This window comes from Indicator indicator, unplaced genomic scaffold (genome assembly GCF_027791375.1).
Source record: "Indicator indicator isolate 239-I01 unplaced genomic scaffold, UM_Iind_1.1 iindUn_scaffold_61, whole genome shotgun sequence".
Lineage (NCBI taxonomy): Eukaryota > Metazoa > Chordata > Aves > Piciformes > Indicatoridae > Indicator > Indicator indicator.
This window is the reverse complement of record NW_026539192.1, coordinates 132,556-191,334: the sequence shown is the minus strand read 5'-3', so window position 1 is coordinate 191,334 and position 58,779 is coordinate 132,556. Positions and strand designations below refer to the sequence as shown.

The following is a 58,779-nucleotide window of genomic DNA, read 5'->3' as shown; positions in this document are numbered from 1 at the left end:
CCCGGTAGCCCCTGAACCCCAGTCCAGGTTAGACCCACCCAGAGGTAACGGCACACTTTTCAGGTCAGGCCACAAAACCCGCCAGAGTTTTGCACGCCACACGGGTCGTCTCTAATAGACTCGCCTTCCCGTCACACTGGAACAAGGGGTGAAGTTAATACCCAAAAAGCAGCGAGGGCTCCTAGATCCAAAATCCCGTAGGGATCAAAAAGCATTACAACCTTCCGCCAACAGACCACCCCGCACCTGCCCTGGCTTTCATCTCAAGTTTTGCGTAAGGTCCCTTTCGACCCCATCATCGTCGTTCTCGGCAACTACCTGCCCGGCTCGCGCAACCCCCGGGACTTGGGATCTCCCACCATTTTACCTGCGATCATCTTCGGAAACCAAGCCACTCAACATCCGCGTGCCATGGTCCCCTGGCGTCTCTCACCCCCTGAAATCTGCCCAAACCAGACAACTCGCCCGCACCTCACCGGTGAGGAAGAACCCTTCCACCCACCACCCTGCCCCCTCCCACCCCCCCCCGCTCCAAGCACATGGATTACCAAACACCGCCAGGCTAGCCCCCTGACGCCCTCATTTCAGAAGAAGAAAAAAGGTGGGAGGACTCCGGCCTACTCCACCCCCTCGAGCATCCGGCTCATCTCCCTAGTCTCCCCGGCAGCTTTAACTCAGCTAAAAATTTCCCCCCCCCCCCACCCCCCCCCCACCCCCCCCACCCCCCCCCCCCCACCCCCCCCCCCCCCCCCCCCCCCCCCCCCCCCCCCCCCCCCCCCCCCCCCCCCCCCCCCCCCCCCCCCCCCCCACCCCCCCCCCCCCCCCCCCCCCCCCCCCCCCCACCCCCCCCCCCCCCCCCCCCCCCCCCCCCCCCCCCCCCCCCCCCCCCCCCCCCCCCCCCCCACCCCCCCCCCCCCACCACCCCCCCCCCCCCCCCACCCACCCCCCCCCCCCCCCCCCCCACCCCCCCCCACCCCCCCCCCCCCCCCCCCCCCCCCCCCCCCCCCCCCCCCCCCACCCCCCCCCCCCCCCACCCACCCCCCCCCCCACCCCCCCCCCCCCCCCCCCCCCCCCCCCCCCCCCCCCCCCCCCCCCCCCCCCCCCCCCCCGCACCCCACCCCCCCCCCCCCCCCCCCCCCCCCCCCCCCCCCCCCCCCCCCCCCCCCCCCCCCCCCCCCCCCCCCCCCCACCCCCCCCCCCCTCCCCCCATCCCCCCCCCCCCCCCCCCCCCACCCCCCCCCCCCCCCCCCCCCCCCCCCCCCCCCCACCCACCCCCCCCCCCCCCCCCCACCCCCCCCCCCCCCCCCCCCCACCCCTCCCCCCCCCCCCACCCCCCCCCCCCCCCCCCCCCCCCCCCCCCCCCCCCCCCCCCCCCCCCACCCCCCACCACCACCCCCCCCCCCCCCCCCCCCCCACACCCCCCCACCAAACCCCCCCACCCCTCCACTACCCGCCGCCCCCACCTGCCCCGCCTCCACCCCCGGAGATCTAATAGCACAGATTGAATTGAGAATGGATTAAAGGGGGGGAAGGAGAGAGGGAGTTCTGCACCTCCTCCCCGCCCTGGCCACTGCCCCACCCCCCCCAGAGGGCACGGAATGGCCCTCCTGCCCAGGCTCCACAACCCCGCTCCCCTGGAGTTGCTTTGCTGGATTCGCTTGGTTTTTTTGACTTTAATGATGTTTATTTTTTTTCCATTATTTTCCAGGCCCTGCAGGCGAGGCTCTTCCCGTGTCCCACGCTGTATGCCTGTGGTGGGAAACGGCCCCACCAGCATTGCCACCATCCCTCCGCGCTCGGAATGCAAATAGTAAGCAAGATGGAGACACCAATCCTCACCCTACTTCCATTGTAACCTTCAGCCCTCCAGAAGATGAGGTCCCACACACATCTAGTTAGGCCAGATCTAGAGGGTATTAAAGATATAGAGCGTGTCTGCAAGGCACATGGGCATCACCCATGCCCATCCTAGCCAAACTACTGTACCTTCACAACAGCTAAGACAAAAATGACATAAGTCAACAGCAGCTATGAGGAAGCCCTGAGCTCCCCCATACAACCCTTGCTGATGCTCTGAACAATAAGTTGAGACATGTAAAAGCTGATGAACATCTCAACACAAGGCCATTTTCCAGAATTCACACACACACATCTTCCAAACCAAAACTGACAAATAAATTATTAAATATATATAAAAAACTCTTAATCTAAGTGACTGAATCCTTAGCTGCCTTTCAACATCTTCCAAGCACTCATCCCGCCAGGATGGAAAAGGTGATACTCCAGCACGCTGCCTTGTGACCTGACCTCAAGAAAATCCCGTTCCCCAACCCAACACGGGCAGCCTTCCTGCCCATTTCCCATCATGGAGCAAGAGGCCGGCACGAACCAACTGTGACATGATCGAATATATATTGGGGGGCGGGGGTTGTATAATGAGGGCATGCAAGAAGAACAATTCAAACCCCACCTTTAGAGAGACCTTCCCAAGCGAGCGGATAGCATCCCGCGGAAAGCAGATCCACTAGATGCAAGTGAGATCATCATCAAAACCTCTCCCACCTCTGCCACTTAACCAAGAAGATTTTTTGTTTGTTGCAAGCGTGTTTTTCCCCAGTCTTCTATGATGATCGCTGTGCAAAGGAGGGCAGATCTTTCCGCGTTACCTTTTCTCTGGGCCTAAATAGAGTGAGGGAGAGAGAATGGGATAAATCACAGTTATGCAGAATAACCCCCCACCCCCAAAACCCCCTGCCTGCACCAAAGTGCTTGGAGGACACCTGAAGTGAACCATCAATCCTGAAATGATCTTCTCAGAGGCAAATAGCAAAGTGAATGTAAAATAAGACTATCTTGTAACCTGATTCCAGTTGTTATGCAACCTAACCTCATTGTATGCGGGAAAGGGCTCCACCCCACCTGCTCCAAACCGGAGACTAACTGCAGGCATGTTCCTCCGTTTCCCCATCAGGAGGCACCATGACTGTGGATGCAAGATGTCCACACTTCCACCACCTAGATCCCACTAGACATGTCTGCCCTCCATGCAGGAAGCTCCCGTTCACTACTGCCGTGGCCCTGACCTGCTTTGTCTGTCCTTCGCATCCATGTCAAAGATCGCGGGTATTCGAATGTTGGCTAAGCAGATTTTCCAAAGTTCTGGTATCCGGCTTGCAATGGACATGTTTCTAATGGCACCCAAAGGGGTTGGAGAGAGTTGATGAGTGTCTCTTTAAAAGGAATGGTGATGAAGCCCTGATTGGGCAGTCCCAAATGCTGCAAAGTCACGCAAACCCTGGCATAATCCATAGCTGTATACCCTCTGGTATTCTCTCTGCTCCCAGTCATCGATCCATCTGATCCCAACTATGATGAGTGTGAATATTTGCACCATTGGAGTGGCTCCAAGGCCTGCAGTGCCCCACGTGTACTGCATGTCCCCGAGGGAAGACGTGCAAGTAAGATATTGAATAAAAAATCTGCCTTCTCTTAGCAGGAAAAAAACGTCCCCCAACCCCAATAAAAGAAACTTTGGATGCGGTAGAAGGAGGTTAGAGGACACAGATGGTTCGCAGCACTATAATGGAGGCAAGGCAGATCATGGGAGCAGGACTGACGTGAGTGGGTGGGCTGCGGCCACTGTAGCACAGTGACAGAACTCACAGAATGTAAGGGTTGAAGGGACCTCTGAGATCACCTAGTGCAACGCCCCTGTCACTGCAGGTTCACCTAGGTCAGGTTCATGGGCAGTACTGTCCAGGGCAGATTTGAAAGTCTGCTAGAACCCCACAACAGCCTCTGGCAGCCTGTTCCAGTGAGCTGTCATGATATATGGGGGGTGAAGTTAGTGAGTGTGGGGATAGGGGATTGGTGGTTCTCTGTCAGGGGTATTGGTATTTTGATTGGGAGGATGAGAGGTGTGTTTAAGGGTATGGAAGATAATATAGTTTGGTTTGGCTAAATTGTAAGGGTATATTATAGTTTAGTTATAATATAGAAAATAATAGGATGTTGATGCAAGAAGTAAAAGGTTAGAAATTAGTGTTAAATATAAAGTATAGATGGGATAAGGTATTAGTGGATGTATTTGAGAGAGTGGGAATAAAGAAAATATGGAAGTTGGTGGAAGGGGGAAAAGATTGGGTGTGGTAGAAATATTAAAAAAGTGAGATAAAAAGAGAGTAGGGGAAGAAGAAAAGAAAGAGGAGATTAGTATAAAATCTTAATGATAAAAGAATAATAATAAGGGATAATGGAGGGGGGAAATATAGTAGAAATGAGATGAAAGTAAGAAGGGTAATTTGGTTTAGATAGGGGTAAAGAAGGGAGAGTTATTAATAGTTATGATAAGAGGAATATGAAAAATTGAGAAAGAGAATGAATGACATAGAATATAAAGGGGAAGGGTGTGAAAACGACAGAAGAAAATGAAAAAGAAGAGAAAATTAATGGAAAATAAATACTAGAAAGGGAAAAAAAAAAAGAAATAAATAGGGTAGAATAATAAGATTAGGAGAGAGAAAATAAAATATGTTTATTGGAAGTGGTTCCAAGAGGGAGATAAAATGAGTGGGAGGAGAGGTGGGGGAAGGAAGAAAGAAAAAAATAGTATAAGAAAGAATGTTAAGGGACTATTTGATAAAATAAATGAAGAGAGGAAATTAGATTAATTATTAGAGTTAAAAAAAAGTATAAGTTATAAAGGGTAGATTTAAAGATAGGGTTTGAAGAATTAAGTTAAAGAAGGTAGGGAGTTGGTGAGGGAGGAGAAGAGGAAAAAGAATAAGTGGAAATAGAATGAAGAGAAGTGTTATAGGGGTAGATGAGAGACAAGGTAGGGAATGTTGTCAAAGATAAATAGGAGAGAATATTGTAGTTGATTAAATAGGGAAGGAATGGGAGGGATAAAAGAGTTATATATTGGTTGGAAGGTGAGGTGGATATGTGTAGAGAAAGAAAATGTAATAAGGCTGGGGTAAGGAGTGTAGAATTATGAAACAGGGAAGTTTTGGATGCGAGGGATGATGAGTGAAGGAGGTTGGAAGGTGGTTATATGTAAATGGATTTTAAATGGAGGTTTTGGGGAAATGAGGAATGAATAGAGAATATTATGTTTTATTGTTATGAGTGTATTTTCTGGTAGTTAAGGATTTTAGAGGGGTTGTTGGGTTATGTTTTGTGGTTTTTGTAGTGATGGGAGATTTTGACATGAGATTGGGAATGATTGGGAAGGTTGGGTAAGGGTAAATTTTATGGGTTGTGGTTGGATGGAGAGGTGTTATAGTAATGAATGATGGGATAAGAAAGGTTATAATTTTAGAGGAATTTATGATTAATGGGTGAGGGTGTGTTTTTTGGGTGATGATGTTGATATGTGGTGTAGTGGGGTGAGTTGCGTGGGATTAGTTATTGATTGGGAGGGGTTAGATGTTTGTTAGTACAGGGGGTATGGGTATATCTTTGTAGTTTGGATTCTTTATTAATTATTTAGTATGGGTATTCATGGCGACATTATGTGGAGTTTGTTAGAACATTTGGTGATGGGGGTTTTTGGTGTGGGGTTATTGGTTGGTTTAGGTATGTGTACTGTGGGATATTTGCTAGGAGCGGTTTGTTGGTAATTGAGGGTGGGAAAATGGTGCACATTTGTGGTGACGATCTGTAGATGGATAAATTTTTGTTTAAGATTTTGATTAAGACTTATATTTGGAAGTGGTGGGGATAGGGGGGACAGGTTATTGTTTAGTGGAAGTGGGGACAGATTTTAGTGTTTTGATAAGGTTGGGGGACTTTGAGGATAGGTTAGGAAGTGGGTGAGAAGGTGGGGAGTTTAGATGGATGTGTGGGAAGGGATTGGAGAGGAAGGGGTAAGAGGAGGATGGTTGGTTGGTGATAGTGTTTTTATTTGGATAGTGGTTTTGTATAATGAGGAATAAAGAAGTAATTTACAGAGTGAGGGGATTTCTTGGATTTTCTTTTGTGAGGGTAAAAGTGGCTTTGTATGGATTTAATATTTAATGAGGATATAGGGGGGTAGAGGAGGTTTAATGGATTAGGGGTGATTACACACAGTATACTTTAAGTTGGGAAAAAGATATGTATTGTTGAGTTGGTAATATAGTTTTGTATTGGGGGGGTGAGAGGGGGGTGTTATTGGGGGGTTAGGGTGAATTTTTTTTTTTTTGTTAATATTTAAATAATATATATTATTTAATTTAAATCTTTTTTTAAATTTAAATATTTAGAATAAGAAAATAAAATTTTCGGTATTGGAATAGGTGTGGTGGGTTTTATTTTGTTAGGAAGTAGGAATATATATAGGATTTTTTTTTGAAATGATTTTGTTGGGGTGAGTTACTTGTGGCGTCCCTTATAGGGGGGGTTAAGGGTGGGAGGGGAGTTAGTTCATCATCGTTGTTGAACTTCAAATTACATTTAGATGGTCGCGCTATTTACAGGGGTTCACGTGGTCACAATTCTTAGTTACTCATCTTACTGTCGAGCTAAGTAAGTTCAGCCTGTGGAAGGTGATTACTTGTTTTTCATAGGTTTCCTCCGGGGTAGATGTTGTTACATGTTTGTAGTTCTTCTCTGTCACGACTTACCTTTAACTTTTGATAATCTGGGGTCAGTATCCACGCCCTATTACGTTACCTCGGGTTATGACTGGCTTAGGGCCTAGATCTTGTTGGTCAGGGTTATATCTATATTTCTATACTATAATTAATATTATTTGGGGTTAGTCAGAAGGCAGTAGAGTTTCACGAGACTGCCTTCAAGGATCACCTGTTAAATTAATTCTAAATATATATCAAACTTAGCAGTTGCCAAATATTATACGATTATTTCTGGTATAAGGGGGGGCATAGAATATGGTTGTGAGAGGGCTTCAGCTATCTGCATGTCGTTCTTTTCTTATAGGATTATTTTCGGGATTTGACTTTTCCTGTGTGCTGCGCACAGAACCGCCGAATCGCCAAAACATGCCTATACATCTCTGGTTAGTGGCGCGTACGCTACCAGTACTGCTGCTGTGTGTACGTGAATGCGCTGCTTGTAGGTTGCTCAAATTCGGGGCGCAACTACTCCTGCAACCCCTTCAAGCAAATAGTGGTAGTTCAGCAGTTTTGTGAAATCAAACCACCAACTTAAAGAACTCATCCAGCGATATATTTCTCGGTTATGCACTTCCTGCATGGGGACTACTGGGGGTGCTGTAGGCGCTACAGCAATATCAGACTTCAAGAAAAGTCAGTTTTTATATACATATAGGTATATAGGTTACATTGATTTTATTTTATCTACTTACGACAAATGTCAGAGACGGTCATTCTCTCTTTATATCGGAGTGACTGACAAATATGAACAGGTACATTCTATATCTCTGTATTGATTTCAATTGCAGTGTTAAGGTATTGGGCTGTCTTTTCCTCATGCTCAGGGGCCAGACAAAGCTAATACATTTCCGGTGCATCTGTATCTCAAACAGCAGTATCAGTGGGTCGTTTTGATACGCTTTGCCACGCTACGACGCTTTCGGTGTTTTTTTGCAGTACTCCCTGGGAATTCCCTCCGTGATCAACTTCCGCATCCTGCATCGTTGAATAATTTGCCATTATTGTACTCATGCAACTGTAAATGAACCTGGACACAGACACATCTGTCCCCAAATCTCGAAGGATTTTTCCTGCCTCCCTAAGTCCCCAACACATAGGCTGTGGACACCCTTGGCTAGCTAGCGAAGGAATTTTCTGTCATCCTCCCCGAATTGGCGCCTCACATAATCCCCTCTCATCCCACATGACCTTAAAATCCCAGATCCCCACTCCTGCAACCCTGCCCTCAATGCACCCCCCTGTCCTCACTGCCAGGGCAAGAAAACAGCAGTTTAAAAATACGCCTTTCCCTTTTTTTATACATTTTCACATACCCTTTCTCCCCCCTTTCGTCCAAAGGACTGGCCTGCTGTGCCATTTGACTGCCATCAACTTTAACGTCTGGGACCTTTGTTGTGGCTCATACATTAAAGTTTGTTATCTTTAAGAAGGTTCTTCACTTGAAAATGTAGTAATCTCGTGTCATTAAGCAATTGTGCGAAGCCTGATTGGTTTTGGAATAGTGATCAGGGACTCAGCTAACTCTGAATATCTCATTTCCGCCATGAAGCTACCATAGTCAGACCTCATGTTGTATTAGAACCCGCACAGTAGCTTAAAGAATATTTGATTATGGTAGGCTTTTACGTTCTGCTGATATCAGCTCTGATATGTCTACAATGAATGCTAAATCTTGAGTACGACACAACTAGAGGCTGTTCAGGCGAAGGTAGCTGAATTATAGATGCGTGCTCGATAATTTGGATTTCCTAAAACGCCTCTAAACTAAAAGTCTTTTCCCGCTAGTTTCGGCTAGAATACACTTCATGTGTTTTATTAATAAATGCAGTATCAAGTTATTTACATACATCTCAATAAAATTCCATGCAAGCTTTACTTGCTTCAGTTTAAAGTCTATGTGTCATAATCTGCTTTGTGAGGAAAGAAATTCATGTCTACACTTCAGAAAAATAGATAGCACACACTATTAAAAATTAAATTATAATTGCCTCTAGAAATCTACATGTTTTGCCCAACTCTGCATTGATTAACTCAAACATATGTTCTGTACTTTAGGTTTATCCCACTACTGACTGCACCAGCACGTCTCCTCAGAATACAGCTAACTGCGACTAACTCAAATTGCACATCTAAATCTATACATTCTCCTAAACCCCTTTCGCTTGTCTCCCGTGGCTCCCAAAGTCTTCCTATATCTTCCTTTGTCTTTTTAATTGTCTTTATTTCCCTGTTCTTGGCTTTATGAGTATTGCCCTCTCTGGGTCACTTTGTGCTTCCTGTATGTTTTGAGAAGCCTCCTTAACACCCCATAAAGTCAATCTAACTGTCTTCGTTCTTGTCTTTTAACATCGACACATAATTGTGTGCAGGTATGGCTGAGGGGTATGATTTATCAATACTTTTCTTGGGCCCGGACGTATTTTCTATCGTTTATTGCAATAGCTGTCACAACCGTGTTTTTACTGAATACTGATATGAGATCACTTGACCACCGCTTACTACCTAGGAAGCCTAACTGCTGTCAAATTAAATAATTTTTCAGTTGAAATTAATCTCCTTTCCATGGTTTTTCTACAGCCTGTGTATCCCTTATAAATGTTTTGATGTTCCTAAAACATTTACATACTGTATTTCAGGTTGTCCGCTAATCGTTATTTGACATAACTCCCAGTGCCTACAGAATCAAACCTTGGGTTGGTTGTCCTTTGTGTGGTTCTCTATGTCAGGCCTAAAAGAAGAGCAGACGACCTTTCTTCATCCCCACTACCTTAGACTCTACTGTTCTATCACTCTCTAATCCTCTTTCTAAAGGATTTTATACTTTAGGTTAAAGTTTGCTTGTCATAGCTATTCTGCGTTCTATGAAACCCTAAGAAGTATCATTTACTTAATGTTGTGAATTGTAACTTTAATTAATAAAGAAAAAAAATGAATCCATAGCAAATCTACCTGTGTCCAGTGTACTCGAAGTCACTTGTAATGTAAAATGTCTGATGCAATAATGTACTTTTGCCATTTATGAATTCCTGCCCCGTGTGTTTGATTCATCATGTAATCTCAAAAAATTGAGACTGTGATTTTTTCGTTAATTTTTGTGTTTTATTTGTAATTCTCGTATTAGGTTTTATTGTAGATACTGTATTTTGTTTCTGCGAAACTAGTTGTAAACAAGGGGGATAGGCTGGTTTATCTATACGGGTAAAGACAATAGCGGCTTCCTGCCATATCTTATGTCCAGTACAGATTTTACTCAGCCTTCCTGCGAAGCTCTTTGTATCACTCTAACTTTTTAGCTGCGATCCTTTTCCATCGTATATATGCATCTTTATCAAGGCATCACCGGCGACAGAATTCTTTCTTTGTGATGTCTGGTTGGCTCGTCATCTGCTATTCATATATGTCTGTGGGAGGGGTTCCGTTTGGGAGAATGTCAAAAACATGCAGTACTTATCTAGATGTCTGGGTTTGGGCTGGTTATTGATCTATTGAGGTAGTTTTGCTAACGACTCAAATACCATTAATGATTGGTCCAATATTGTATTATATATCAACTATTCTACTACATTAATAACCTGAAACGCTGGATTTGCTGCTTAGTCTGGTGTCTCCATTTGTTTTTATAGATTCTGTTATATAGTAGGCTACTTAAGTTCAGGTTTATTTCAACTGTACGCCATTTGTTACCCCATCACATCTTTCATCAAAGTGGGGGGGGGTTGTGGATGCACTGGTGGTAGCCTTACTGTTGGCTACATTGTGTTTATCTCGCATAACCTTTTTCTTCGTCGCGAATTGTGAATTCAATACATATCCTCCCTTAGAAACAGACTAGATAATGGCTGTTTTTGCCATACATTTTTTACTGTCAAAATTGACTAGAGGCTAGTAAAGGATTGCTCCCTAAATAGAGTCGGTCATGTTCTCCCTTCTTTTTAAACTATGTTCTTACATGTTCTCAGAGTTTTACTTACGTGAACAGTCTTTTAAAAATCTTGTCGGGCATCTTTGTTTGTTAAAATAACAATCTATATTGATGGGATAATTTTATTTTATCTTTTTACAGAAATTTCAATTAATAAATCACATGCATAATGATCTTTGCATGACTACGTGTCGGGAGAGTTCTCTTCGTCAGGGTCTGCCTCAAGAAAGAAATCGGCAGGGAGTTCAGGAATTATTTCATTCATAGATTTACTTCTTCTCCACCTTCAAGAGAATTTCATTCAGAATATCCACTTCTTATTATACCACGTCACTACCTCTTGCTCTTCAATAATAAATAATATTAGGGAAACACTCACAAAAGATAAAGTAAGCTTTGTCTGTTGGAAAATGTTGTAGAAGGGTGAGCGTTGTAATGGTGGAATTGTGGTGATTGGGTTATGGATAGATAATTGGGGTGGGTTTACTTATATTTGGTATAAGGTTAGTTTGCGGGGAGTTTAGGCTTTGGGGAATATATACGTTGGTGGGATAAGTCTGGTCCACTAGGTTTGCTTTTTCTCCGTTCATTGGATTCTTTATTTGTGAGGAGGAAAAACAAAGTATGGTTAGTAACTATTTTCGGAGTGTTTTGGGAGGTTGAAGGTACGGGACTTTATCTGTTTATTATAGTATTCGCCTTGTTAGCATCAAGAAGGCATTTTTTCCGGTTCTTCATATATTTTACGGTAGGAGAGTTTGATTGATCTATATTTGTTTAGTTTATATGATCAAATTTCTACACTGAAGTATCACTGTTGGGGGAAGTAGGTTCGGGTTTTTGTACTGGAATGGTGTTAAATTTACTTAGTTGATGACTCAAGAGAAAGTACGTGGGGATATGGGGTAAGGTTTTAAGAATCATAAAGACCTTATGTGGGTTTGTTTGGGCGCACGTGGGGTTGGGGGTGGTGTGCGGGTGGGTGAGGGCTTCGGCTAAATATTTTTATGATGACATTGGAAGGAATGAATGGGTGATGATAGTTATGATTGTTGTTTTAATGCATATTTTGTAGGTATTGGTGATGCATTTTTAACTTGAAGGATTGGTTCAGAGTTTTAAGGGAAGAATAATGTATTGCATGTGTTAGTTTGGTAGCATAGATATTTGGTTTTGGTATTTTTCTTTGTTGGGGTATATTTGGGGAGGAGTTGGTAGTGAAGTAAAATGGTTATTTTTTTGGTTTAGGTTTATAAAATTTTTGTCAGGGTGGGGGAAAATTGTTCAAAGGTATTCGGTATGGTAAAAAAAAGGTGTATTGTTTTTATAGGAGATTGATTTTATTAAGATTAGGGAAGGGGGTTAAGGGGAGAATTTTAGAGTATGTTTTTTTTTTTTTTTGAGGGGTTATGTTTTTTTTAGTTTTTGGGGGACAAGAATTGGAGTGAGGTTATTTGGTTATAAATTATGTTGTTTTTGTTTTTTTATCTTAGTGGGAGAGAGAAAAGATGTTATAGGGATAGTTGGAGGTTGAAAGGTAGGGTATTTGAGCTTGTGAATCGTTTGATTTGTCTCAGCAGGGATTTTGTTGAGTTGGTGGTAGTACTGGACTTGGGTTGGGAGGTTTTAACTTTTCAGATTTTTTTACGTTTTTATATAATTTATTAATTTTGTTTTCTGGCTTTGATGTTATGTTACGTAAGGTTTGCAATAGATATATTAGGGCAATCAGGTGTCGGATGGTAATCTGGTAGTTTTAGTTTGGTTGAGTTTGGTGTAATTACGTAGTGTTGTCATAATGGGCGATGGGATTTCAGGTTTTTTGGGTGTTATTACTGTATTGAATTGGTGTCAAGGTTTAGGGATGATTTTATACTGCCGTGCTTTGGAACATTGTGAGGTCCTCATGGATTGATAAATTTTACCGCGGCGTTGTTTTGTTTACATTAGCTGTGTTGGGATGGTTTTATTTTATCGTGTTGTGGAGTTAGTTAGGTCTGTCGGACGGGTGGGATACTGGTTTGTATTAGGTTGGTCTGTTTGGACATTATATGTTCAGGCGGGCACGGTTTTGTGTTTCAGGGGGGGTAGTGAGTAGTGGGGACTGAAGATCATATTGGGAATTGGGGTACATTATCGCACGACATCTTTTTTTAAGGCTTAGCTTAAATTGTTGGTTTAAAATCATCATTTACGTGGGTAAAACACACTCAGGGTGTGCACCATATAGGGTTACTCTATTGTCTAGCGTAAGTATTGTTTGGATATGCAGTTGCATGTTTATAAAGTGCAATGTTGTTAGTTAATCTTGATGGGCACACTTAATCGCATTATGTTGGCTTACATTCTCCGGTTTGTCAATTGGCTTGGTGACACTTAATTACATTATTTGCCCCTACACCGTGAAGGGAATTAAGGTGTGAGGAAGTTCACGAGAATGCAGGTCTATAGGAATGTGACTGAACTTGCGGCAGGAGACTATGTAGTGGAATTGGACGGTACATTCGTTATAGCTTTACGCTTGTTCCCTGCATCTTTCTATCTTCCCGTTAGCAGAAGTGGGAGCATGCATTTTATCGGAGGAACTAATGATGATAGGGATAGGGATAATTTTTGACTTTATGCAGTGGTTGGTTAATCCTTTTTGTTTTGCAATGGTAAGGTATTTGATGATTAGGTGTTGTTAGAAATTGGGATATTGTTAATATACCAGGTTATCAAGTGCAACCATTTATTCATGAGACATCTCTTATAGGTTTTATCTTTGCTCTTGCTTGTGTGTATATCTGCACCTCGACCATTTTTTATGATATTCTGGGGTGTGTTGTTGAGTGCTTTCGTAAATTTATAATATATTAAAAAATGTGGAAAGTTAGCTCTCTTTTTATTACTTTATAAATTAATAAAATTGTTAAAATAATTTTTTTTTATTTTTTATTATATTTTATAATGTTTATTTATATGTGTGGAATAAATCTGATGGATTATATTTTTTGGGCGAGGTGGGGGTTATTGTTAGGGGAAGAATTATGATTGAGTGATAGGTGGGGAGAGATTAGGTAATAAATGGAGGAGGGGGGTATAAGAGGGTGGTTGTTTAATGATGAGGGGTTTGGGTAGAGGGGGTGAGAATATGTTGGTGAGGTTGGGGTTTAGGGGATATAGTGGGGGGGGGGTGGAGAGGGAGGTTTGTGGAAGGAGGTTTGTGGGGGTGAAGGGGGAAGTTGTGGTTTAAGGAAAAAGAAATTAATGGAGGGAATGGGAAGGTGTAGGGAGGGTGGGGGAAAATTGAGGATTGATTGTGTGCAGTGGGAGGATAGATAGTATGGGAGGGGGATGTGTTTTTGGAATGAGATGTTAAGATTGTAGGGGGGGTGTTTAGGGGTTGTAATTTTAGGGTGTTTATGGTTGTGTTTTTGCATTGGAGGGTTTGATGAATTTTGGTTGATGAGGTGGGGTGGGGGAAGGGTGTATGTGGTGGGGGATAGGGGAGTTATGATTGGTGGGGTGGGGGGGGGGGTGAGGGGTGAGGTGTGAAATATTGGGGGGGTTAGTAGTTTGTTTGGTTATGGTTGTGGTATGTTTTGTATGATTATGGTTGATATTAGTGGATATTGGCGAATAGGGGTGTAGTGATTGTGGTTGTTGGGGAAGGTGTGTGGATGAGTTTGTTTGAGTTGTTGGGATAGGTATGTGGATGGGGGGGAGGTGGGGTTTTTTTTTTGGTTTTGTTGAGAGATGTGATTTGGGGGGAGTGTTGTGTTTTGTTGATGTTGATATTTGGGGAGAGAGATTGAGGGAGGGAGTGGGGATTGGAAGGGGGGGGGGAGTTTAGGTTGGGTTTGATGGTTGGTATGGGTATATTTGGAAAATGTAAAAGGGGTGAAATGGGTGGGAGTGATTTTGAGGGGGGGGGGTGGGGGGGTAGTTTATGGGTGGTGGGTGTATGCGGATGGAGGGGGGTTGGGGGGAATAATGTTATTGGAGTTGATGGGATGGGGTGGGATATGTTTTATGGGGGATGATTTAGGATTATTGGGAGTAGTTTTGTGGGTTGTGGGAGAGTTGAAAAAAGTGATGTGTTTTATGGAGTATGGGGTTTGTGGAGGGGTTTTGTAGGGTGTTTGATTTTTAGGAGGGATTTGGTTTGGATAGGGGTGTTTTGATGGATAATTGAGATGAGTTGAGGTTTGATTGTAGATTGGTGACAATTACAGGTTATGGGAGGGTCATGTATTGAGGTTGGAGTCGATGGTTTGTGGAATAGTACTAGGGTTGACCTGGGAATGGAAGATTCATGAGGGTTTTAATTGTGTAGTTGTAAGGGAAGGGCCTTTCTACGTCTACGGTGTTGCGTTTGTTGGGTTATTTGAGTAGGTTCTTTTTTATTGGGTGTAGTGTTTTGGTAGGACTGGGTATGAAAGTACTTTTTTCGTTGGTAGTTATCTCCGTGGGTTGAGGTTGGTGTTGGGTGGGCCGTTGTTTTTATTCGGAGTTCTTTGGCTCTGCATGGTCATTTCATCTTAATGATGGGTTAGGTGGGTTACATCGACAATTATGCAGTCTCTACTCGCTTTGATCTCAGACTCTCTTCTGTGGCAGTATATTACTCTGGGGAGTATTTAGAATATAAATAATTTATTTATTTTTTTTATATTTAAAATATAATAAATTAAATTTATTTCTTTGACACGTCGAAGTCCAAACGATATAATTTTTATTTGCAGGGATTATCAGTACTTCCGGCTATTCGCGCAGTGTTTGGTTTTCGTGCTAAATACCGTAATGGTATTGAGGTTTGGGTGTGATTTTTATTCTATGCTATACGTTCCAAGTCAACGTCTTGGTTTGGTTATCTACTGTCCCCATAATACACGATACTAGGGGCGGACTTACCTATTGTTTCAGTATTTCTAAATCTTTCAATCACTCTGATACCCGTTAGTCCTATACACGTCTGGATTTTATTTACCGTAATGCATGTATTCAACATAGAAATGTATCTATCCCTAAGAATTTTTATATAGTATAATCGGATTAAATTATGCATAAGTAATCTCACCTTCTGAGACATTCCATCAATTTATCACGTGTCATATTATCTATAGTCGCTCTCTTCCTCCCTGGTAATAATCGTGCTTTATCCGCACGTATCAACCGGCGTCAGCCTTTACATACTAACTTGTTTCCCAAGTTCTGTTTCTTCTTGTGAATTGGTCACAATGAATATGCTGCTACAGGCGTATTTTACACTTTTTTTATCTTTTTGGCATTGTCGTTGTCCTACAGAATAATATTTTTTGCATCAGGTAAAGCAGTTCTTGAGAAAACAAGGTCAACCTTAAATAAGTCTTAGTGTGATTTACTGTACCATTAGACTGCAATGCTACCACTTGCAATCATGGATATTCGATGATCTACAACAAGCAATATAAAATCCAAGTATCATGCATGTACATTCGCATATTCTACACAATAACCTGTCTTATTTCATCATTAATGTTCTTATAAATATGTGCACTCTTAATAATAACCTGACACTTCAGCTGATAAATAGTCAAGATTCGAAATCAGTTAATACATTTTAAGATTTCATTTTCAGTTTCTTGTCTAGCCAGTACCCGTTGACCCCGTACTAGGAATTACGAAAGATCTATACAAATCTGTTTATTTTTTTTTTTATTTTTCTCTTTCTTTTTTTTTTTTATGGGACTTCCCCACCCCAGACAAGTTTTCTTGTATAATTTAAAAGTTATATGTTGTATTCATCTTCAATTTATTCCGGAACAGATCATTAATGAGAGCTGACACTATTGAGCCCCTTTCTCAACACTTAAAAATTAAATATTTCTGCCATTAAGGCCTATATATATACTATCCAAACCCACGATGAATCTGTGCTATCTTTATGTTCTACACTTGATTGCATCTTCATCCTTAACATTTCCACTTATACTCAATATTTAGCTTGGGGACAGTCTTGTAGATCCGTGACAGTGTTTCAGAATCTTTTGCACCCTATTACTAAGAAATGAGACTAATTGGTGATTGTTCAATAACAAGGAACCCAACATTAAAAAATAATATAATATTTATTTTCCCACATCACTTGTATAAAATATATATATTGCGTCCTTTAGGGTTTTATTCTGAGATCTAACCCACTATATCACATTTTATCTTACATTCTTTTCCTCCTATCCAAAAAATTCAGTACACAGAACCAGAAACTCTGAATTATATTACAAATTACTATACATAGTTATAACGTATAAAACTGAAAGCAAAACTTTACTTCACGAGTAATTTCCTAAAAAGTCAATGGGCACGTCCAAATGTGATAACTACGAATTAATTTTATTCTGATCTTGATCATATCTCATTAATGGCTGGACAAGTCATCCTATCAACAGCTATGCAGAATTTACTCTTGATAGCTTTCCAGTAACTGAACTGATTCTTTACTTCATCTGATTTCATTAATACTAAAATTAGCAAGTGAAGTATGTCACCTGCTATTAGGTTTATTCAGTACCGTGCAGCTTGAGAACTTCCATTCCTATAACCTACCTTTGAAAATAGTGCGTGCATTCTCGTGTATGGACTCGATAACTATCCACTAAGTCCCCAAACCACAAGATATATTTATTTGTACGAAATTAATTTGTCATTAATATATGATGGAAGCTAGAAACTATTTTGTACAATTTTATCTTTTAACACCTTGATCCTAATCCACTCCTAGATTATTATTTGAATTTGCACAATGTTGGTGAAAACAAAATGCAGTGATGCAAAAAGGAACGGTCATGAAATCCTATTACTTAATAATAGGTCTTCACAAATACAGAGTTAACATACATAGGACCCACACCATACACCCTCTCGCCCCCCTCAAGAGATACAGCTGTACAAAAGTTTCAAAGCAATTGCGGAATTCCACGACCTACTTCTGTATTAATGCGAATTTAATACCAGATGATTTAACTCTGACTATAATAAGCGTTCGCGGTTATGACTAGTCTCAACCATACTAGCGGAGCACTAATACAACTAAAAAACTCCTATTTGTTACTTGCTCATGATGCTCTGTCGGCTTCTGAGCGCATCCAAAATCTACTGTTTTCATTTTTTTTTCGAATTTAAAACAAAATCTGTACTAAAAATAGAGTAACGTATTTTGTTTAGTATTATCTGCATAAAAATGCCAACATTTGCCACATAAACTGTAGTAACTCATTATAGTGATTGTTGTAGTGGGTGGTTATAGTGGCCGGTACATTCTTATACACTACCCTATACACTGTAACTCCTGCTTCCTGAGAAAAGATAATGAATGCGAAACTGATTTGAAATCTGGAATTCACGGGAATTCAAATATTTTTCCATGTTAAACTGAAATAACTCTAATTTCCAATGGCTTCCTCCATTCTTTCTCTATAACTAGATTATAATGTCATCACTGTATTTGCACAATAACTTTCCACGTGTTTGTCTAGTTAGGAGTCAATCCGAACTTTGCAAATGAATTCTCAGTCCGTACTACGAACCTCTGTTATCCAAAACTTACTCATTGAGAATTAAATTCTTAGTTTTCTCAGAAATTCAATCAGTCTCGTGGGTAGCTTTTATTATTTGGGGTTGGTGATGTCATCAATGAACCGATACTATTAAACTGTTCCATTATCTGTCATACACACAATCATCTCTTCACTTTCCTTTCTTATGCTGTTTAAAACATGTTGGTCATTACCCTTATCAGTCACGACCAACAAAAATGCACGCCTGATTAAGAAACTATGAGTTAAAGCACTCAGACCTATTCTCTGTAATGTCTGTTCATTGCTTCACACTTATATTTATTACCAGTCACGTTTCTAAGTATTTTTAATATGGTTTTTCATAATAAAACCCTGTATAATTACAAAATGTGTGCTCCGATAGCCCTGTATACTTTTCAACTTTTTTAAGCAGTCTTCGTATTTTCTTCTGCTGACATTTTAGCTTGCTTATTTCTGCCAGACTTGTCTCTTCAATGTTCTGACCACACTGTTCTAGCCAAACTACTCAAAGACTAAATCTTTGCATCACTCTTTAATAAGAGCTCGACTGTTAAGTTACCATAGAAATTCATTTGACATGCATACACACACAGTGATTGTTCCAAAAGTCTTTCCTAGTTTACCCCATGCTAACTTTTCACTTATCCACTTTTTAATTGTAGAACCCCCCCCATCCACCTTTTGTGAATCTCTCTAATTACAGAACAACGTCAATGTAAGGAAACTTTCCTAATCTAAACTTTTCTTTTTGTTAAGTGCAGTATGTACCTCTGGTGTGTGAACGGATTTATGGACTTAACTTTGCTAATAATCCATACGTCCGTCCCGCGATTCCTCTATTCTTTACACAAACTTGGACTCAATATGTTAGGAAACCATGATCCGATTTAATGTTTTGAAAACACAAATGGGTTCACTCAGTACCTTTTTTAAAACACTTAATGTTGTACTGTGTGGACAATTCAATCTATTTGGGCCTTGCGAAAGTAGGGATGTGGGGATGTAGAAAATAATCCAGGGGCACCAACTTGGAGAGCCCCCCTTAGAGAAAGCAGCCGCCCCCCCACCCAGCCCACCCACCCGGAAGTTCCTCTCCCTTGGTTTTGATGGGATTGAGAGTTCAGCAGAATTCCTTTAATCCCTGTGAAATCCCTGCTGGATTTGGCAGGGAGTGGCCCTGACAAGAGGATTTATTCATCATTTTTTTTTCCCTCCTAAATACGAAAGTTTTTGGAGGGCTGCCTCAGGTGAGCCTGAGGAGGAGCAGGAGCAGAGCTTGGTGGAGGAGCTGGGTGAGGAGGGTGTGGAGTGGTTGTGTGGCAGCAGCACCAGCTGGGATCTGGCTCCTGTGGCTCCTTATCCTCCTAATCATGGAAGTGCTTGGGTTGGAAAAGCTCTCTGAGGTCATCCAGACCAACACCAACCCAACCCTTCCATGGCCACCAAACCTTGGCCCCAGGAGCCATGGCCACAGGGTTCTGGAACACCTCCAGGGATGGAGACTCAACCACCACCTCCCTGGGCAGCCTGGGACAGGCTTGGAGAACCCTTCCAGGGGAGAAATTTCTCCTCAGGGCCAACCTAACCCTCCCTTGGGGCACCCTGAGGCCATCTCCTCTTGTCCTGGCCCTTGGCCCTTGTCCCAAGAGCCCAACCCCCCCCTGGCTCCAGCCTCCTCTCAGGCACTTGCAGGGAGCCAGAAGGTCTCCCCTCAGCCTCCTCTCCCCCAGCCTCAACCCCCCCAGCTCCCTCAGCTGCTCCTCCCCAGCCCTCTTCTCCAGACCCTTCCCCAGCTCCCTTTGCCCTTCCCTGGCCCTGCTCCAGCCCTCAAAGTCCTTCTGGCCCTCAGGAGCCCAACCCTGCCCCCAGCCTTGCAGCTGTGCCCTGCCCAGTGCCCAGCCAGGGGCACAATCCCTGCCCTGCTCCTGCTGCCCACACCATTGCTGCTCCCTGCCAGGCTGCTGCTGCCCTCCTTGCCCACCTGGGCACCCCCTGGCTCCTCTCCAGCTGCTGGCACCAACCCCCCTCCAGCTCCTTTGTCCCTTGGGGCAGCTCCCAGCCCCTCTGCCCCCAGCCTGGAGCCTTCCTGGGGTGGTTGTGACCCAAGGGCAGGCTCACAGCCCTTGGTGCCCTCATCCCCTTGGCCTCAGCCATGGCTCCAGACTGTGAGATTGGGAAAAAGAGGAGGTCTAGAGAAAATTCTCCTCTAGGAGGGCACATTGAAGACCTTCCAGCCCCAAAAAATGAAAGCAAGGAACCAATCTTGGAGCAGCTCTTGCTGGGGGAGGATGCTCCCTGCAAGGGCTCAGGAGCTCTGCCCTTCATCACTGCCAGCTGGGCAGAGTCTTCCTTATCCTCTCCGTGGCAGAGATGAGAGCCCCCTCAAGCCTTGCAGCCCTTGGAGTCCTCCAGCTCCTGTTCCTGGCTGGGGAGGGACCTGGTGGCTTCTCAGAGCCTCCTGAGCTCATCAGCTCTTCCTGCTGGATTTGTTTTGGGGCTGGGCAGGGAGGGAAGACCAAGAGAACTTTGCCTTGTGCCCAGCAAGGTGCTGCAGGGGTTTGGTTTCTCCTCCCTGCTGCTGGGCTTGGCAATGGCAGCTGAGGGCTGCTCCTCTTGCAGACCTTGTGTGTGAGCTCTTGGAAGTAGAATCCTGAAGGAGAAGTTGGAATCTTTGGGTAGAATGAGCCTGAAGGTGCTGCAGGAGAGCTGGGGAAGGACTTGGGACAAGGGCTGGGAGTGGCAGGATGAGGAGGGATGGATTGGAGCTGGGAGAGGGGAGATGGAGAGGGGAGAGGAGGAAGAAATTCTGGAGAGTGAGGCTGGGGAGAGCCTGGCACAGGCTGCCCAGGGAGACTGTGGCTGTCCCCTCCCTGGAGGTGTTCAGGACCAGGCAGGATGAGGCCCTGAGCAAGCTGGGCTGGGGGGAGGTGTCCCTGGGCATGGCAGGGGCTTGGAGCTGGCTGAGCTTTGAGCTCCCTCCCAGCCCAACCCCTTCCATGACTCTCTGTGGGGTCCTGCAGTACCCAACCAAGGCTTGGCCTGGGATGAGTCTCCCTGGGGTGCCTTCAGCAGCTGGTTGTCTCCTTTCTCCTGATCTCCTGCTTACTGCCCAGGGGGTTGGACTGGATGACCTTTGGAGGTCCTATTGGAGGTCTTTTTGGAGGTCCCTTTGGAGGTCCCTTTGGAGGTCCTATTGGAGATCCCTTTGGAGCTCCCTTCCACCTCAGACCTTTCCTGGGCTCCCAGCACCCTGCTCAGCATCCCCTGGACTGTCTGTCCCCAGTCTCTTCTCCCCCTTGGCTCATCCCAGTGCTTGAAGGGGGCAGGGGTTGTGCAGAAGCCAAGCAGAGCTTCCTCCTGCTGGCTCAGGGCAGTGAGAACCTCACCTGCTGGGCTGAGTTTCTCTCTCTCACACACTTGAGACCTGCCCAGCTTTGTGCTGAGCCTCCAGGAGAATGAAAGCCCTTGAGGAGCTTGTGGTTAACTGGCACTTAATTGATTGGGACTAATCCTGACAGGTTTTTGCAGCCCTGCTGGTAATTGCCTCCTTCCAACTGAATGGCTGGGGCTAGGCCTGGCTGCCTGCCAGCTGCTCTTGGCTTGGCTGCATTCCTTCATTTCCACCTCATGCTGCCCTTTTAACCCTTCCACTGTCTCTCCCTCTGGGCAGAAACTGAAGATGGGGAAGGGCTTTGAAGCCTTCTTCACCTTGCAGGTGGTTCAGGTGGGGATGGGGAAGAGCTTTGAAGCCTTCTTCCCTTGCAGGTGGTTCAGGTTTGGGATGGGGAAGAGCTTTGAAGCCTTCTTCCCTTGCAGGTGGTTCAGTTGGGGATGGGGAAGAGCTTTGCAACCTTCTTCCCTTGCAGGTGGTTCAGTTGGGGATGGGGAAGAGCTTTGAAACCTTCTTCCCTTGCAGGTGGTTCAGTTGGGATGGGGAAGAGCTTTGAAACCTTTCCCTTGCAGGTGGTTCAGTTGGGGATGGGGAAGAGCTTTGAAACCTTCTTCCCTTGCAGGTGGTCAGTTGGGATGGGAGCAACTTTCCTTGAGGGTCATGGGATGGAAGAGCTTTGCAACCTTCTTCCCTTGCAGGTGGTTCAGTTGGGGATGGGGAAGAGCTTTGAAACCTTCTTCCCTTGCAGGTGGGTGGTTCAGTGTTGGGGGATGGGGAAGAGCTTTGAAACCTTCTTCCCTTGCAGGTGGTTCAGTGGGGATGGGGAAGAGCTTTGAAACCTTCTTCCCCTTGCAGGTGGTTCAGGTTGGGGATGGGGAAGAGCTTTGAAACCTTCTTCCCTTGCAGGTGGTTCAGTTGGGGATGGGGAAGAGCTTTGAAACCTTCTCCCTTGCAGGTGGTTCAGTGGGGATGGGGAAGAGCTTTGAAACCTTCTTCCCTTGCAGGTGGTTCAGGTGGGGATGGGGAAGAGCTTTGAAACCTTCTTCCCTTGCAGGTGGTTCAGGTGGGGATGGGGAAGAGCTTTGAAACCTTCTTCCCCTTGGCAGGTGGTTTGCTTTCAGGTTGGGGGATGGGGAAGAGCTTTGAAACCTTCTCCCTTGCAGGTGGTTCAGTGGGATGGGAAGAGCTTTGAAACCTCTCCCTTGCAGGTGGTTCAGCTGGGATGGGGAAGAGCTTTGAAACCTTCTCCCCTTGCAGGTGGTTCAGTTGGGGATGGGGAAGAGCTTTGAAACCTTCTCCCCTTGCAGGTGGTTCAGGCTGGGGATGGGGAAGAGCTTTGAAACCTTCTCCCCTTGCAGGTGGTTCAGTTGGGGATGGGGAAGAGCTTTGAAACCTTCTTCCCTTGCAGGTGGTTCAGGCTGGGGATGGGGAAGAGCTTTGAAACCTTCTCCCCTTGCAGGTGGTTCAGGCTGGGGATGGGGAAGAGCTTTGAAACCTTCTTCCCTTGCAGGTGGTTCAGGCTGGGGATGGGGAAGAGCTTTGAAACCTTCTTCCCTTGCAGGTGGTTCAGTTGGGGATGGGGAAGAGCTTTGAAACCTTCTTCCCTTGCAGGTGGTTCAGTTGGGGATGGGGAAGAGCTTTGCAACCTTCTTCCCTTGCAGGTGGTTCAGTTGGGGATGGGGAAGAGCTTTGAAACCTTCTCCCCTTGCAGGTGGTTCAGTTGGGGATGGGGAAGAGCTTTGAAACCTTCTCCCCTTGCAGGTGGTTCAGGCTGGGGATGGGGAAGAGCTTTGAAACCTTCTCCCCTTGCAGGTGGTTCTTTTCCTCCCCTTCTGCTCCACCTCTGCTCTGCCCTGGTGGTTCTGGCCCCAGCCTTGCCAGCTCTGACCCTCCCTGTCCTGCTGCTTTCACTTCTCCTGCTGCAGCCCAGCACAGGGATGGTTTCTGGGCTGCCAGAGACCATTTCTGGTCACAGAAGACATCTGCAGTGGTATGAAGAAACCTCCCAGACCCCACTGCCCACAGCCCCCAGTTCAGTGCATCCCAGCCCACCTCTGAGTGCAGCTACCTCAGGCCAACAACCTGCTGCTGATGGACAAAAGTGACATTGAAAGGCATCAAACCTCCAATCTTCAACCCAGGGACACTGAAGGCCACCCCACTCCAGCCCCCCTTGGATGCTCTGCTCCCTGACCTGGGCAGGTTCTGCTCCCAATGTTGCCAGCACTGCCCCAGAGTGGTGTCACCAACCCAGAGCTACCAATGGGGGTGACCTGCTGCAGAGCAGCTCCACAGAGCAGGAGCTGGCAGGGCTGGGGCACAAGAAGGTGCCCAGCAGGCAGCAACCTGCCCTGGTGGCCAAGAAGACCCCAAGGGGGTCCTGGGGGCAGGCAGAGGAGTGTGGGCAGCAGGGCAAGGGAGGTTCTGCTGCCCCTCTGCTCTGCTCTGCCCCAGGCAGCACACAGCTGGAGGAGGCCTGGGGCCAGTTCTGGGCTCCCCAGCTGCAGAGGGCCAGGGAAGGGCTGGAGAGAGTCCAGAGGAGGCTGGGAAGCTGCTGAGGGGCCTGCAGCAGCTGTGTGAGGAGCAAAGGCTGAGAGCCCTGGGGCTGAGAGCCTGCAGAAGAGCAGCCCCAGAGGGGAGCTGAGCAATGCTCAGCAAGAGCTAAAGGAGCTGTGGGCAGGGGGCAAGAGGCTGGGGCTGGCATCTGCTGAGTGGTGCCCAGGGCCAGGCCAAGGGGCACAGAGTGGAGGCCAGGAGGAGCTCCAAAGTTGTTTGGGGTGAGGCTGCTGGAGGCCTGCAGCAGGCTGCCCAGAGAGGTTGTGGAGTCTGCTGGGGTGGAGAGCTTCCAACCCCCCCTTTATGTGTTCCTGTGTGCCCTGCCCTGGGTGCCCTGCTCTGCCAGGGGGGGTTGGACTGGATGATCTCCAGATGGATGATCTCCTGAGGTCCCTTCTGACCTCCTGAACTGAGCTGTCCCAGCACCCTGCCAAGCTGAGTCTTCAAACTGTCCACTGGAGGGGACTCCACCACTTCCCTTAGGAGATGATTCCAGTGTCCAACTCTTTTCATGGGGAACAATTTTCTTCTGGAGTCCCATTGGAAGCTCTCCAGGATGGGAACCTCCCCAGCTTGTCCCCCTCAGTCCTTGTCATTGCCATGAGGGAGTCTCCATCCTCCTTTTGGCCATCCTTGGTGTCCTGCTCCAGGGTGTTGAGGTCTCCCCTGAGCCTTCTCTTCTCCAGGCTGAACCAACCCAACCCTCTCAGCCTCTCATCACCACCTGAGGTCTTTATGGCATGACTGGAAAGGGCTGAGGAGAAAAGGTCCTCAAAGCCTGGCCCAGGGTGGTGGTGAGGTCCTCATCCCTGGAGGTTCCTCAAGGCTGCAGAGATGTGGTGCTGAGGGCCATGGAGCAGCCCCAGCCCTGGTAGGGTTGGAGAAAGGTTGGACTGGAGGAGCTTGAAGGTCTTCTCTGGTTCTGTGGTTCCAGGCTGCTTTGTGTGTTTGAAGAGGAGGCTGAGGGGAGACCTCCTCACCCTCCACAGCTACTTCAGAGGAGGCTGGAGCCAGGTGGGGGTTGGGCTCTTCTCACATGGAACAAGGGCCAGGACAAGAGGAGATGGCCTCAGGGTGCCCCAGGGCAGGTTCAGGTTGGCCCTGAGGAGAAACTTCTCCCCTGGAAGGGCTCTCAAAGCCTGGCCCAGGCTGCCCAGGGAGGTGGTGGAGTCCCCATGCCTGGAAAGGTTCCTCAGAGGCTTGGAGATGTGGTGCTGAGGGCCAGGGCGTGAGCCCCAGCCTGGGCAGAGTTAGAGACTGCCTGAACTGGATGAGCTTAAAAGGTCTTCTCCAAGCCTGTGAGTGCAGGAAGGGTGTGGAGGAGAGCTGGGGAGCAGGGGCAGAGCCCCAAGTTGTGCTTTCTTCTCGTGGGAAGGGTGCAGGGCAGCTCTGCTGGCAGCTGTCACTCAGCACAGGCCTGGCCCTGGCTGTGTTTGGGCACAGGGTGTGCTCTGTTTGTCCTCTCTTTGTGTTGCCTTCCTCTTCTCCTGCCCTGGAACATCTCCTGCCCATCTGAAGTACCTCACTGTGCAAGGAGCCAACTCTTTGTTCCCCTCTCTCCTGCTGCCTGTGGTGCAAGAGGAGAGGTCTCCATCTCCCTGTGCCCTTCATTGGATGGTTTGGGTTGGAGGAGACCTCCAAGATCATTGAGTCCAACATCAACCCAAGGCCTCCATGGCCACCACACCATGGCCACAAGTGCCATGGCCACAGGGTTCTGGAGCCCCTCCAGGCATGGGGACTCCACCACCACCTCCCTGGGCAGCCTGGGCCAGTCCCTGACCACTCTTGCAGCACAGAAATTGTTCCTCATGGCCAACCTGAGCCTCCCCTGGCACAATTCCAGGCCAGTCCTACCACCCTGGGGGGCAAAGCCTCATTCCCTTGGCCATGCCCTGAGCTGGGAGCTGCACTCAGCCATGGCCTTGATCCATCACCACCACTGCTGTGCTGCTGGGGGCTGCTGGGGACACCTGGCTGCTGGTGGTCTGCCTGGACAGGACCTCATCTGGCTGCTGGCTGCCCTGGGACCCCTCCAACCCCCTCCCTGTGCCCCCCAGGTGGGGCTTGCCTTGATCCAGAGAGGACAACACCTGTGGGGTCACTTGGCCTTGGCCCCTTCCTCCCCTGGAAAAGGCTCAGGAGGGGACCCAGAGCTGTGTGGGGTCCCTGCTGCTGCTCAGAGCCTTTTCCCCTGCCCCAGGGGAGCCTCCAGCTGTGGGAGCTGCAGGTCCCTGGTGGCTCTGAGGTGCAGCAGCCCAGAGATGCTGCAGCAAAGCCTCCTTCAGCATCCCCCGGGGTGGTGCTTCCCATGCCCACGGCGTGGGACCTTGCTGCTGCCTCCTTTGTGCTGTGTCCCAGCGTCCTTCCCGGTGTCCCAGCGTCATTCCCAGTGTCCCAGCGTCCTGCCCAGTGCTGCCCGTGGCCGTGGCTCCCTTTTTCCCCCTTTCTTCCCCGGATTCCCCCTGTGCTGCAGCCTGGCGATGGTACAGTCGGGGTCCTCCCTCCGGCGCCGCTGCTCCGTGGATGTTGCTAGAAGCTGAAAGGCATCAAGGGAGGCAGCGGCAGGAGGCTGCACCAAAACCATCCCTAAGAGAGGGGGCTGAGGGGGACCTGGGGAGGAGGTTGGTGCTCAGCTACGGCCCTGTGCCTCCTGCTGCTGCTGGCAGGGGCCGGCAGCATCCTTCCGAGGAGCCATGACCCAGGGGAAGGTAGGTTGGGGGGTGGGGGAGGGGTCCCCGCCCCACTCGTGGAATTATTGCACCTTTGGAGCGGGGGGGAGTGGGCTGCAGGAAGGCACTGAAGGACCCAAGGCAGCTGCTGGGTGCAGGGGGGGGAGCTGGGTACCAACGGCACAGTCCTGCCCCGGGTGATGGGGGGATGGGGGAGGAGGAGGATGGAGAGGCTGAGGGCTGCTTCTCCTGGGGGTCTTGGAGCCCTGGCTGCTTCCCCCCGACCCATGCTGGGTGGCAGGGAGCTCGTGGAGGGGATTTGTGCTTCCCCATCCCTGCCCCCAGCTGTCAGCAGTTGGCATCTGAGCATCTCCTTCCTGCTCCAGGGAGATGATTTCTGGGGGTCCCCAATGCTCCGAGACCAAGGGGCTGTGGGTTTTGGGGTCCCCAATGCTCTGAGCCCAAGGGGCTGTGGGGTTTGGGGGTCCCCAATGCTCTAAGACCAGGGAGATTTGGATCCTCAGAGCCCCCAACCAGAGCTCCTCAGAGACCCCAACCAGACCCCCTCAGAGATCCCAACCAGAGCTCCTCAGAGATCCCAACCAGAGCTCCTCAGAGATCCCAACCAGAACCCCTCAGAGACCCCAACCAGAGCTCCTCAGAGACCCCAACCAGAACCCCTCAGAGACCCCAACCAGAGCTCCTCAGAGACCCCAACCAGACCCCCTCAGAGATCCCAACCAGAACCCCTCAGAGACCCCAACCAGAGCTCCTCAGAGATCCCAACCAGAGCTCCTCAGAGATCCCAACCAGAGCTCCTCAGAGCTCTGGGAGCAGGGAGTTGTGGGTTTTGGGGTTCCCCAATGCTCTGGGAGCAGGAGTGCTGGATTTTGGGGCAGGATCCTGCAGCTCCCTGGGCAGGATCCTGCAGCTCCATGGGTTGGATCCTGCAGCTCCCTGGGCAGGATCCTGCAGCTCCCTGGGTTGGATCCTGCAGCTCCCTGGAAAGGATCCTGCAGCTCCTGAGTAGGATCCTGTAGCTCCCTGGGTTGGATCCTGCAGCTCCCTGGGTTGGATCCTGCAGCTCCCTGGGAAGGATCCTGCAGCTCCCTGGGTTGGATCCTGCAGCTCCCTGGGAAGGATCCTGCAGCTCGCTGGGTTGGATCCTGCAGCTCCCTGGGTAGGATCCTGCAGCTCCCTGGGTTGGATCCTGCAGCTCCCTGGGTAGGATCCTGCAGCTCCCTGGGTTGGATCCTGCAGCTCCCTGGGAAGGATCCTGCAGCTCCCTGGGTTGGATCCTGCTGCACCCAAGGGCTGTGTGGTGAGGGCCAGGCTGAGGGCCATGGCTGGCAGCTGGCAGAGCTCAGGGGCTGCAGCTCTGTGCCTCCTGCTTTGCTTCCAGAGCTCTCTTCCCCTGCAGGACCTTCTCACAGCCTCTGTGCTGCTTGCTGCTTCCTGCTGGACTCTGCTTCCAGCCTTGCATCCCTGTGGTCCATGGGGACGTTAGCTCTGTGATCCCTGTGATCCTGTGATCTCTGTGATCCTGTGATCCCTGTGGATGTTAGCTCTGTGATCTTGTGATCCTGTGATCCCTGTGGATGTTAGCTCTGTGATCCTGTGATCCCTGTGGATGTTAGCTCTGTGATCCCTGTGATCCTGTGATCCCTGTGGATGTTAGCTCTGCAATCCTGTGATCCCTGTGATCTGGTGAGCCATTAGGATGTTAGCCCTGTGATCCTATGATCCCTGTGATCCTGTGATCCCTGGAGACATCACCCCTGTGATCAAGTCACCCTGTGATCCTGTGATCCCTGTGATCCTGTGATCCCTGGAGATGTCACCCCTGTGATCCTATAATCCCTGTGATCCTGTGATCCCTGGAGATGTCACTGGCATGGTGCCAGTCCCCACCCTGCACCTCTGCTGGCAGCAGGGGCAGGATGCCAGGCTCAGAGTGTGACCCCCAGGGTGACAAAGAGCTGGGAGGTCACCTGCCTCATGTCCCCTTGGCCATGCTCTGAGCTGGGAGCTACCCTCCCCCTTCCCCCCCCCCCCTCCCCTCTCTATGGCCTTGAGTCACCAACTCTGCTTTGGTGCCATGGGCTGGGGGCCCCTGGCTGCTGGCAGGACCTCCTCTGGGTGCTGGCTGCCCTGGGACCCCTCCAGACCCTCCTTGTGCCCCCCAGGTGGGGCTGCATCGCTCCAGAGCTCCTCCCTTGGCAGCAAGGGCAGGCTGCCAGGCTGGGAATGTGACACCCCCACCCCCAGCCCAGGGTGACAAAGAGCTGGGAGGTCACTTGGGTCATGTTGCCAAGGAGCAGCAGGTTCTCAGGTGGCCTCCTGGGTGGCATTTCACAGCCTGAGGCCCTGGGATCCTGTGGCCCTCAGCTGCATCTTCAAGCTACAGAAAGCAGCAAGGCTGAGCCTCCAGGAGGGCTCAGGGGAATGAGCCAAAAGCAGAAGTTTTGGGGGGCAAGGGAGGGGGCAAAGCAGAGAGGACTTGCTGAGGAGGAGGAGGAGCTCCTCAAGCTGCAGAGGGGCTCAGGATCCCCTGCTCTGGAGGGGAAGCTCAGCCAGAAGCAGGTTGGAAGGCAGAGGAGGTTTGGAAGCTGAACCAGAAGCAGGTTGGAAGGCAGAGGAGGTTTGGAAGCTGAACCAGAAGCAGATTGGAAGGCAGAGGAGGTTTGGAAGCTGCACCAGAAGCAGATTGGAAGGCAGAGGAGGTTTGGAAGCTGAACCAGAAGCAGATTGGAAGACAGAGGAGGTTTGGAAGCTGAACCAGAAGCAGGTTGGAAGGCAGAGGAGGTTTGGAAGCTGAACCAGAAGCAGGTTGGAAGGCAGAGGAGGTTTGGAAGCTGAACCAGAAGCAGGTTGGAAGGCAGAGGAGGTTTGGAAGCTGAACCAGAAGCAGGTTGGAAGGCAGAGGAGGTTTGGAAGCTGAACCAGAAGCAGGTTGGAAGGCAGAGGAGGTTTGGAAGCTGCACCAGAAGCAGATTGGAAGGCAGAGGAGGTTTGGAAGCTGAACCAGAAGCAGATTGGAAGACAGAGGAGGTTTGGAAGCTGAACCAGAAGCAGGTTGGAAGGCAGAGGAGGTTTGGAAGCTGAACCAGAAGCAGGTTGGAAGGCAGAGGAGGTTTGGAAGCTGAACCAGAAGCAGGTTGGAAGGCAGAGGAGGTTTGGATGCTCCTCAGAGGGTCACAGGAACCTGGGGGCACCCCGGGGGGCCCAGGAGAAGTTGGGAGCCCCAGGAGCTCTGCTTGGTTGGCACTGAACACTCTGAGGGTTTGCTCACCAAGCTCTGCTGCTCCTCCCTGGGGCTGCAGGGGTGAGGGCACTGCCAGCCCAGGGCAGCTGGGGGGTGCCCAGCCAGGGGAGGGGACCCCCAGCCCTGGGCCCATGCCCTGCAGGCTTCCCTTCCCAGTTTCTCTGCTGGCTTCAGCCCAACCTTCCTCCTCCCTTCCTCTCTCTGCAGGTCTCTGTGAACAGCAAACCCCCCAGCTCTGAGGGGCAGGGGGCCAAGAAGGAGAATGCCACAGCCCCACCAGCTCCTCCCACCTATGAGGAGGCCACAGCAGGGCAAGGGATGAAGTCTGCTGCTTACTCTCCTCCCCCCTCGGTCCCACTTCACCCCAGCTGGGCTTATGTCGACCCCAGTAAGTCCTCCTGGGGCTGTGCCCAAGGTCAGCCCCCTGCAGAAGGTGGGGGATGGAAGGGGAGGGGGTGGGGCTGCAGAGATTGGTCCTCACCCCAGGCTTGGAGAGATGAGAGGAGCCAGGGAGGAGGTGTCCAGGGTGGTCCATGGTGGAGCTCTACCTCTGGAAGCCCTGCAGGGCCATGTCCTACCAACCTGCCACCTCCCAGAGCTGCAGCTGGGCTCCAGTGCCCTGCCCCTGATCTGCCTCCCAGTGCCAGGGCAGGAACAAATCCTCTCTCCCAGTTCCCTGCCACCTGCCTTTGCTGGGGGCAGCCCTGGAGCAATGCTTCTGGCTCTGCAGGCAGCAGCCCCCCAGCCTCCAGCTTCCAAAGGAGCTGCTGAGACTCCACCACCTCCCTGGGCAGCCTGGGACAGGCTTTGGGAAGCCTTCCAGGGGAGAAGTTTCCCCTCAGGGCCAACCTGAACCTGCCCTGGGGCACCCTGAGGCCATCTCCTCTTGTGCCACCACTCAGGACAGGAGATCCCAACCCCCCCTGGCTCCAGCCTCCTCTCAGGCACTTGCAGGGAGCCAGAAGGTCTCCCCTCAGCCTCCTCTCCCCCAGCCTCAACCCCCCCAGCTCCCTCAGCTGCTCCTCCCCAGCCCTCTTCTCCAGACCCTTCCCCAGCTCCCTTTGCCCTTCCCTGGCCCTGCTCCAGCCCTCAAAGTCCTTCTGGCCCTCAGGAGCCCAACCCTGCCCCCAGCCTTGCAGCTGTGCCCTGCCCAGTGCCCAGCCAGGGGCACAATCCCTGCCCTGCTCCTGCTGCCCACACCATTGCTGCTCCCTGCCAGGCTGCTGCTGCCCTCCTTGCCCACCTGGGCACCCCCTGGCTCCTCTCCAGCTGCTGGCACCAACCTCTCCCCAGCTGCTTTCCTACTGGGCAGCTCTCAGCCCCTCTGCCCCCAGCCTGGAGCATTGCTAAGGTGATTTTTGGGGGTCTTGGTGTTCCCTTGCCCTTCTCTGGCCCTGCTCCAGCCCTCAAAGTCCTTCTGGCCCTCAGGAGCCTCCAACCCTGCCCCCAGCCTTGCAGCTGTGCCCTCCCCAGTGCCCACAGGAGGGTGGTGAGACCCTGGCACAAGCTGCCCTGGGAGGCTGTGGCTGCCTCCTCCTTGTGGGGAGGTACTCAGGGCCAGGCTGGATGAGACCCTGAGCAGCTGAGTCTGGCTGAGAGATGCCCCTGGGCATGGGGTGGGGGGAGGGGGGAGGGGCTTGGGGGAGGTGAGCTGAGCCCCTCTGTGCCCCTGCTGCAGGCTCCAGCCCCAGCTATGGCAGTGGAGGCTACCCAGGGGACACTGAGCTGCTGACCACCTTCAGCTGGGACGACAGCACCGTGCGCAGGGTCTTCATCAGGAAGGTAAGGGGCAGGGGGCTCCAGGCTCTGCCTTCTCCTCAGAGCCCTTGGAGGGGGAGTCCTCCTGCAGGGGCTGTGCTGGGTTCCTCTGGGGGTCACTGTGGTGGGGGGGAAAAAAATTCCCTTCCCCTCCCCTGGCTCCCCACTGCCTCCACCCCAAGGTGAAATTTGCCAACCCAGCCCAGCCCAGCTGGAAGCAAATGGAGCAGGATTCAGAATCATCAGAAAATTGGATGGGAAGGGTTGGGAGGGACCTCAAGGCTCAGCCAGCTCCAATCCCCCCCTGCCATGGGCAGGGACATCTCACACCAGAGCTGCTGGGGGGTGAGGAGCAGATTCTGGGCTCAGCCAAGCTCTGTGCCATGGAATCACCACAGAACTGTCAGGGCTGGAAGGGACCTCAAGGCTCAGCAGAAAGGGAGAGGAGGAGAGAGCAGAGAGAGATTTCATCAGGACTCAGCCAAAACTCTGCAGCCAAGGTGAGCAGAAAGGGAGAAGAAGAGAGAGCAGAGAGAGATTTCATCAGGACTCAGCCAAAACTCTGCAGCCAAGGTGAGCAGAAAGGGAGAAGAAGAGAGCAGAGAGAGATTTCATCAGGACTCAGCCAAAACTCTGCAGCCAAGGTGTGCAGAAAGGGAGAAGAAGAGAGCAGAGAGAGATTTCATCAGGACTTAGCCAAAACTCTGCAGCCAAGGTGAGCAGAAAGGGAGAAGAAGAGAGAGCAGAGAGAGATTTCATCAGGACTCAGCCAAAACTCTGCAGCCAAGGTGAGCAGAAAGGGAGAAGAAGAGAGAGCAGAGAGAGATTTCATCAGGACTCAGCCAAAACTCTGCAGCCAAGGTGTGCAGAAAGGGAGAAGAAGAGAGCAGAGAGAGATTTCATCAGGACTCAGCCAAAACTCTGCAGCCAAGGCCAGCAAAAGGCAACAGAATCTCCAAGTTAGTACCTCCCAGAGCAAGGAAGCCCAAGAGGAAGAGAGATTTCATTTACCAAACTCCTTCTGCCCCATGGGATTGTTCAGAATTTGTCACCATTTCCCTTTTTCCCCCCAGCTGTGATTAAATTACATTTTTTTTTTTGGGGGGGGTGGCACTTTTTCTCTTCAAGATCTGTGGAAAGTTTTAAAGGTAGAGCCTCACAGTGCCAGAGTCACCCAGGGGCTGCTTCTCTCTGCAGGTTTATGCCATCCTGATGGTGCAGCTCTTGGTCACTGTGGTCATTGTGGCTTTCTTCACCTTCTGGTAGGCCTCCAAGGGGCACTGGGGGTTGCTTTGTCCTCTCTGTGCCTCCTCCTCCTCACCCACCTGGGACTTGAGGGAGTTGTGTGGTGGATACCTGAGGTCTTCTCCAGGGTCTCCAAGAGGAGAACAGAGCTGAGGGAGGCTGAGGGAGGTCCTTCAGCACTTCTGCTTCCCTCCCCACAGCTCCTGTGGAGGGAGCATCATCCACCTTGGGGGCTGTCCCCAGCCAAGGGGTCCTGGAGGCCCTGCAGTGGAGGTGGGCTGGGGTCTGATGGCCTTCAGCTTTCCTGTGGGGCATAGCAAGGCCATCAGAACCCAAGCCACCTTGGGGCAGATGCAGACACCTTGGTGCTCAGCAGTGGCCACCTCCAGCTTGGGGGACCAAGAGTGCTGCCCAGGTGCAGCTCCTGCTGCCTCCAGGATGAGGAATGGAGCATTGTGAGCCTGAGGAGCTCAGCTCCTGCATCAGCCCTTGGAGAGTCACAGAGTGGTGAGGTGGGAAGGGACCTCTGGAGCTCCCCCAGTGCCCAACCCCCACCCCTGCCCCAGCAGGGCACCCCCAGCAGCTTGCCCAGGGGCACAGTGCCCAGGGGGGGTTGGAAGCTCTCCACAACCTCTCTGGGCAGCCTGCTGCAGGCCTCCAGCAGCCTCACCCCAAACAACTTTGGAGCTCCTCCTGGCCTCCACTCTGTGCCCCTTGGCCTGGCCCTGGGCACCACTCAGCAGATGCCAGCCCCAGCCTCTTGCCCCCTGCCCACAGCTCCTTTAGCTCTTGCTGAGCATTGCTCAGCTCCCCTCTGGGGCTGCTCTTCTGCAGGCTCTCAGCCCCAGGGCTCTCAGCCTTTGCTCCTCACACAGCTGCTGCAGGCCCCTCAGCAGCTTCCCAGCCTCCTCTGGACTCTCTCCAGCCCTTCCCTGGCCCTCTGCAGCTGGGGAGCCCAGAACTGGCCCCAGGCCTCCTCCAGCTGTGTGCTGCCTGGGGCAGAGCAGAGCAGAGGGGCAGCAGAACCTCCCTTGCCCTGCTGCCCACACTCCTCTGCCTGCCCCCAGGACCCCCTTGGGGCCTTCTTGGCCACCAGGGCAGGTTGCTGCCTGCTGGGCACCTTCTTGTGCCCCAGCCCTGCCAGCTCCTGCTCTGTGGAGCTGCTCTGCAGCAGGTCACCCCCATTGGTAGTTCTGGGTTGGTGACACCACTCTGGGGCAGTGCTGGCAACACTGGGAGCAGAACCTGCCCAGGTCAGGGAGCAGAGCATCCAAGGGGGGCTGGAGTGGGGTGGCCTTGAGTGTCTGGGTCCATGGGTTGAAGATGATCTCTGTTTGCTGGCCACAGTCTTCTGAATGCCCTACAGGAGACCTTCTTGGCCACCAGGACACATTTCTGGCTCCTGCTGACCTTGGTGGCCACCAGGACACATTGCTGGCTCCTGCTGACCTTGGTGGCCAGCAGAAGGCAGCTGCCATGCCCTGGGCAGGCCCAGGTGGGGAAGTGATGTGAGCAGGGTTGGGTTTCCTTCCAGCTGAGCAGGCTCCTGGGCAGGTCCAGCTGTGGGTTTGGCTTCCCCTGCCCTGTGTGCTGTCACCTGGAGCTTGTGGGCAGGGAAGTGCCTGAGATGCTCTTCATGCCTGCTGATCAGCTGCCACCTTCTGTCTTGCAGTGAGCCAGTCAAGGGCTACATCCAGACACACTCTGCCTGGTACTGGGCTTCCTAGTGAGTACCTTTTGTCTTCTTCTCTCTGGCCAAGTGTCCTCCAAGCAGCTCCTGCAGTCCAAGCCCTTTGCTGTCCTGCATGGCAGGAATTGCCCCAGGGGAAGGGTTGGGCAGGGGGAGCTGGGGGAGGGGTTGGGGAATTCAGGAGTAAGTCAGAGAAGGGTTTGGGTTGGAGAAGCTCTCCAGGATCATCCAGGCCAACATCAACCCAACCCCACCATGGCCACCAAACCATGGCCACAGGGTTCTTGGACCCCTCCAGGCATGGGGACTCCACCACCACCTCCCCAGGCAGCCTGGGCCAGTCCCTGACCACTCCTGCAGTGAGGACTTTTCTCCTCCTGGCCAACCTGGACCTCTCCTGGCACAATCTGAGGCCATCTCCTCTTGTCCTGTGGAGGTGAGAAGAAAGAAAAATCTCACCTAGGGGTGTATGAGAGATGCTGGACACCTCCAGACCCCTCCAACAAGAGGACTCTGCACACCAGGCTCAAAGTGTGAGCACAGAAGGTGAACCTGGGGAGCTTGCAGGAAAGCAGAAACCCAGCTGGGAGAGCTGGGAGGGTGCCTGGGGTCACCTTAGGGCCTTCAGGTGGGGCTTGTCCCTTTGCAAGGCAGGAGCTTGCTGGCTTTGCTTCCATGCCTTGGGGTGCAGCAGCTGTGAGGAAGGGGTAGGGAGTGAGTTGTGGAATGGTTTGGAAGGGAGCTCAAAGCTCAGCCAGTTCCAACCCCCTGCCTTCAATGAGCAGAGAGCAGAGAAGCAGAGAAGCAGAGAAGCAGAGAGCAGAGAATCAGAGAGCAGAGAATCAGAGATCAGAGAATCAGAGAGCAGAGAAGCAGAGAGCAGAGAGCAGAGATCAGAGAATCAGAGATCAGAGAAGCAGAGAGCAGAGAAGCAGAGATCAGAGAGCAGAGAATCAGAAATCAGAGATCATAGAATCAGAGAGCAGAGAGCAGAGAATCAGAGATCAGAGAAGCAGAGAGCAGAGAGCAGAGAATCAGAGATCAGAGAAGCAGAGAGCAGAGAGCAGAGATCAGAGAAGCAGAGATCAGAGAAGGAGAGAAGCAGAGATCAGACATCAGAAAAGCAGAAAGCAGAGAATCAGAGATCAGAGATCATAGAATCAGAGATCAGAGATCAGAGAATCAGAGAGCAGAGGATCAGAGAAGCAGAGAGCAGAGATCAGAGAAGCAGAGATCAGAGGATCAGAGAAGCAGAGAATCAGAGAGCAGAGATGAGAGGACCATAGAATCAGAGATCATAGAATCAGAGATCAGAGATCATGGAATCAGAGTTCAAAGATCAGAGAATCATAGAATCAGTGATCAGAGAGTCATAGAATCACAGAGCAGAGATCAGAGAATCAGAGATCAGAGGTCAAAGAATCAGAGATCATAGAATCAGAGAATCAGAGAATCAGAGAATCATGAAGGTTGGAGAGGACCTTTAAGATGCTGGAGTCCAGGATCAGAGCTCACAGCTCACAGAATCATTGTTGGCAAAGGCCTTTTGAGATCATCAAATCCCAAACCAGAAATCAGAGATCATAGACCCCCAGAAGGGGTTTGGGTTGGAAGGGAGATCAAAGCTCAGCCAGCTCCAACCCTCTCCTACAGGCAGGGACACCTCCCCCCAGTCCAGGCTGCTCAGGGCCTCATCCAGCCTGGCCTTGAGCACCTCCAGGGCTGAGCAGAACCTCCCTGGGCAACCCCTTCCAACTCCTCAGCAACCTCAAATAACTTCCTAATGTCCACCCTCCAGTGAGGGACTGGTGGGGTTCAGCTGGAGGAGGGGAGGGAATTGGGACACTTCTGGCCATATCTGAGTGAGGTTCCCATGCTTGGATCTTCTCCTGGAGCTTCTCTTTGGAGGCCAGAAGCTTGGCTGGGGCAAGAAGGTCAGCTTGGGGGTGGTGTTGGTGCCAGGATGCCACTGCTCATGGGGCAGGCAGAGGTGAGGTGCAGTTGGCCATGAGGAAGGCTTCATGAGGTTGGCTTTGATCAGCTCACACCCAAAGCAGGAGGTGTTTGCAAGCCTGGGGAGGAGGCAGCAGTTGCATCACTGCCCCCAGAGAACAAACCCAACCAGCCAGCAGCAGCCCCAAAAAGAGCTTCCAAGAGGAAGGAGCTGCCAGCAGCTGGCCTCTGGGATCTCCATGGGCACCTCCCTGGGCAGCTGGCAGGCTGGGCAGGCAGCAGAGCCCTGCAGGAAGACAGTTCCAAGCTCTGCTCATGCTTTGACCTCTGGGTTCAGGGAGTCCTAGAATGGTTTGGGTTGGAAGGGACCTCCAAAGGTCATCCAAAGCAATCCCCCTGCAGGCAGCAGGGACCCCTCCAGCTAGGGCAGGCTGCTCAGGGCCACATCCAGCCTGACCTTGGAGACCTTCAGGGATGGAGCCTCAACCACCTCCCTGGGCAGCCTGTGCCAGGCTCTCCCCAGCCTCACTCTCAAGAATTTCTTCCTCCTCTCCCCTCTCCATCTCCCCTCTCCCAGCTCCAATCCATCCCCCCTCATCCTGCCACTCCCAGCCCTTGTCCCAAGTCCCTCCACAGCTCTCCTGGAGCCTCTTCAGCTCCTGCAAGCTGCTCTGAGCTCTCCCTGCAGCCTTCTCCAAGCTCCACAGCCCCAACTCTCCCAGCCTGGCCCCACAGGGGAGGTTCTGCAGCCTCTCAGCCTCTTGCTGGCCTCCTCTGGAGCCTCTCCAGCAGCTCCAGGTCCTTCCTGTGCTCAGCCCCAGAGCTGAGGCAGTGCTGCAGGTGAGGTCTCCCCAGAGCAGGACAGGGTGATGAAGTCTCCCCTCAGCCTCCTCTCCCCCAGCCTCAACCCCCCCAGCTCCCTCAGCTGCTCCTCCCCAGCCCTCTTCTCCAGACCCTTCCCCAGCTCCCTTTGCCCTTCCCTGGCCCTGCTCCAGCCCTCAAAGTCCTTCTGGCCCTCAGGAGCCCAACCCTGCCCCCAGCCTTGCAGCTGTGCCCTCCCCAGTGCCCATCCAGGGGCACAATCCCTGCCCTGCTCCTGCTGCCCACACCATTGCTGCTCCCTGCCAGGCTGCTGCTGCCCTCCTTGCCCACCTGGGCACCCCCTGGCTCCTCTCCAGCTGCTGGCACCAACCTCCCCCCAGCTCCTTTTCCCTTGGGGCAGTTCCCAACCCCTCTGCCCCCAGCCTGGAGCCTTCCTGGGGTGGTTGTGACCCAAGGGCAGGACCCAACCCTTGGCTGGCACCTCTGGCACCGTGGTGGCTGCAACCCTTCAGGCTTTACAGAGAGCAGGCACAGGGCATGGAGCCACACAAGCAGTGGCAGGGCCAAGGTCTCCTGCCCCTCTCTGCTGTGCCATGGGCTTGGGAAATGGAGATGTGAGGAGCCCAGCAGGCTTGGCACTGGGCTGCTGAAGCTCTGCTGGTGGCTGGGAGAGGTTTCTGGAGCTGCTGCTCCTCCACCAGGCAGCTCCCAGCCCCTCTGCACCCAGGACTGCCAACTCAGCTCTCTGCTCTCTCCATGGTTGTTTTCCACCTCCTCAGCCATGTCCCCTGCAGCCTTCCTGCTGTCCCTGCAGGAGATCAGGGCTCAGGTTTATCTCTGGAGTACCCAGCACGGCCCCTGGCTGGTTTTGGTCACGTCCTCCCCACAGCAGGAAGCTCCTTTGGCTATCAGGCAGCCATCAGCATGCTTGGAAGCTGCTTTCCACCCCCAGGGGCTGGGTGAGGGCAGGTTCCCACCGTGCCAGGACCCATCAGCAGGGTGGAAAAACACCTGGGCTGCCTGACAGCCAGGGCAGGAGGAGACCATCCCTCAGCTCTGGAGGGTTTGGCTGTGCTGAAGGGTCAGGTTCTGGGAGATAAGGAAGGGGCCTTGGGGACCTGGGCATGGCCAGAGCAAGAGCAAGGCAGGCTTGGGGCTGCCAGCTCAGAGCTCAGCTCCTTCCCCAGGCAGGAACAGAGTCATGGATCCCTGCCCTGCCCTGCCCTGCCCTGCCCAGCAGCCTGCTCCAGGCAGCAGAGGTGTCCAGGCTGGAGTCATGGAATCATGGAATGGGGTTGGGTTGGAAGGGAGCTCAAAGCTCAGCCAGCTCCAAGCCCCTGCCATGCCCAAGGGACACCTCCCACCAGCCCAGCTTGCTCAGGGCCTCATCCTGACTGAAACTGAGCACCTCCAGGGAGGGGACAGCCACAGCCTCCCTGGGCAGCCTGTGCCAGGCTCTCCCCAGCCTCACTCCCAAGAATTTCTTCCTCCTCTCCCCTCTCCATCTCCCCTCTCCCAGCTCCAATCCATCTCCCCTCATCCTGCCACTCCCAGCCCTTGTCCCAAGTCCCTCCACAGCTCTCCTGGAGCCTCTTCAGCTCCTGCAAGCTGCTCTGAGCTCTCCCTGCAGCCTTCTCCAGGCTCCACAGCCCCAACTCTCCCAGCCTGGCCCCACAGGGGAGGTTCTGCAGCCTCTCAGCCTCTTGCTGGCCTCCTCTGGAGCCTCTCCAGCAGCTCCAGGTCCTTCCTGTGCTCAGCCCCAGAGCTGAGGCAGTGCTGCAGGTGAGGGCTGAGCAGAGCAGAGCAGAGGGCAGGATCCCCTCCCTGTGCTGCTCTCTGCCCTCTGCTGCTGCAGCCCAGCTCAGGGCTGGCTTCTGTGCTGCCAGCTCTTGGGACCAGTTCCCTCCTCTGGCACAGATTTGCCTCTTGGCCTCCCTCAGGTCAGCCCTGGGCAGTCTGGCTCAGTCTTTGCTGAAGTCCCAGCAGGATGCCTTGATCCCACCAAGCTAGGACGGGTCTGGAAGTGTAAGAGAAACCTCTGAATGCAAGTGAGGAGACCCTGGAAGAGGTTGCCCAGGGAGGTGGTGGTGGAAGCCTCCCCTGGAGGTGTTCAGGACCAGGCTGGATGAGGCCCTGAGCAAGCTGGGCTGGGGGGAGGTGTCCCTGGGCATGGCAGGGGCTTGGAGCTGGCTGAGCTTTGAGCTCCTTTCCAACCCCAACTATGAACTCTTGAGGCTGGCAGAGCCCTTGGAGATCATCCTGCCCAGCCACTCCCCCACAGCTCCCAACCACCACCAAACCATGGCCCTCAGCACCACAGCCAAGTGGCTTTGGAACCCCTCCAGGCATGGGCACTCCACCACCTCCCTGGGCAGCCTGGGCCAGTGCCTGGGAAACCTTGGCTGGGAAGAAATTGTTCCTCATGGCCAACCTGGACCACCCCTGGGGGAACCTGAGGCCATCTCCCCTTGTGCTGTCCCTTGTGCCTTGGGCTGGGATGCTGCTAGCTCAGGTCTGGCTTGTAAGAGAGATCCTCCCCAGGTTCCTCCCTGGGCAAATCCAAGGCTAAGTGAAGCTCAGGACCTCTTCAGTGCCAGGCTGGATGAGGCCCTGAGGAAGCTGGGCTGGGGGGAGGTGTCCCTGGGCATGGCAGGGGCTTGGAGCTGGCTGAGCTCTGAGCTCCCTTCCTTCCCAAAGCCATTCTCCCAGATTCTATGAATCCATGAAAGCTCCCAAGTGGATCCTTCTGCCCTGCACCACCACAAAGTGCTTTGGGGTCTCCTCCCTGAACTCTTCTCCTCCTCCTCTTCTTTTCAGTGCTGTCTTCTTTGTGACCTACTTGATCCTTGCTTGCTGCTCTGGACCCAGGTAAGATCTTCTTGGCTCTGAACCAGCCCCATGAGAGGAAGGTGCTCAGGACCTCCTCTGGTGCTGAGTGTGAGCAGCACTGGTGCAGAGGATAGGATGGGACCCTCCTGAGGTAGTGGCTGAGGAATGGAGGTGGCTGCTGGGTGCTCAGGCTTGGTCCAGTTGGGGGTTTGCTGCATGGAGTCTGTTGCATCCCTCAAGAATGGAAGGGTTTGGGTGGGAGAAGCCTTTTGAGGTCATCCAGGCCAAGCAGCAACCCAACCCCACCATGGGCACCCAACCATGGCCCCAGGTGCCATGGCCACAGGGTCCTTGGACATTCAACAGCTGGAATCATTCCAAAGCCCCCTGCAGCCCCTCCTGTGCAGCCTGCTCTTGGTGTCCCAGCTGTGCCGGGGGGGGGGTTGGGGTGGAGGATCTCCAGAGGTCCATCAAGAGTCCCAACTCCATGCTGGGAGTCTGGGATGAAGCCTCAGAGGGCAGCTGGGAGGGAGGCTGAGCTGCAGCTCCAGGTTCTCCTCACCTGAACCTGCAGGGGATGGAGCTCTTGGGCTGCCTGTGCAGCTGGGCCCTGCTGGGAGGGGATGAAGGATGTTGGAGCACCCCAAATGTGCTCTCATTGCCAGTTATGGAGCCATGGAATGGGGCTGGGTTGGAAGGGAGCTCAAAGCCCACCCAGTTCCAAGCCCATGGAGAAGATCCCAACCCCCCCCTGGCTCCAGCCTCCTCTCAGGCACTTGCAGGGAGCCAGAAGGTCTCCCCTCAGCCTCCTCTCCCCCAGCCTCAACCCCCCCAGCTCCGTCAGCTGCTCCTCCCCAACCCCTTCCCCAGCTTTGTCTCCAGTGCTGAGACCTCCACCACCTCCCTGGGCAGCCTGGTCCAAGGTTCCACCACCCTCAAAGCAAAGAACCTTCACAGATTCTTGGAATGGGATTGGGTTGGAAGGGAGCTCAAAGCTCAACCAGCTCCAACCTCCCTGCCATGCCCAGGGACACCTCCCAGCAGCCCAAGGTTGCTCAGGGCCTCATCCAGCCTGGTCCTGAACACCTCCAGGGAGGGGACAGCCACAGCCTCCCTGTGCAGGCAGTGCCAGGCTCTCAGGAGCAGCCTTGCAGCCTCTCTGCAGAGCTCACCAGGCCCAGCTCAGGCAAAGCTCTGCTGCAGCTCCCTGCCCCTGGCTGAGCAGCTGCTCTCTCTCTGCAGGAGACACTTCCCATGGAACATGATCCTGCTGAGCATCTTCGTGAGTACCACATCTGGACAGCAGCACATCTGGGGAGCTGCTGCCCTGCCCCTGCAAACCAGCATGGCTCCAAGCAGCAGAGGTGCCCAGGCTGGATTCAGAGAGTCATGGAATGGGGTTGGGTTGGGAGGGAGCTCAGAGCTCAGCCAGCTCCAAGCATCCCCTGCCGTGGGCAGGCACAGAGGGAACTCCTCCTGGTGGGGCTGGAGGTCATGCCCTGCTCTGTCTCCTCTCCAAACAGGAGTGGGGCAGAGCTGAGAGCTCCCTGGACCAGCTAAAGGAATCCTGGAATGGGTTTGGGTTGGGAAGGAGCTCCTGGAAGCTCCAAGGTAGAGCTGTGGTGGATTCTCAGCTGGTCTGGCCCATGGAATAGGTTTGGGTTGGAAGGGAGCTCAAAGCTCAGCCAGCTCCAAGCCCCTGCCATGCCCAGGGACACCTCCCCCCAGCCCAGCTTGCTCAGGACCTCATCCAGCCTGGTCCTGAACACCTCCAGGGAGGGGACAGCCACAGCCTCCCTGGGCAGCCTGTGCCAGGCTCTCCCCAGCCTCACTGCAAAGAATTTCTTCCTCCTCTCCCTTCTCCATCTCCCCTCTCCCAGCTCCAATCCATCCCCCCTCATCCTGCCACTCCCAGCCCTTGTCCCAAGTCCCTCCACAGCTCTCCTGGAGCCTCTTCAGCTCCTGCAAGCTGCTCTGAGCTCTCCCTGCAGCCTTCTCCAGGCTCCACAGCCCCAACTCTCCCAGCCTGGCCCCACAGGGGAGGTTCTGCAGCCTCTCAGCCTCTTGCTGGCCTCCTCTGGAGCCTCTCCAGCAGCTCCAGGTCCTTCCTGTGCTCAGCCCCAGAGCTGAGGCAGTGCTGCAGGTGAGGGCTGAGCAGAGCAGAGCAGAGGGCAGAATCCCCTCCCTGTGCTGCTCTCTGCCTTCTGCTGCTGCAGCCCAGCTCAGCCTTGGCCTCTGGGCTGCCCCTGCCCATTGCTGGCTCCTGGGCACTGTGCCCCCAACTGCCACCCCCAAGGCCTTCTCCTGCAGCCTGCTCCCAGCCCCCTCCTCACCCAGCCTGGCTCTGTGCTGCCACTGCCCTGACCCAGCTGCAGGAACCTTGCCCTTGGCCTTGCTCAGCTTCCTCAGCTTGGCTTGGGACCACCTCTGCAGCCTGCCCAGGACCCTCTGGATGGATCCTTCCCTCCAGCATCCCAACCCCACCACACAGCTTGGCTTGGGGCCACCTCTGCAGCCTGCCCAGGACCCTCTGGATGGATCCTTCCCTTCAGCATCCCAACCCCACCACACAGCTTGGCTTGGGGCCACCTCTGCAGCCTGCCCAGGTCCCCTCTCTGGGTGCCAGAACCTTCCCCTTGGCCTTGTAGCACCTCCTGAGGTTGGCTGCTGAGCTCCCCTCTGCCCTCAGCTGCTCTCTGCTGCCTTTGCCTTTGTCCTCCTTGGTCCTCCTGACCCAGCTGCAGGACCCTTGCCTTGAAGGGTCATAGCTCCTGGTGAGCTCAGGCCTGGGGACCTTGCCAGTGGTCCTACAAGATCTAAAAGGTGAGGGTGGAAGGGATGGAGCCAGGCTGTGGGGTTTGGGGCTCTGGAGCCCTGTGAGAGGCAGATGGGAGGATGGAGCAGCTGAGAGTGCTGCAGGGTTGGGTCCTGCCCTCCTTCTCACCTGCCCTGTGGCTATCAATCACTGGAGGAGCAGAAACTATGCCAACAATTGCTCCTCTGGAGCATCTCCTGAAGGTTTCACTGCCCCTTATCACCTCAGCTGAAATGTTTGAGCTGCTCTCTGCCTCTCCCTGGGCCATGAATGCAGCAGCAATGTGGTTGATGTGGTTCTCTTTCCCTCCCAGACACTCTCCATGGCTTATCTCACTGGGATGCTCTCCAGGTAGGTGGAGATGTGCTCCCTGCATGGCTTCTGGGGCTGCAAAATGATTCCCTTCCCTGCTTTTGGGCCACCTGAGCTCTCTGCAGCTCTTCCTAAACCCTCTGGAAACACTCTTGGGCCACTTGAGTTCTTCCTGTGGCCACACAAAGCCCTCAGGAAACACTTTTGGGCCACCTGAGCCCTCTGGAGCTCTTCCTGTAGCCACACAAAGTCCTTTTGGACCACCTGAGCTCTTTCTGTGGCCACACAAAATCCTCTGGAAGCACTTTTGGGCCACCTGAGCTCTCTGGAGCTCTCCCTAAACCCTCTTGAAAGCACTTTTGGGTCACCTGAGCTCTTCCTATGGCCACACAAAGCCCTCTGGAAACACTTTTGGGCCACCTGAGCTCTCTGGAGAGCTCTTCCTAAGCCCTCTTCAAAGTACTTTTGGGCCACCTGAGCTCTCTGGAGCTCCTCCTGTAGCCACACAAAGTCCTTTTGGGCCACCTGAGCTCTTCCTGTGGCCAGACAAAGCCCTCTGGAAACACTTTTGGGCCACCTGAGCTCTTCCTGTGGCCACACAAAGCCCTCTGGAAACACTTTTGGGCCACCTGAGCTCTTCCTGTGGCCAGACAAAGCCCTCTGGAAACACTTTTGGGCCACCTGAGCTCTTCCTGTGGCCACACAAAGCCCTTTTGGAAGCACTTTTGGGCCACCTGACCAAGCAGCCACTGTCAGCTCAGCTTCTGCACAAGCAGCTCTGGGGCAGCTGGGGCTGGCAGGAGCCCAGGATGTTTTTTTTTTTTTTCTCCAGGCAGCTGCAGGGTTTGTGGCTGCCTGCAGCTGTCTGCCCCTTGCTGCCTCTTTGCCCTGCTGCAATCTGCTCAGCAGGTCAGCCCCAGGCTCACGTGGGGAGCCCTGGTGAGCAGCAGCTGAGGCAGGGAGGGCTTGGTGGGGACAAAGAAAGCAGAGGCTCAGCAGCCCTGGGGGAGATGCCAGCACCTGGCACGGCCCAGCTGGAGCCCAGGGCACAGCAGGGATTGGCATCTGCTGAGGGCTGAGTGTGGGGATGGCACCATGGCCAGGAGGATGATGTGTAACTGAGTGACAGCTGGACCCCAGCAACCCCACCTCAACAACCCCAACAACCCCACAACAACCCCAACAACCCCACAACAACCCCACAACAACCCCACAACAACCCCAACAACCCCACAACAACCCCAACAACCCCACAACAACCCCACAACAACCCCAACAACCCCACAACAACCCCACCACCACAACCCCAACACCACAACCCCAACAACCCCACAACAACCCCACAACAACCCCACCACCACAACCCCACCACCACAACCCCAACAACCCCACCACCACAACCCCAACAACCCCACCACAACAACCCCCAAGCCCCCAAACCACAACCCCAACAACCCCAGCAACCCCACCACAACAATCCTCAGACCCCCAAACCCCAACCCCAACAACCCCACCACAACACCCCCAAAACCACAACCCCCACACAACAACACCAAAAACCCAAGCCCAACCCCACCAACCCCACCTCACCAACCCCAAAACCACAACCCCAACAACCCCAACAACACAACCCCAACCCCACAAAACCCCAACCCCAACAACCTCACCCCAACAACCCCAAAACCCCAACCCCAACAACCCCAACACAACACAACCCCCAAACCCCAACCCCAACAACCCTACCACAACCCCCTCACAACCACAACCCCAACAACCCCAGCAACCTAACCACAACAACCCCCAAACCCCCAAACCCCAACCCCAACAACCCCAGCAACCCCACTACAATAATCCCCAAACCCCAAAGCCCCAACCCCAACAACCTCACCCCAACAACACCAAAACCCCAACCTCAACAACCCCACCACAACAGCTCCCAAACCCACAACCCCAATAACCCCAAACACAACAACCCCCAAAACCCCAACCCAACAACCCAGCAAGCCCACCACCACAACAACCCCAACAACCCCACCCCAACAACCCCCAAAACCCCAACCCCAACAACCCCAGCAACCCCACTCCAACAACCCCAACAACCCCACCCCAACAACCCCCAAAACCCCAACCCCAACAACCCCAACAACCCCACTCCAACAACCCCAACAACCCCACCCCAACAACCCCCAAAACCCCAACCCCAACAACCCCAGCAACCCCAAACCCAACAAACCCCAAACTCCAAACCCCAACAACCCCAAAACCCCACCACAACACCAACAACACAACCCCCAAACCCCAACAACCCCAAAACCCCACCACAACCCCCAAACCCCCAACCCAAACAACCCCAACCCCAACTACCCAATCCAAACACCCCAAGCCCCACCCGACACCAATCACCCAACACCAACCCAAACAACCCATTCTCAACAACCCAACCCCAACAAGCTAACCCAAACAACCCCAAAACTCTCAACCCCAACCCCAACAACCCAACCCAGTGGTTGCAGGAGGCAGTGCTGCAGGTGAGGGCTGAGCAGAGCAGAGCAGAGGGCAGAATCCCCTCCCTGTGCTGCTCTCTGCCTTCTGCTGCTGCAGCCCAGCTCAGCCTTGGCCTCTGGGCTGCCCCTGCCCATTGCTGGCTCCTGGGCACTGTGCCCCCAACTCACCCCCCCAAGGCCTTCTCCTGCAGCCTGCTCCCAGGCCCCTCCTCACCCAGCCTGGCTCTGTGCTGCCACTGCCCTGACCCAGCTGCAGGAACCTTGCCCTTGGCCTTGCTCAGCTTCCTCAGCTTGGCTTGGGACCACCTCTGCAGCCTGCCCAGGACCCTCTGGATGGATCCTTCCCTCCAGCATCCCAACCCCACCACACTCCTTGCCTTGGGGCCAGCTGCAATCCTGCTCAGGGGTCTCACCCTACTGCCCATGGCACCTGCACAGGGCTCCAACAGCTCTGGGCCCAGTGCCCACCCCTGAGGGACTCCTCTGGCCCCAGCTGCCTCTGGCAAGTGCTGAGGGAGGCTCTGCTGCTCCCTTTGCAGCTACTACAACACCAAGTCTGTGCTGCTGTGCCTGGGGATCACAGCCCTGGTCTGTCTGTCTGTCACCATCTTCAGCTTCCAGAGCAAGGTTGGTGCTGAGGGAGCCCTCTGGGAGCAGGACATTGCCAGGCCTGGCACCCGGCAGCTCAGAGGGCTGCAGGGGCAGGATGGATCCCAGAGCAACCTGAGGGATGCTGGGGGGGGAAGTGCAGCTTACAGAAGAGTTCAGAGCTGCAGGACTGAGGGCTGGATGGAAGGGGTTGGGCTGGGAGGGACCTCAAAGTTCAGCCAGATCCAAGCCCATGGAGAAGAGCCCAACCCCCACCTGGGCCCAGCCTCCTCTCAGGCACTTGCAGGGAGCCAGAAGGTCTCCCCTCAGCCTCCTCTCCCCCAGCCTCAACCCCCCCAGCTCCCTCAGCTCTCCTCCCCCTTCTCCAGACCCTTCACCAGCTTGATCCATGGGAAGAGGACAAAGGTTTGCTGCTCTTCAGAGCCCAAATTTCCAGCCCCAAAAGTGACCTAAAGCTGAGGTTTGGTCCTGGAAGGAGCTCCTGGAAGCTCCAAGGCAGAGCTGTGGTGGATTCCCAGCTGCTCTGCTCCATGGAATAGAGTTGGGTGGGAAGGGAGCTCAAAGATCAGCCAGCTCCAAGCCCCTGCCATGCCCAGGGACACCTCCCCCCAGCCCAGCTTGCTCAGGGCCTCATCCAGCCTGGCCCTCAGCACCTCCAGGGAGGGGACAGCCACCAACCTCCCTGAACCACCTGTGCCAGGCTCTCCCCACTGTCCCCTTGTGACCTCCTGCTCTGTCCCTGCACAGTTTGACTTCACCTCCTCCCAGGGAGTGCTCTTTGTGATGCTCATGGTGCTCTTCTTCGCTGGCATCCTCCTGGCTGTGCTTCTGCCCTACCAATATGTGAGTAGCAGCCTCTGCCCCTCCTGCCTCACCCAGTGCCACCAGTCCTGGAGCTGCTCAGCCTCCAGTGGGCAAACTCCAGGCCTTGGCTGCAGGGCAATGTCCCAAACCCACCTCTGAGAAGGGGCAGGAGCAGCCACAGAAAGCCAGAGCCAGGTGGCTGTTGCCTGTTGGTTGTTCCAGGGTTCCACCACCCCCAAAGAGCTTCACAGCTTCAGCCAGTGCCAACCTCCTGCCAAGGGCAGGGACACCTCCACTGGACCTGTGCTCTGGGGGTGCTGCTGCTGCTCCTGTGGGCTCCAGGTCACCTTGTGAGGGGCTTCTGGCCTGGGGGAAGTCTGGGAGTAAGCAGCAGTAGGGATTGGCTGAGAGGGACCAGGGAGAGCTCAGAGATCCAAGGATTGGAAGGGAGCTCAGAGCTCAGCCAGCTCCAAGCCCCTGCCATGCCCAGGGACACCTCCCCCAGCCCAGCTTCCTCAGGGCCTCATCCTGCCTGGCACTGAAGAGGTCCTGAGCTTCATTTAGCCTTGGATTTGCCCAGGGAGGAACCTGGGGAGGATCTCTCTTACAAGCCAGACCTGAGCTAGCAGCATCCCAGCCCAAGGCACAAGGGACAGCACAAGGGGAGATGGCCTCAGTTTCCCCCAGGGGTGGTCCAGGTTGGCCATGAGGAACAATTTCTTCCCAGCCAAGGTTTCCCAGGCACTGGCCCAGGCTGCCCAGGGAGGTGGTGGAGTGCCCATGCCTGGAGGGGTTCCAAAGCCACTTGGCTGTGGTGCTGAGGGCCATGGTTTGGTGGTGGTTGGGAGCTGTGGGGGAGTGGCTGGGCAGGATGATCTCCAAGGGCTCTGCCAGCCTCAAGAGTTCATAGTTGGGGTTGGAAAGGAGCTCAAAGCTCAGCCAGCTCCAAGCCCCTGCCATGCCCAGGGACACCTCCCCCCAGCCCAGCTTGCTCAGGACCTCATCCAGCCTGGTCCTGAACACCTCCAGGGATGAGGAGAACTTCTCTGGGTAACTTATTCCAGTGTCTCATCACCCTCAGAGTAAAGAACTTCTTCCTCATCCAGCCTGGTCCTGAACACCTCCAGGGGGGGCACAGCCACAGCCTCCCTGGGCAGCCTGTGCCAGAGTCTCAGCAGCCTCCTGCTGAAGAACTTCTCCCTCAGCTCCACTCCAAGGCTGCTCTGCCTCAGCTCCAAACCCTTCCCCCTTGGCCTCTCCCCAGCCTCACCCTCAAGAATTTCTTCCTCCTCTCCCCTCTCACCAACAGCAAGAGGATCCAAGAGCCAGGTGGCTGTGTCCTGCTGGTCTCAGGACAGGTTGTTGGAAGCCCAGCACTGGCCTGGCCCTGGAGGGAGTTTGCTTCTGTTCCTGGAGCTGTGTGGGGGCCTCCCAGCAGGGCACATCACCTGCTGCTGCCTCAGTTTCCCCTTCCACCCAAAGAAGAGCTTTCAGCACCTGAAAGCTTTGCCCCACTCTGACCCCACAGACAGCTCCTGCTGGGCAGTGACCACTTTGCCTCTGCCCCAACTGCTGCCAGCTCCTCTCAGAATCACAGAATTGTCCTGCTTGGAAGAGAGCTCCAAGGTCATCCAGGCCAGCACCAACCCAAGCCCTCCATGGCCACCAAACCATGGCCACAAGAGCCATGGCCACAGGGTGCTGGAACACCTCCAGGGATGAGGACTCCACCACCACCTCCCTGGGCAGCCTGGGCCAGGCTTGGAGAACCCTTCCAGGGGAGAAGTTTCTCCTCATGGCCAACCTGAACCTGCCCTGGGGCAGCCTGAGGTCATCTCCTCTTGTCCTGCCCTTGTCCCAAGATCCCAACCCCCCCTGGCTCCAGCCTCCTCTCAGGCACTTGCAGGGAGCCAGAAGGTCTCCCCTCAGCCTCCTCCCCCTCAGCCTCCTCTCCCCCAGCCTCAACCCCCCCAGCTCCCTCAGCTGCTCCTCCCCAGCCCTCTGCTCCAGACCCTTCCCCAGCTCCCTTTGCCCTTCCCTGGCCCTGCTCCAGCCCTCAAAGTCCTTCTGGCCCTCAGGAGCCCAACCCTGCCCCCAGCCTTGCAGCTGTGCCCTCCCCAGTGCCCAGCCAGGGGCACAATCCCTGCCCTGCTCCTGCTGCCCACACCATTGCTGCTCCCTGCCAGGCTGCTGCTGCCCTCCTTGCCCCCCTGGGCACCCCCTGGCTCCTCTCCAGCTGCTGGCACCAACCCCTCTGTCTGGCTCTGGCTCTTGAAGCCTTTGGGGTTTCTTCCCAGCTCTGTCTGGGTACACAAACAGCTCCTGGGGCTGCTGTAGGGCTGTTTGCATCAGGAGAGTGCTCAGCCACATGCCCAGACGTGGAGTCACCATCCCTGGAGGTTTGGATGAGGAGCCTGGGGCCATGGTCTGAGAATTGTGTGCAGGCAGCTCAGGGAATCATGGAATGGGTTGGGTTGGGTTGGAAGGGAGTTCAGAGCTCATCTCCTCCAACCTCCCCTCCATGCCCAGGGACAGCTCTCAACCAGACTCAGCTGCTCAGGGCCTCATCCAGCCTGGTCCTGAGCACCCCCAGGCAGGAGGCAGCCACAGCCTCCCTGGGCAGCCTGTGCCAGAGTCTCAGCAGCCTCCTGCTGAAGAACTTCTCCCTCAGCTCCACTCCAAGGCTGCTCTGCCTCAGCTCCAAACCCTTCCCCCTTGGCCTGGCTCCAGCCCCCCTCAGCAAAAGGCTCTCTGCAGCCTCCCTGCAGGATCCCTTCAGGCTCTGGCAGGCAGCTCTGAGGTGCCCCTGGAGCCTTCTCCTCTGCAGGCTGCACCCCCCCAGCTCCCTCAGCCTGGCCTCCCAGCAGAGCTGCTCCAGCCCTGCCAGCATCTCTGTGGCCTCCTCTGGCCTCCCTCCAGCAGCTCTGTGTCCTTCTCCTGCTGGGGACAGCAGAGCTGGAGGCAGGGTTGGAGGTGAGGGCTGAGCAGAGCATTGGCCAGGGGCAGAATCTCCTCTGCTGCCCTCTGCCCACACTCCTCTGGCTGCAGCCAGGGTTGGCTTCTGGGCTGCCTGAGGGCACTGCTGGCTCCTGGGGAGCTTCTCCTCACCCAACCTCCCCCAAGGCTCTTTCTGGGCACACCAGACCTTGGTCTTTTCCAGCCAGGCCATGCCCTGATGAAGTCCATCCTGGGCTATCAGAGCACCTTCCCCAAGCTGTGTGCTCCACAGGAGATCCAAGTCCTGCTCTGGGTCAGGTCCTCAGCAGCCTGATTCTTGGATTTGTTTCCTGCAGGTCCCCTGGCTCCATGCCATCTATGCCCTGCTGGGTGCCATCATCTTCACCATGGTAAGGAGGTGCTGGGGGTGGGGGCACCTGGCAGGCAAAACAAGAAAGGAGAAAGGAGCTTGGGCCTTGAAGGATGCTTAGGGGTGGGAGAAGAAGTGCTGCAGGAGTCCTTAGTGCAGGGTTGGAGCTCCTAAGAGCCCTTGGTGCAGGGTTGGAGCTTCTAAGAGCCCTTGGTGCAGGGTTGGAGCTTCTAAGAGCCCTTGGTGCAGGGTTGGAGCTTCTAAGAGCCCTTGGTGCAGGATTGGAGCTCCTAAGAGCCCTTGGTGCAGGGTTGGAGCTCCTAAGAGCCCTTGGTGCAGGCTTGGAGCTTCTAAGAGCCCTTGGTGCAGGGTTGGAGCTCCTAAGAGCCCTTGGTGCAGGGTTGGAGCTTCTAAGAGCCCTTGGTGCAGGGTTGGAGCTTCTAAGAGCCCTTGGTGCAGGATTGGAGCTCCTAAGAGCCCTTGGTGCAGGGTTGGAGCTTCTAAGAGCCCTTGGTGCAGGGTTGGAGCTTCTAAGAGCCCTTGGTGCAGGCTTGGAGCTTCTAAGAGCCCTTGGTGCAGGGTTGGAGCTTCTAAGAGCCCTTGGTGCAGGATTGGAGCTCCTAAGAGCCCTTGGTGCAGGGTTGGAGCTCCTAAGAGCCCTTGGTGCAGGCTTGGAGCTTCTAAGAGCCCTTGGTGCAGGGTTGGAGCTCCTAAGAGCCCTTGGTGCAGGATTGGAGCTTCTAAGAGCCCTTGGTGCAGGGTTGGAGCTTCTAAGAGCCCTTGGTGCAGGATTGGAGCTCCTAAGAGCCCTTGGTGCAGGGTTGGAGCTTCTAAGAGCCCTTGGTGCAGGGTTGGAGCTTCTAAGAGCCCTTGGTGCAGGGTTGGAGTTACTAAGAGTCCTTGGTGCAGGGTTGGAGCTTCTAAGAGCCCTTGGTGCAGGGTTGGAGCTTCTAAGAGCCCTTGGTGCAGGCTTGGAGCTTCTAAGAGCCCTTGGTGCAGGGTTGGAGCTCCTAAGAGCCCTTGGTGCAGGGTTGGAGCTCCTAAGAGCCCTTGGTGCAGGGTTGGAGCTTCTAAGAGCCCTTGGTGCAGGGTTGGAGCTTCTAAGAGCCCTTGGTGCAGGGTTGGAGCTCCTAAGAGCCCTTGGTGCAGGGTTGGAGCTCCTAAGAGCCCTTGGTGCAGGCTTGGAGCTCCTAAGAGCCCTTGGTGCAGGGTTGGAGTTACTAAGAGCCCTTGGTGCAGGCTTGGAGCTACTAAGAGCCCTTGGTGCAGGGTTGGAGCTCCTAAGAGCCCTTGGTGCAGGGTTGGAGCTCCTAAGAGCCCTTGGTGCAGGGTTGGAGCTTCTAAGAGCCCTTGGTGCAGGGTTGGAGTTACTAAGAGCCCTTGGTGCAGGCTTGGAGCTTCTAAGAGCCCTTGGTGCAGGGTTGGAGCTCCTAAGAGCCCTTGGTGCAGGGTTGGAGTTACTAAGAGCCCTTGGTGCAGGCTTGGAGCTTCTAAGAGCCCTTGGTGCAGGGTTGGAGCTCCTAAGAGCCCTTGGTGCAGGGTTGGAGCTCCTAAGAGCCCTTGGTGCAGGGTTGGAGCTACTAAGAGTCCTTGGTGCAGGGTTGGAGCTCCTAAGAGCCCTTGGTGCAGGCTTGGAGCTACTAAGAGCCCTTGGTGTAGGCTTGGAGCTCCTAAGAGCCCTTGGTGCAGGATTGGAGCTTCTAAGAGCCCTTGGTGCAGGATTGGAGCTTCTAAGAGCCCTTGGTGCAGGGTTGGAGCTCCTAAGAGCCCTTGGTGCAGGGTTGGAGCTACTAAGAGCCCTTGGTGCAGGGTTGGAGTTACTAAGAGCACTTGGTGCAGGGTTGGAGTTACTAAGAGCCCTTGGTGCAGGGTTGGAGCTTCTAAGAGCCCTTGGTGCAGGGTTGGAGCTACTAAGAGCCCTTGGTGCAGGGTTGGAGCTACTAAGAGCCCTTGGTGCAGGGTTGGAGCTCCTAAGAGCCCTTGGTGCAGGGTTGGAGTTACTAAGAGCCCTTGGTGCAGGGTTGGAGCTACTAAGAGCCCTTGGTGCAGGCTTGGAGCTCCTAAGAGCCCTTGGTGTAGGCTTGGAGCTAGTAAGAGCTCTTGGTGCAGGGTTGGAGCTACTAAGAGCCCTTGGTGCAGGGTTGGAGCTACTAAGAGCCCTTGGTGCAGGCTTGGAGCTCCTAAGAGCCCTTGGTGTAGGCTTGGAGTTACTAAGAGCCCTTGGTGCAGGATTGGAGCTTCTAAGAGCCCTTTGTGCAGAGTTGGAGCTTCTAAGAGCCCTTGGTGCAGGGTTGAAGCTTCTAAGAGCCCTTGGTGCAGGGTTGTAGCTTCTAAGAGCCCTTGGTGCAGGGTTGGAGCTACTAAGAGTCCTTGGTGCAGGGTTGTAGCTACTAAGAGCCCTTGGTGCAGGGTTGGAGCTACTAAGAGTCCTTGGTGCAGGGTTGGAGCTACTAAGAGCCCTTGGTGCAGGGTTGGAGCTACTAAGAGCCCTTGGTGCAGGGTTGGAGCTACTAAGAGTCCTTGGTGCAGGGTTGGAGCTCCTAAGAGCCCTTGGTGCAGGGTTGGAGCTACTAAGAGCCCTTTGAGGAGCTTCAGGAAGGTTTGGTGCAGGCAGGAGCAGCTCTGAGCCTGGGCAGCTGCCCCAGGGGTGGCTGCAGGGCTTTGATTCACTTCTTTGAGTCCTCCTCAGCAGCTCCTCCTGACAGCCTCTGCCCACAGCAAGTCCTGGCAGTGCCCTGCCTGCCACTCAGCTGTGGGACCTGTCAGGGTGGCTGCTTGGCACCGGCTGCAGGAGGGGGGCAGGAGGAGGGCTGCCCAGTGGGCATCTTGTGGGGCTGGCATTGCTCAGCTGCTGCCTTTCATGAGCTGGAGAAGTCACCTGCAGGGAGCTGGGAGGCTTCTGCTGTGATTCATGACACAAGGAGGATGAAACATCTCCTGCTGACCTCATGCTGCTCTGTCAGAAGCTCAGCTGGGCCAGGCCCTTGTGCCAGCCTTGTGCCAGCTCAGCCTGGTGAGGTCTGAGTGGTTATTTATGACCAGGAAGGGGCCCAGGTGGAGCTGTTCCTGCCAGCCCCTGAAGAGCTCCAGGCCAAGGCTGGGTTAGGAGGAGCAGGAAAGGGGAAGTGGGAGAGGAGATTTGGCTTAGAAGTCATGGAGTGGGTTGGGTTGGAAGGGACCTCAGAGGTCATCTACCTGCTTGGGTTGGGAGAGACCTCAGAGGTCATCTACCTGCTTGGGTTGGGAGAGACCTCAGAGGTCATCTACTCATCTGGGTTGGAAGGAACCTTAGAGGTCACCTACCTGCTTGGCTTGGAAGAGACCTCAGAGGTCATCTACTCATCTGGGTTGGAAGGGACCTCAGAGGTCATCTACCTGCTTGGGTTGGGAGAGGCCTTAGAGGTCATCTACTCTTCTGGGTTGGAAGGGACCTCAGAGGTCATCTACTTGGTTGGGTTGGAAGGGACCTCAGAGGTCATCTACCCATCTGGGTTGGAAGGGACCTGTTGGCTCCAGGTCACCTTGTGAAGTGCCCCTGACCTGGGGGAAGTCTGGGAGTCAGCAGCTGTAGGGTCTGGCTGAGGGGGACCAGGGAGAGCTCAGAGATCCAGGGATGGATGGAAAGGGTTGGGTTGGAAGGGAGCTCAAAGCTCATCAAGCTCCAACCATGCCCAGGGACACCTCCACCAGCCCAGCTTGCTCAGGGCCTCATCCTGCCTGGCCTTGAGCACCTCCAGGGAGGGAGCAGCCACAACCTCCTTGGGCAACCTGTGCCAGGTTCTCCCCCTTCCCTCACTGTGGGACACATCTGGGATGGATGAAGCAAGGAGGAACCTTGGCAAAGGTCCTGCAGGAAGCAGCCTTGGAGCGCTGCTTGGCTTCAGGGCGAGATGAGGGCAGCGGAAAGCTGCAGCTTGCCCACCCCTGAGCTTCTCCAAGGTGCTTGAGGCCCCCCCCAAGGTGGCTGCTTTCTCATTGGGGGTACAGCCAAGCAGCTGGGAGAGCTCCTGCCATGGAGATGTCCTTGTCCCAACCTTCTCTCCCTCAACTTCTTCCTCCCTGCTGCCAGTTCCTGGCCCTGGACACGCAGATGCTGATGGGCAGCCGCCGCTACGCCCTGAGCCCCGAGGAGTACATCTTTGGAGCCCTCAACATCTACCTGGACATCATCTACATCTTCTCCTTCTTCCTCCAGTTCTTTGGCTCCAGCCAGGAGTGAGGGAGGCCAGCAGGGTGGTGACTCCTCCATGCTGCCAGTGGAGATAGATGGAAGGAGAGGAAGAAGAAGAGGAGGAAGGGGAGGGGGAAAAACCCAACCCCCCCAAAAAAAAGGGTTCCAAGAATCCAAGCAGCCCAACCCCAGCCTTCCTGGCCCCACTCTTGCAGGCTCCATCCCAGCAGCTGAGCACAGTCCCTGGGTTCCCTCTGCAGCTTTGTCCCTCTGCTGGCAGCCCCCTGGGAGCCAGGAGGCAGAGCAGGGCTGGGGTGGTGCCAGCTCTGCTCCTCCTGCTGAGCCCAGCCCAGAGCCTGGCAGGCAGCAGCCCAAGGCCCTGCCCAGGGGCTGGCAGAGCTGCCTGGAAGCAGGCACAGGCTGGGCTGGGGGAGGGCTGAAGGGCAGCTCTGCACAGGGGAAGGAGGGGAAAGGGGAGGAGGGGAGGGAATTCTGCTTGGAGACTAGGGAGTTCTGCTAGGAGAGTAGGAATTTTGCTAGGAGAATAGGGAATTCTGCTGGAGAGTAGGGAATTCTGCTAGGAGGGAAAGGAATTCTGCTAGGAGAGGAAGGATTTCTGCTTGGAAAGTAGGAGAACAAGGAATTCTGCATGGAGAGTAGGGAATTCTGCTAGGAGAGAAAGGAATTCTGCGAGGGGAGTAGGAATTTTGCTAGGAGAGTAGGAATTTTGCTAGGAGAGAAAGGAGTTCTACTAGGAGAGTAGGGAATTCTGCTAGGAGAGAAAGGAATTCTGCGAGGGGAGTAGGAATTTTGCTAGGAGAGTAGGGAATTCTGCTAGGAGAGAAAGGAATTCTGCTTGGAGAGAAAGGAATTCTGCTAGGAGAGTAGGGAATTCTGCTTGGAGAGTAGGGAATTCTGCTAGGAGAGCAGGAATTTCGCTAGAAGAGTAGGAATTTCGCTAGGAGAGTAGGGAATTCTGCTAAGAGAGAAAGGAATTCTGCTAGGAGAGTAGGGAATTCTGCTAGGAGAGTAGGAATTTTGCTAGGAGAGTAGGGAATTCTGCTAAGAGAGAAAGGAATTCTACTAGGAGAGTAGGGAATTCTGCTAGGAGAGAAAGGAATTCTGCTAGGAGAGTAGGGAATTCTGCTTGAAGAGTAGGGATTTCTGCTAGGAGAGTAGGAATTTTGCTAGAAGAGCAGGAATTTTGCTAGGAGAGTAGGAATTCTGCTAGGAGAGTAGGGAATTCTGCTGCCCACCACCTCCTGCTGCCCACCACCTCCTGCTGCCCCTCACCACCTCCTGCTGCCTCTCACTACCTCCTCCTGCTGCCCCTCACCACCTCCTCCTCCTGCCCACCACCTCCTGCTGCCCCTCACCATCTCCTCCTGCTGCCCTCTCCCAGCTTTCCCCCCCTCCTCCCCCAGAGGTGGATGTCACCCTGAGCACTGGCTGCCTGCGAGGGCTCTGGTAACTTTCCACCTGCCCCCTGCCCACACTCCCCTCGTTGGGGGCCAGCTGGCTAATTCCTAACTGCAGAGCTGCAGGTGGAGATAAGAGGCCAGATCCCTGCTGCTGATAGAAGCTCCTATCTGCCATCTCCCTGGGAATGCCAAGTGCGTCACTGCCCTGCCTGCAGCCAGCCCTGCCTGCTCCAGAGGGGCTGCAGGCTGCAGCTTCCTCCTCTGCTGCTGCCCTGCCTCCTACCCTGCACGTGGGGGCTCCTCCAGGCACACCTGTGCAGGGCCCTGAGCTGGGCACAGCAGGTCAGAGGTGAGGGATCAGGGATTGGGGAATCACGGAATTCCCAGAGCAGGGATCAGAGAATCAGAGAGCAGAAGAGATCAGAGGTCAGAGAATCAGAGAGCAGAGAGCTGAGATCAAGGAGCAGAGAGCATAGAATCAGAGAGCAGGGATCAGGGATCAGAGGTCATAGAATCAGCGAGCAGGGAGCAGAGATCACAAAATCAGAGAGCAGGGATCAGAGATCATAGAATCAGAGAGTAGAGATCAGGGATCAGAGAATCAGAGAGCAGAGATCAGGGATCAGAGATCATAGAATCAGAGAGCAGGGAGCAGAGATCATAGAATCAGAGAGTAGAGATCAGGGATCAGAGAATCAGAGAGCAGAGAACTGAGATCAGAGATCATAGAATCAGAGAGCAGGGAGCAGAGATCACAAAATCAGAGAGCAGGGATCAGAGATCATAGAATCAGAGAGTAGAGATCAGGGATCAGAGATCATAGAATCAGAGAGCAAGGATCAGAGATCAGAGGTCAGAGAGATCAGATCATAGATCATAGATCATAGATCATAGATCATAGAATCATTACTGTTGGCAAAGACTTTTTAAGATCATCAAGTCCAAAATCAGAGATCAGAAATCAGAGATCACAGAATCCCAGAATGGGTTTGGGTTGGAAGGGAGCTCAAAGCTCAGCCAGCTCCAAGCCCCTGCCATGGGCAGGGACACCTCCCCCCAGACAACCCCAAACCAACCCCAAACAACCCAAACCCAACATCAGCCCCCCCCAAAACACCAACAACCTCCCCTCAAACACCAACAAAACCCCCCAAACAACCCCAAAACTCCTCAAACAACCCCAACCCCCCCAAAGAACACCAAAAAGCCCTAAAACAACCCCCAAACAACCCCAAAACTCCTCAAAATAACCCCCAAACAACCCCACCCTCCCCCCAAACCCCCCAAAGAACACCCAAAACCCCCCAAACAACCCCCAAACTCCTCAAACAACCCCAACCCCCCAAAGAACACCAAAAAATCCCCCAAAGAACACCAAAAAGACCTAAAACAACCCCAACCCCCCCCAAAAGAACACCAAAAAGCCTCAAACCCACCCCAAAACAACCCCACCCCTGCCAAGAACATCAAAAAGCCCCCAAACAACCCCAAATCTCCCCAAAATAACCCCCCAAATACCCCCTCCCCCCAAAGAATACCAAAACTCCCCCAAACAACCCCAAAACTCCTCAAACAACCTCAAACCCCCCAAAGAATACCAAAAATACCCCAAATAAACCCCAAACCTCCCCAAAATAATGCCCCAAACTACCCCAAAACTCCTCAGACAACACCAAGCCCCCCAAAAACCACCAAAAACCCCAAACAACCCCAAAACCACCTCAAGCGACCCCAAAAGCCCCCAAAGAACATCAAAAATCTCCTAATCAACCCCAAAACTCCTCAGACAAGCTCAAGCCCCCCAAAAAACACCAAAAGGCCCCCAAACAACCCCAAACCTCCCTCAAACAATCCCAACGCCCCCCAAAGGCCCCCAAACAACCCCAAAACCTCCTCAGACAACCCCAACCCCCCCAAAGAACATCAAAAAATCTTCCAATCAACCCCAAAGCTCCTCAGACAACTCCAACCCCCCAAAAAGAACCACCAAAAAGCCCCCAAATGCCCCCAAAACCTCCTCAAACAACCTCCAAATCACCCAAAGAACATCCAAAATCCCCCAATCGACACCAAAACTCCTCAAAACCCCCCAAAACTCCTCAGACAACCCCAAACCCACCAAAAAAAACCCCACCAAAAAGCCCCCTAAAAACCACCAATCCCCCCAAACATTCCCAAAATTTCCTCAGACAACCCCAAACCCCCCCAAAAAACACCAAAAAGCCCCAAATCAACCCCAAAACCTCCTCAAACGACCCCAAAACCCCCGAAGAGCATCCAAAAATCTTCCAAAACCCCAAAACTCCTCAGACAATCTCAATCCCCCCCAAAACACCAAAAAGACCAAAAATTACCCCAAAACCTCCTCAAGCAACCCCAACCTACCCAAAAAACATCAAAAAGCCCCCAAACAACCCCAAAACCTCCTCAAATGACCCCAAAGTCCCCCAAAGAACATCAAAAAAAATCTTCCAATTGACCCCAAAACTCCTCAGACAACCCCAAAAGCCCCCAAAGAACATCCAGCATGAGGAAGGAAGTGACTTAGAATGAA

The 58,779-nt window shown here is 53.4% G+C and overlaps 1 protein-coding gene across 1 annotated transcript; it reads left to right on the top strand.

Annotated features, from left to right (window-relative positions):
• The first annotated feature begins 26,744 nt into the window (after positions 1-26,744).
• Positions 26,745-54,852, top strand: FAIM2 (Fas apoptotic inhibitory molecule 2). Its single transcript, XM_054398501.1, has 12 exons — positions 26,745-26,759; positions 30,193-30,373; positions 31,664-31,767; positions 32,941-33,005; positions 34,661-34,714; positions 40,271-40,321; positions 41,525-41,564; positions 43,411-43,448; positions 46,453-46,540; positions 47,270-47,365; positions 50,620-50,673; positions 54,703-54,852. The coding sequence occupies exons 1-12, from the start codon at positions 26,745-26,747 to the stop codon at positions 54,850-54,852; spliced, it is 936 nt and encodes a 311-aa protein (XP_054254476.1).
• The last annotated feature ends 3,927 nt before the right edge of the window (positions 54,853-58,779 follow it).

Bases quoted from the DNA above. Each gene is read 5' to 3' on its own strand.
- FAIM2 (XM_054398501.1), top strand. The intron at 30,374-31,663 runs GTAAGTCCTCCT...CCCCTGCTGCAG, and splicing joins CTGGGCTTATGTCGACCCCA to GCTCCAGCCCCAGCTATGGC. The intron at 47,366-50,619 runs GTGAGTAGCAGC...TGTTTCCTGCAG, and splicing joins TGCTTCTGCCCTACCAATAT to GTCCCCTGGCTCCATGCCAT.